Source organism: Podarcis tiliguerta (genome assembly GCF_965153285.1).
Source record: "Podarcis tiliguerta genome assembly, chromosome: Z".
NCBI classification, from domain to species: domain Eukaryota; kingdom Metazoa; phylum Chordata; class Lepidosauria; order Squamata; family Lacertidae; genus Podarcis; species Podarcis tiliguerta.
In genome coordinates, this window is record NC_139553.1 from 32,357,409 (window position 1) to 32,418,356 (window position 60,948).

Below are 60,948 nucleotides of genomic sequence, written 5' to 3' on the forward strand. Positions count from 1 at the left end.
TTGGCAGCTCAAATGAACGTGCCTTTTCCAAGGAAATTCTATTTCCTGTTTGCAAAAGAATGTTTTGTTTGGGGGTGGAAGGGATGATGGGGCTGAGGGAACTGCCCTCTGAAGCAGGTGCTTGGCAGGGGCACAATCTCCACACCTTGCAACTAGGGATGGAGCAGAAGTTTACTTCGGCTTGCACTTAAAGGAGAACCTACCTGACTGCCAAAACAATGCATCCACTTGATAGAAATTTGCCCTTCTCTTGCTTTAGCGGTGCAGTTCTCCTACCAAAGAAGGCATAGAAAAATTCATATATGCAGTGAAAGTGTGCATAAGGATGCATTTGTATCTGAAAGCAGCATACAAGAACGCATCATAATGTGGAAAACTTGTTTGCAAAAATCTTTTCATTGGTCAAAAACCACACACAGAGAGGGGGGAGGGAGGAAAAATGGGGGGGGGGGATAAGGATATGTTTCTGGAAAATATGTCTTGTTATAACTTTGAATAAAAAAAACCAAAAAAAAAAAAAAAAACCACACAGAGAAATGTGTTAATTAGGATAAATTTGTACTAAAATACTGAAAATAGTGTTACAAAACCTGGGTGTCTGCTGAGTGGTGGCAAAAGCCCATGGACTCTTAGGTACATACACTGGGTCTGTGTCCCTTTGAAGAATGGAAGTCATGGCAGAGACTGTCGTGCTTTAGGAAATAGGGCCTAGTCACCTATTTACACCCTCAGTCTGCTTGGAGGGAGTCCAGATCTTACAGCATAGGCATTTCAAGAGGCAGCAAGGCAGGCAGCCTCCAGTCTGCCTCTGCCAAAGATGGATCCCAGACCTTGTCATGTTGATGGCCCTCTATTGTTCTATTGATAGTCATAGCTCAGCCAAGTTGGTTTGCATAAGCCAGCCCAGGAATTCCTCTGCAGCTTGTATTTCTCCCTTCCCACCCCACAATAATCACAATCGTAGAATTTATTGATTTCTAGGGTTTACCCTAAATCTATAACAATACTAACAAGGCTTTTTAAAGATAATGAATTAATTAACTTGCAACTGAATTTAACAACTGAATTTAAAAGAGAACCAAAACACCCTTACTTGCAGCTCATGCTGGCAAAAACCCCTCATCCCCAAAGGGATGGATACCATCACAGCCCCATTAAGGTCTTCAGAAAATGTGCTCAGCACACAAGCTCCTTTATTTCTGTAAAAATCATTATTATCAGACTTGACATGTTGGGTCAGGCAATTGGTACTTCTAGTTCCAGGGTTCAGTTGCCAGCAGCCCCAGGAAAATTCATAAACAGGACAAGACAGCAACATTCACCCACTAATAGTAAGGGAAATCAGCAGAAAGGCTCTCTCAGCACATTTGCTCCAAGTTTCAAGAGGCACTTAAGAAAACGTTGTGGTTCTAGACAGGGGGCTTCCAGAACTCCCGTTCCCACCCAACAGAGGGGCTTTGTATCAGCTCCTCCTTTCAAGAGGTGGGATGGGGGACATCCCCCCTACAGAGTGGGTTGAGGGACATCTTCACCACCACTCCGGTAACAAAGCTGGATGGAAGAAGGCCTCCCTTCTCACTGGCTTAGCATGAGGGGAGGTGTTCCACATAGCTTTGCCCTTAGTCTCCTTGGAGGCCTGGGAGACCAGCGGCAAAGCTAGGCAGTGGAACAGGGGTAATGCCTCTTGGGGGGTGTCCCCTGAGGTGGCTTCCTCACCCCACCTCATGTGTGGGCCGGCTCTGTCTCTAGATACCCAGAGACTTTTGGTGGTATCCACCCACATTTTACTCAGAGTGGACCCTAACTTAGGTTCTACTCTGAATAGACTCAGAGTAGAACCTAAGTTAGGCCTGTTCATTTCAGTGGGTCTACTCTTGAGTAAAGCTTAGCTGAATACTATTGTTATTATCTGTTATTACAACTCCTTCGCCATAAGGTCCAAGGGCAGGCCGCAGCAACATAAAAAATGCAATATTAAAATCAATTAAAACAAATGACTGTGCAGCCAGATGAAATTGGATGGATCCTAAGAATTATATAACTCAGGTGTCAAAGGCCAAGGTAAAGAAGTGTATCTTCAGAACATAGGGAAAGCTACACCACGACAGTGCAAGACACACTTCTGCGGGGATGGAATTCCACAGCTTGGTGTCAAGTATCAATTAAATATCAACATGATGGACAGCGGTAGATGGTGCCCATTGGGACTGGAAGGGCAGAAGGCAGGGAGACCAACAGGAGATGAAGCCAGATCCGATGACAAGCAGAACCCCCACCCAATTTGCTATCAGCAAGAAGCCAGACAAGTGGAGACTGGCTGAGGACAGTCTGAAGTTGGTGGTAACAACAACAACAACAACAACAACAACAACAACAACAACAACAACAACAACAACAACAACATGTTATTTATACTCTGGTAGTGTCCCAGTTCTCTTAATGGAGCAGTATCCACTAATTACACTTTAATTAACTGTTTTCAGAGGGGGGGTCATGTTAGTCTTTTTCAGCAAAAACAACCAAGAGTCTCGTGGCATCTTAAAGATTACGGTAACATGTTCATTATGACATAAGCTTCTGTGGGCTGCAGCCTCTCAGAGGCATGATATTTCACAGACTAAAACCTGGTACATATCTATAACTCAGGGAAGCATTTCATGCATGTGAAGAAGTAGACTAGGTCTCCCACCCCCACCCCCACCCCCACCCCAGCCCCAGAAAAAAGCTTATGCCATTATCATTTTGTTACGTTTTTAAAATGTGGCAAGGCTGTGTTGGTTTTGCATGAATTAACACATTGCATATCGGGTTCTTGAAATCTTGAATGGCCCTGCAAGATCTCACGAAGGCAACCAGAGCCCACGCGAGAGTCTCCCAAAGACTATATGCAGCTTAGAGAACTTTAAAAGTTCTTTCCACACCGGGTTTTCCCACCACAGAAAACATTTCTAGGCCTTCCACTTTGTTTACTGGGCTCTGGGAAGGTTGCATGCAGGCTCTGGGTGCCTTAGTGAGATCACATGATCTGACAAACGGTCCTGTGAGATCTTGTGCTGGCTCCAGAACGGTCCTGTGAGATCTTGTGCTGGCTCCAGAAGGTAAGATGGCACACACAAGGTGATGGTTCCAGGGAATTATTCTGGCTTTAAACGATTTTGCTTTTCCATGCTACTCCTCTGGAATGTAACCCCTATTGAAAACGCAATCCTCCTGTATTATATAAATCTGCCTTATATTGGGTCAACACACTGATCGATGTATCCCACTTTTCTCTGCAGGATCACATGTGGGTATCTTTCCCTGCACTTCTGTTATGAGATAGGGATGGGTGAATCTGTCAGTTCCGGTTTTCTCTCAGTTTCTAATTTTGCCAATCCTAAATTCAGTTCACCACATTTTCGTATCAGTCTGCAGTTACAATTTTTGAAGTCCTTGTGAAAACGTGTCAGCATTTTAGTGCATTTTTTTAAAAAAATGCACATTAAGATGTAAAGGTAAAGGGACCCCTGACCGTTAGGTCCAGTTGCGGATGACTCTGGGTTGTGACGCTCATCTTGCTTTATTGGCCGAGGGAGCCGGCATACAGCTTCCGGGTCATGTGGCCAGCATGACTAGCCGCTTCTGGCGAACCAGAGCCGCGCACAGAAACGCCGTTTACCTTCCCGCCGGAGTGGTACCTATTTATCTACTTGCACTTTGGCGTGCTTTCGAACTGCTAGGTGGGCAGGAGCAGGGACCGAGCAACAGGAGCTCACCACGTCGCGGGGATTCGAACTGCAACCTTCTGATCGGCAAGTCCTAGGCTCTGTGGTTTAACCCACAGCGTCATCCTTATTAATTAATATGCACATTACTTGCACACAATTTTCTCCAACATAATGCATTATTGTGTGTTATTTCCCCCCCAATATAAGGTTTTCATGTTTGCATTCCCCGAATATACGCATTTCTGTACATATTATTTGCTGGGAGAACTACAAGATTTGGATATGGGCACATCTTAAAAGCATGGCTCATATTGTTTCAGGAAGTATGAAGGTTCATAGAAAAATGTAAACCAAATCACATTTCTCTCCCACCCTTAAATTCTGATATCCTTTTAACTGGTGATGGGAAGGACTGAACCTGCGGAATGTGTGCTCTACCACTGAGCAAAAAAGATGGATAATTATTTCGCAGAGGGAGTGTTGGGCACCCATTTGAGAATTACATCTGAAACAGAAACACTCTATTCCAACTTATCAGTAGCAATCCTTATGTTCCACTTGTAATAATGTCCCTAATTGCTGCATAACAGACAGATGTTGGCAAGAGAAGTTTTCCCCCTGGCATGATGATGCAGCAATGGAAAATTTCACCTGCTGGTTTCTGCCTGTTATGCCATGGCACAGGGCCTCAGTCCACAAAAGACAGTGTCTTACTTTGCTTTTAGCATGCCATTCAACAAGTGCCTGGAATGAACATAAATATAGACCAACTAATCCCTGATCTATTATTATTTCACATTGCACTTTTATTCTACCTTTGCTCCACAGAGGTCAGAGCACCACCCATTTAATTTTTATCATCATAACAACAACTGACCCAGAGTTTCAATGCCATCATGACGAAACAGAGATTTGAACCAGGATCTCCCAAACGTAGTCCAACATGCCAGCCATTACACCAAAGGTTGGAAATCAGTGACCTTCCAGGTGTTGGTGGACTACGACTCCCATGATCCCTGCGTATTAGCCATACTAACTAGGGACAATGGGAGTTGTTCACCTGGAGAGCCACATGTTCCCCATCCCAGTGCCACACACTATACTGGATCTGGGCTGATTCACCCATGCATTTTTCATCATGTGATCACTGCAGCTTCCACTGAGGCCGCACATGTGAGTGTGAGTCTTTACAGATCAAATAGCAGAGAAAGTTTCCATGTCATCTTAAGCACACAGTGTATTTCAGCTTGGAGCCAGTTCACACTTTTGGTTACTGGTCAGCATCTGTTTGCTGAGTAACCCAGTAAGGAGAAACCAAGTGATGTAAAGGGATGTATGAACCAGTGCTTTGTGTTCCTGGCTTTATTTTAGTCCTGTGAAAAGGATCAGATCTTTCTGGATCAAGGGGTGGTAGTGGGGGGGAATCCTAGGAGCTTTATGGAAACAGCAGCATTTCTAGGTATCAGCAGGCATATTGGAAAGTCAGAAAAGTTGATGATCTGCCTCTTCAAAGCTTAACCCCTTTCCCCTCCAAGAAACCGATTAGTGGCAATCTCTAGCGCTGGGATATAAGGACATTAACCAGCAGCCTGGGGAAGTTTATAGGAATGCAGGCTCAGAATCACTGACAAAGGGTGAGAGGTGCTGGCCCTGCCCTGTGGCCTAGCAGTCCATGACCTCTGACCTGGCTGTAAATGGTGATACTTTACAGGCTAAGCTGAGCAGCCAAGGAAGCACACACACAACCCTCCTCGGCTGTATTTTTGACCTGGCTGAGCAGCCACAAGTTGTTTGCCGAAATGCCTTCTTCCTATCCTTGCACAGCTGCATCCAAGCCCAAGCGTCATCATGAGGCTGCCCAGGGAAACCCTTTTTGTAATCCTCCCAGGGTTTGAACTAGAAAATCTGGTAACAGTCCCCTGATAGGAACTTAAAGCAAAATGGGCACTTGTGCTGCTAGCTCAGTCAATTTATGTTGGTGTCACCCCTCTCCTGTGGCCATCTGTTTATGCTCAGCTTAAGTAGAACATGTTCACAGCTTACAATCCATGCAGGTAAGGATCAATGAACAGCATTCGCTGCTGACCCCAGAGTCATTTTTGGGAAAGGACATAGATCTCTCCAATGAAGGTATTAGAATGTTGCTTTCCAAATGCTGCCAAGTTACCGTATTCAAATCATGCAAAACTGCACACATACACACAGACATTTTTTATCATTTATAATTTGTACTTGGTTGAATATATTGGAAAGAGATCATTTGTTCATTCATTTCCTCTAGAAAGGAAGTGTTTGGTGCAAGGTATTTAAAGGAGCTTCAATGCTCTGAAATGCTAAGTAAGTCAGGGTTCAAGTTTAGGGTTTCCAACAGGTCAGAACAAAGTAAAAAAAAAAAACACTTAAAAACTGCCCATTTTCCTGAGGTTTGCTATGCAGAAGTCAACAAGTAAAGGCTACTTGCTCGTTGAGCCAGATGGAATTGCTGTTAACAGAACAGCTTCAGTTCAAAGTTGGCAGCCCTATTTTAGTTCCATCTCTTATGTGGTATTACTCTATGGCAGCATTGGGAAAATCAGTCTCCAGCTGTCTCATCACTTTTTAGTTTAGTTTCACCTGGCTTGATACATTGGCATATCTTTGGCTACTACTATTTGTTTATATTATTATATGTATCAGAGCAGACCCTCCAAGTGTCCTTATTTTCCAGGGATATCCCTGATTTAGAGAAGCTGTCCCGGTTTCTGATTTGATCCTGGAATGTCCTGCTTTTACTTAGGATGTCCCTATATTCATTGGAGAAATGTTGGATGGTATGAAATTTTCCGACCCCTGAGCCATCTGAAGGCAATCCTGTATAGGGAAGTATTCTTATTTTTTTATGTTTAATGTTTTATTATGTTTTTATATGTGTTGGAAGCTGCCCAGACTGACTGTGGAAACCCAGTAAGATGTGTGGGGGTATAAATTGTAAAATTATCATTATGGAATGGGACATCCCTATTTTCATTGGAGAAATGTTGGAGGGTATGTGAGAGTTGGGGAGCTTTTTCAGCCTGAGGGCCACATTCCTTTCTGGGAAGCCTTCCAGGGGCCATATCAGTAGTGGGTGGGATCAGAGGAAGAAGCGAGCAGAATGAAGGGAAATTTTGCCTTTTATAGGCTTTCTGTACCGTTTCTCTACCTAGATGGGCAAAATCCAAAAGACATTACCGTATTTTTTGCTCTATAAGACCCACTTTTTCCCTCCTAAAAAGTAAGGGGAAATGTGTGTGCGTCTTATGGCGCGAATGCAGGCTGCGCAGCTATCCCAGAAGCCAGAACAGCAAGAGGGATTGCTGCTTTCACTGCACAGCGATCCCTCTCGCTGTTCTGGCTTCTGAGATTCAGAATATTTTTTTTCTTGTTTTCGTTCTCCGAAAACTAGGTGTGTCTTGTGGTGCGTCTTATAGAGCGAAAAATACGGTATCCTATGAGGTGGTGTGGCTTGGGAAGAATTTTAAGGGCCATAGAGAGAAGTCTAGATGGCCATATTTAGTACCCAGCCCAACGCTTCCCCACTTATTTTTTATATAAATAACTTATAAGGCTTACCACTCTATAAATACTCAGTATCCCTGGGACAAAACGCCAAACACAAATATGGACTTGATATTTTTTGTTTCAGATGGAAGCTCTCTACAGTGGTACCTTGGGTTAAGAACTTAATTCATTCTGGAGGTTCGTACTTAACCTGAAACTGTTCTTAACCTGAAGCACCACTTTAACTAATGGGGCCTCCCGCTGCTGCCGTGCCGCCGGAGCCCGATTTCTGTTCTCATCCTGAAGCAAAGTTCTTAACCTGAGGTACTATTTCTGGGTTAGCGGAGTCTGTAACCTGAAGCGTATGTAACCTGAAGCGTATGTAACCCGAGGTACCACTGTATTCAGAAACCTGTTTGAAAGTCCAAATGGATTAAAGTTATTCAGAAAGCCCGTAGGTATTCAAATTCTAGACAATGTTTTGTGAAGAAATGACAAAAATACTCAAGCTTCCCACCCAAACCTCACTGCAGCTTTGATTACGAAATCTATGGGATGTTGAAAGGAAGTCCTGATATGGATATAAGTGGCGTACGTGCCCCAGAGTGGAAAACCTTGCAGGATTTGCTACTTCTGGTTTTGTTTTAAAAATATGTGGAGTTTAGCCTGAGTTGAAAAAGTAACTCATAAATGACCATGTTGCCAAAGCCTTGGATGACCCTGAAAAATTATGTGTTGTTTTGTGGGATTTTATCTTCTATGGAACAAATACACACACACACAAGAATCCCTCCCCACAGTGTAACGTGAATACAATGTACATTACAGGCCTTTTAGTTTAATATTTGCTACACCAGCTTCATTCAGGTGGAATGTTTCTTCAAAGATCAGCAGGAGCAGCGGCTATGAATAGCGGGTGCAGCACATTAAATATTCATATTGCTTTTTAATTGAATTTAATGCTTCTTTTCTTTCTTATAGTGTATTTTATTACTTTATATTTTGTTTCATAATGCATTCTATGAAATTCAATTTGCAATACAATAAAATACAATATAAGTAATAAAAGAAGCAATAAAAATACAATTAAAGCCATACAGCATCTAGCAGAGCAATTGCTACTACAGGCAGAAAAATCATTTAAGTGGTCTGTCAAGACCCTAAGCAATTTTCAAGTGGTCTGGGGGGTTGGGGAATCTTAGAAGCCACTGCTCTACACTGATTGGCAGCAGTTTCTCCAGGGTTTCGGGCAAGAGTCTACTTCAGTCTTTCTTGGAGATGCAAAACATGAAAAGCAGATGGTTTATCATTGAGCTATGTCCATTCTCCAAGGAATAAACTAAAAAGACAAAGCATCCTAAACATCCAGTCCCCTTCTTCTAATGTTTGGATACCTGTGCAGAATTAAATGTTACCTGGTAATATTATCCCTATCTCTGGCATAAAATGAGTAGCAAAATATGAGACCTTTTCCCCTGCCCAATAATTTTGAACAGTGCTGTGGGGGAAGATGATGCTAGGCTGAGTTATCTAGATTGCCATTAAATGAATTAAGATCCTCAAACGGCAGGCTGGTCGCCATATGAATGGCAGGCTAGAGAAGTGGCCAGTTAGGATGCTATTTTTAATTACTAGCAGCAGTGGAAAGAAAACCCTCGCCTCCTTGTTGCCATGGCAACTTTAGTTCCCATCAACCTGAAACTTGGGTTGCCATAGCGACATGAACTGCCAAGCCACTTTCCATCACCAGGCCCCAATAAGGAATCAAGATGGCTCCTAAAGTAGTTAGTTGGAAGTTTTCCATACCTGAAAATATTGGGTGCTGTTATTTCTCCAGGGTGGTGGTGGAGGGAGAAACCAATCATTGCTTATTTGCCTATGATAATTAATATAAATGTCAAAGCACCCCCTTGATTGAACTGAGATTGATTTTAAACGCATTAAAAACCATTTCCTGAAAAATAACACTGTTATATGACACCCGTTTGATGGCTAACACGCGTTAAACGGGGGCTTCCTCTTTTCAAAGGAAACCCCAGCATTTCAGCATGTCTCCAGCATTAGTTTTGCATCTCTCTGTAACAAAGTCCCCCGAAATCCCTATAAAAGTGGGGCCTTGCTTCTCAGAACCCCATAATGGAGCTATCCTCCACTCAATACAGTCTCCATCAAACGCAGGAAGTGTGGCATGAAAATGTAATAAATAAGCAATACCTCTGTTCCAGGTCAGGAGAAGATAATTACTTCATGTGTCACAGGTTCAAGCCTTGCTAGTAAACTCAGGGGTTCTGGGATGGATCCTTGACTTATATTAGGGCCTTCCTGCTCAGCTGCATGAACACCAATCCTGAGATCTAGGGGCTGCCCCTGGTAATATCATGGGGCTGAGCCCTGGAGACAGAGGTTAATTGGGAGAGGGAAACAGTGGAGGGAAGACACCCCGCCCCACCTAAGAGTAATTTGTAGGCAGGGATAGCCCACCCATGAGGTAAGGTGAGGTGACTGCCTCATGCAGCAGGATCCACAGTGGCAGTAGACCTGGTCTCCAAGGAATGCATTGCCTGCTGCTGCTGTGGTAAAACAACAGCTGTGGGCAATCCCTGGAGGCCGGATCTGTCGCCTCCTTGGCAGCTGTCCCCCGGTGCCACATGTGCAGCAGCCTCTTGGTGACTGGGGGTGCTGCTCTTCTTCTCCCACCCTTGGTCCATTGTAGATCTTTGGTCCCTCTTGGTTCCTGGTGTAGCTCTTCACTCACCCCTTCTTCCCTGGTGGAGGGAGTCAACATTTTATGGTTCACCACAGGAGTCAAAATGTATTGGGTTGGCCCTGTTTGCAGCCAGCTCCTGCTTCCTGCTGGACTGAAGCTTGCAAGCTACAGTCTTCTTCTCCTTCTGCTTCTGCTTCTGCTTCTGCTTCTTCTTCTTCTTCTTCCATTTAAATAAAGGTATTTCCACTCATGCTGGAGGAGACTCTTGAGAGTCCCGTGGACTGCAAGAAGATCAAACCTATCCATTCTTAAGGAAATCAGCTCACTGAGTGCACACTGGAAGGACAGATCCTGAAGCTGAGGCTCCAATACCTTGGCCACCTCATGAGAAGAGAAGACTCCCTGGAAAAGACCCTGATGTTGGGAAAGATGGAGGGCACAAGGAGACGGGGACGACAGAGGACGAGATGGTTGGACAGTGTTCTTGAAGCTACCAGCATGAGTCTGACCAAACTGCGGGAGGCAGTGGAAGACAGGAGTGCCTGGTGTGCTCTGGTCCATGGGGTCATGAAGAGTCGGACACGACTAAACAACAACAACAACAACTATTTTCACTCACCTGCAGATCCAATTCTGTCACCTGGAGGGGACCAGGCAGACCTGGAGGCTTTAGGTCAGAAATGGAGGTCTGGCAACCGTAGTTCCAGGGTTCAGCCCCAGCTATGAAAGCAGAGTCTTGACATCAATTAAACGCAAAGGAACCCTAACATAACAGTATGTTCTACTACACGTGATCTTAGCCAAAAGGCCGAGAAGCGATATAACAGTATGTTCTAGCCCTGCTATTGGAAATACAGTAAGGACCAGGCCTGAGTTTTAAAGAGACCTATCTCAGTTAAATCATCTTTTATCCCCAATATGGGAAAGAGATGTGCGTCTTTGTGTGCTTGTGCAGAACCCCCTGAATTTTGTACAGTGGAAATGTACCCCTGCTGTAGAGTCTCATCCGTTGCCCCACACATTTTGCATTTGACTCTGCCCACCACTGGAATGTGGTCCCCAGAAGCTTACACTTAAGGGAATATGGCCCTTAGGCTGAAAATATTTCCCCATCTGTGAGGTAGGTAGATGAAAACTAGAAGATAGAGAAATAGACAGATATCCCTAGGAATCAGAAGGGGGCCATTTCTCAAGTGTAGAGAGTATATTCCTTGGATGACAGCAGTCCCTGGTTCAGTCCTTGCCATCACCAGACTCACAGGTAACAGGGCTGAAGAGAAAACCCATCTGAAGTTGCTAACCAGACACCACCAGACGCAGTAGGAAGCACCAGGCTAGACGCACCAGAGGTTTAACTCAAAGCAGGACCACTTCATAACCGTTTCTTCCTTGAACAGCCTTCTTCCTTGCAAAAGTACTCATTCAACCAGGGAATGCTAGCACTCTCTGCTGCCTCACAGCAGAACAACATGTTTCACCTCCATCCTGCAAACCTCCCTTTTGCTTTTCACAAAAGGGCCTCAGCACCTTCCTGAGAGCGCCAGCACCTGGCCAATATAGAATGCGACTGGACTGCCACCTAGTGGTTCGTCCAAGATGCTTCCAGGTATTCATTTATTATTATATGGGACATTTTGTTATTTTAAATTATTTGTTCCCTTTATTGCAGGACTCTGTTTTGTCATCGTGCTTTTCTGCACTGATGGATACAACCATATCCTTTGGTCTTTGGATCCTGTGCCACTATTCATAGACAAAATAGGGTCAAGGGAAACTGCCTAGGCAGACCAATAGTCCATCTAGCTCAGTATTGTCCACACTGCCTGAAAGGCCACCTGGTGGGGGGGCGGGTTTTGAACCCAGGACCTTCTGCATGCAAAGCAGATGATCTGTCAGTGAACTATGGCTCCTCCTAGCATCAGTGCAGGAGACTTGCAGGAAACTCTCCATCGAGGTGTTTGGACATTTGCTGAGATATGGAATGAGAAAATTTGACAAATTTTCTCTACCATTAGTGTAAAAAGAATAAGACTCCAAGTTACATAGAATGCTTTGTCAGGCAGCTTCCACACCTAAGTACTTAGCACTTTGAGACTTTGGCCTCCCCATAGCTTTCTTCCCTGTGTTCCATCATAACATTAAGATAGGCATTCTTCCGTCTTGCCCCCACCCCACTCTTGACTAAACCTTACCTTCTTTCCCTGTTCCATCCCTATTCCTATACTATTTTAGGTGGAATTGGTGGGGGCTGGATTTAAGCACCGCCTGACACTGCCCCCCCCTCAGGCCATCACTGCCCCCCCCCCACTTAACCTTACTCCTGGCCCATCTCAAAACAGCAACATAAAAGCACCACCACATTTCAAGCAATCTCTGCAAGTCCATTAAGTTTTGGTCCCCACTCACCTCACAGAGTGTTTGTTGTGGGGGAGGAAGGGAAAGGAGAATGTTAGCCGCTTTGAGACTCCTTAAAGGGAGTGAAAGGCGGGATATCAAATCCAAACTCTTCTTCTTCTTCTTCTGGTCATCAGACTCCTTTTGGTTTCAACAGATTGCTGAACAAATGGCTGGATTTTGAGAATGTACAGATGTTTGGCTAAGGATAAGTCCTTCCCCTCCCACATCTTTTTTTGGATTCTAGGAAAACAAAACAATAAACAGCTTGAGACACAATAGCATTTACAGTCACTAGTTTTCCCTCGCTGGCCATGGGAAGGGCTCGCTTTTTTTTTGCTCAGCAAAGAGCAATTAGGGCTGCATATTTCCAATATGAGGGAAATGATCCAAAGGTCCGGTTTTGCTGCTGCAGCCATGTGCGGGATGCCAATGGCCATTCCTGTAGAAGGACGTCAAGCAGTAGAAACTGCAGCTGGACTTGTCTCTCTCTGTCAAGTCCAGCTCCTCAGCTTTAAAGCAGGTGGCCCAATGTCAGCCCCAAGAAAAGAGCTGGAGTATGCCCTTTGGAGACCTTGAGGAGCAGCTCTGCAGCTCCACATGCCGTCAGCCTTCCTGAACGAGAGAGCCTTGCTATGGACCTCTGTAAAGCAGGCCCCAATGGCAACAAGATTCTGCCAAATCAACAGATGCATCATCTGTCGACACAACTTTTATCAGTATGGGGTAGGGATGGGTGGATCTGCCAATTCCAATTCTCTTGATTTCCTGTTTTTCAAAAGACATTTAGTTTTCCATATTTCTGCAATCTGTGGTTAAAAACACAACAACCTAAAGAAGATTCATCAGCATTTTAGTGCAAATTTCATCTAATAAACCTGTTTTTCTATGCAGTTTGGCCTACTATAGACATATTTGCAAAGCAATTCCCCCTAATATCATGCATTTCTATGTTATTTTCATAAATATACGCAATATTATGCACAAATATGTTCATTTTTGTACACATTACTGGGCAGGAGAAATTGCATTGCAAAATTCAAGCAATGTAAATGTCAAAGGATGGCTGTTCTTTGCTTTGCATATTGTTTCACAAAGTGCAAATTTGGTAATTTTGGAATTAAAAGAGAGCTTAAATGAATGTCTTCCCCATCCCCACTTTCCCCTAGCAAAATTCGCAGATTACGGCTGAATCAGAGCAAACATTAATGAGCTTTTCTCCAGATTGACGTTTGCTACAATTTAGCAGACGTTTTTAGTTTTGGGAGGGAAACTGGTGGGGGCAAAGGCAAAGCCACTGAGACCAGTGTCTAGAAAGCACAGGACAAGCACAAGAGTGGATGGGCCCAGAGCAAGCAAACCAATGTGTACCAGAGGCATTGGATCTTGAAGCAACTAGGGTCCCCAACTTTTCAACAGGCTGCTTCCACCCTGTCCTTAACTGTTGCTTGGTGTGCAGCCATTAGCAGACAGCCATGCTAAGGCTGGGAGCTGCACCTGCTCAGGTGAGCTTCAGTTTCAAGTACAATCCTCCAAATCCAAGTGTGGCAAGGAACTTTCTTCAGAAACAAGGCATTGACTACCCCAAGCCTGTTCTGCTCACTCTCTGCTGTACCTGATTCCCTAAGCACTTTGCATGTTAAGATTTACAAATGCTTTCGGGAGACTGTGACGCACCAGCTGAGCAAGCAATGGGAAGGAGTTAAAAGTGTTGAGCTGGCTGGCTTGTCTGTGTTGGCAGCCAAGGAAGAGGCTTCCTGGGAAAGCTGCAGTGTAAGGGATTGATTTCCCTTGGAATTTGCCTTTGACTGGGTGAACGTTCTTGATGATACAAGAAGGCTCAGTGGTAGGCGGGAGAGAGTCCTAGCCAAGGACAGCAGCAATAGCAACAGTTCATTAGAAACCCCAGCAGAGCCCTCACTATTCCACAAGACGGTTCTAGGTGGTTCCCTAGGACAGGACTTTGTGACAAGGTGGCAGCAGCTGCAGCACATTAGAAGAACGGAGGAAGCAGGTTGCATGCAATATCCTTCTAACCCTGGATTCAGCAAGTATTAAAATACATGCCAGGCAACCTTCCTGTATTGAGGTGATCTCCTGGGTTATGGGCCATTAAGAGAGCAAAGGGAAAATGAAAAGGCAACTCAGAGATACTCCTCCCTCAACTCAGAGATACAGTGGTGCCCCGCAAGACGAATGCCTCGCAAGACGGAAAACCCGCTAGACGAAAGGGTTTTCCGTTTTTCGATGCGCTTCGCAGGACGAATTTCCCTATGGGCTTGCTTCGCAAGACGAAAATGTCTTGCAAGTCTTGAGATTTTTTTTCGCTCCCCACCCCCTTTTTCTAAGCCGCTAAACCGCTAATAGCCTTTTAGCAGCTAATCCGCTAATCCGCTAAGCCTTTAATAGCCTTTAATAGCCTTTAATAGCCGCTAAACCGCTAATAGCACTAATCCGCTAATCCGCTAATAGGGTTGCTTCGCAAGACGAAAAAACCACTAGACGAAGAGACTCGCAGAACGAATTAATTTCGTCTTGCGAGGCACCACTGTAGTTAGAAAGGCAAAGCTGGAGTTTAAAGTAGGCAGTGATGTGATCTAGAAGAAAAGCAGCAAGTTGGAGAGAGAGTCAAATCAGCATTTGAGATCCATGTTTTATTTCTGCTTGTTACTTGGGAGAAACAAGACCCTTTTGGGGTGCTGATGTTCTGCACCCCTCCATCACAGCCGAATAAAGCCTCACATATCATAAAGACACCACAGTTTCCACTGTGCTTCATTCCAAAAAGAATCACAAACCTTGGGTATCCCCAAAATCTCGCACCGCTCAGAGATTGGTGGCGTGCAACAATATTCAGAAGCTGAGGGAAAGCAAGGAAATGTGAATCCAAAATGTCTGTGGTCTGTCATTACATCTCTGGACAAGTGTTTGTGGATAGATTCAGCTGCAGGATTGTCACTTCTGACAGATGCCGCTCACAGTTCACCAGAAAAAAAACAGTGTCTCTTTAGAGTCACTAAGGAGTTGAAACTGAAAGGCATTGAAATACCCTCCTTGCAGTTGGCAGCAGTTGTTGGCATAGGGCTAACAACACCCCTGGAACAGCCTGCAGGTTTTGATTGTGCCCTCCTTTCGCACAGCACTAGCAGTCAAGGGAGAAGCAGACGGAAGATTATCTTAGGCAGCAAAACTCTCGCTGAAATCAGGGAGTGGCTAATGGAAGCTTTTCCAGGAATCTGTGCGTGCATTTCTGCACGTTAGCAAAATCATGAGAGGCTTCCCACAATGATCATAGAGGGAGGGAGGGAGGGAGGGAGGGAGGAGGTGTGATGGTGTGCCTTTTGCCAGCACCTCCGGGTGAGGATTGCCATGCCCAGAAGGAAATAAATGATGCACCAGCTGCCCGCTGAGGGCAAGTGCCTTGGCATAGCCCATGGAAAGGAAAGCAGCTGACTCTCCTGCTTCCTAGAGAGACTCCTGTTCATAGTCATGCCTTGCAGGCACAGCCGTCTCCGCTGTAATTTGAAGAGCATTTATTAGACTTACATAACCCAGGCGGATTGTGGCACTCTCTGCCAGCTGCCTTCTTGAACAGCAGAGTCAGAGCAAGGGCATGGATGGCAAGTGAAATCCTCTACTGTTGAAAGTCAATCTGGAAACGGCTGGGAGGGAAGCAGAGGTGTTTCTCTGGCCCTCTCGGCTACTGTACAAGCAGTGAAAGAGGCGGGCGGCAACGGAGCAAAATGTACCAGTTGTAAGAACCAATGCCAGGCTGTTGATGCTGTTCCCATGGTGACAGCATCCCCGGGGATGCCTGAAAACAGCTCTTCCACTTCTTTACCCAATGTAAGTAGCAACCCTTGCATTATTGCCAGTGCTTGGAGTTAGTTACTTTTTGGGGTTCTTTCCTGAAATGTTTTATTTGGGTGAATTAAGGCCCAGCTCTCTGGACTGCAGAATCGTCTTTAAAACACCCAGCCCTCACAAGTTGGGGAGGTACAGCCCCAAACCCCATCCAAGAGCATAAATGAACTCCCAGGATCACCTTGGTAGTCTATAGCAGGTGTGGAGAACACATTCCCAAAGCAGTTTAACAACTGATCCCTCTTCCCAGCTCTGTGAAGGGAATAGGTGTCTCCTATCAACTCTCAGCACCCTTAGCAAACTACAGTTCCCAGGATGCTTTGGGGGAAGCCACAACTGATAATGTGGTATAACAGTGCTTTAAAAGTCTGGTGTGGATGAGACCATTGTTTGGTTTGCTTTAAATTGATGCTGCTGCTGCTTCTTTTGGATTTTAATATTATGTGCTTCTAACCTATCCTGGGACTTTATAGTTAAGGGCAGGCAAGAAATTTCTGAAATAAATACCTAATAATTAAATTAAATATTTAACAAATCAATGATGATGACAATAATAACCATCACCACCACAGCATGCAACATAACAGGAGTCTGGGGTACACTCAACATTTTTCCTTGAGTAGAAAATCTATTTATTTCACGTGATTCATATACCTCTTACTGTAATAAAGCCTCAAAGTGGTTTACAAATTGTACATTTGGACACAATTTATTCACATCATTGTAAAGGTAAAGGTAAAGGTACCCCTGACTGTTAGGTCCAGTCGTGGATGACTCTGGGATTGCGGTGCTCATCTTGCTCTATAGGCCGAGGGAGCCGGCGTTTGTCTACAGACAGCTTCCAGGTCATGTGGCCAGCATGACTAAGCCGCTTCTGGTGAACCAGAGCAGCACACGGAAACACCATTTACCTTCCCACCTGAGCAGTACCTATTTATCTACTTGCATTTTGACGTGCTTTCGAACTGCTAGATGGGCAGGAGCTCGGACTGAGCAACAGGAGCTCACCCTGTCATCTGGCTGGGTTTCCCCAGCCACTCTGGGCAGCTTCCAAAAGAATATTAAAATACTGTGATACATCAAACATTAAAGGCTTCCCTAAACAGGGACAGCGCCACCTGTGTCCCTTCACATCATTGCACCCTTAGTTAAACAAATGTCTACAAAACTTTCTGCCCTTGAGCTCATGAACAATCTCTTTTGCATTACAGCACTATCTGGAATGACATTTCCTAGTGTTTTATTCAATAATGATTTCGTGCTTAAAACAACAACAACAAAAAACTACCTTGTAATTTATTTCTTCCTTTACCACCAGGTTTCAGGCTGACTGTTTTCAAGAGAAATGCAAAGCCGACCACCATCAACTTCCTCTCTATTAAACGTCAGCAGCATCAAAGGACGATTTCCTCTGTTTATTATCTTCAGCTCCTTTCAAGTTGCTGCACTTTGGTTTTAAGCAATCTGTGTTAGATGAAACCACAGAGCAGTTCAGCTAGAGTACATTGACTCTGATAGGACGAAACCTTCACCAGTCTGCGTACTCTGGTTTGGGGCAGGACTTGCTGTTTGAGATAAACACGGACTTCCCCAATAGCTTAACCCTTCTCCTGCCTTCAGCGGTTAGGCAATTTTAGATTCTGGAGTTATTGGGGTATGGGCGTTTGGAGTGAGAGCGCATTCACTCCACGTGCTTCAGAATAAACAGCTGAGCTGTAATGTGGGGGGGGGGGGGCGGCTTTTGTTCATTCAGCTAAGTGGGACCCTGGACTTTTACCCCAAAGTCCCATTCAGACGGTGCCGTTTCTTGCCTGCAAAGTTCAGTCCTCTCTTCCGATGCTCCTAAGCTCATTCTGTAAATAAAAATTCCTTTGAGGGGGAAAGAACTGCCTTGAGGGAGGGGGTGTTTTTCTTTTTTTCTTTCGCAATAATTTTTTTTGTATTCCAAAAAATAACTGGGTCCAAGTCTAGTAATATAATACAATCTCCACCAAAATCAAAATTAAAGAAATCATTGAGTTTGTAGTGTCATTTCAAGCATATTCTTAAGACGTTAATGGTTAATATAGCCTCTCCACAGCCAAATTTGAGTAGTTGGTGGGAGTGAATTGTTATCTTCTTCCCTTACATATGAAAAGAAAGAAGATCAGGTTTCAACAAAGGTATCTCTCAAAGGTAACAACTTTTGCTACGCTCTTAAGTGACAGCCAGATCCCAAATGTTGTTGAACCATACCTGGAGGTGTAGCTCAGGCTGAAATTTCCAAAACTCTGAGCAGATTTTGCAGTTTCACACATTCCCTACACTAAAAAGGAAAGGAAACCTGAACTAACACAAAGCGATATTTGCTCCTTCTCCATAGAAGTCAGTAGTTCTTATCTACTATAACAGCAGATTCATTTACGACTCTGCCTTTGTTAAGTAGCTTAACAGGGAGAAAAACAAGAGTACTTTAAGAGTACTGTATTTGCAACTAACAAAAGCATTACTTGCCCAAAGATGAAGGTGAAGGAGAAGAGGAGCTTCTGGCCCAAAAGAAGGTGTTTTAATATAGTTTGGGCAGTTTTGCCTAAGTATGGAAACTGAGCACATTGTACTCTTATGTACATGCTGTAAACAGCATTTCTGTAAATGCTATCTCTGACATTGCCTGTCACATAGGTACTTAATAAGCGCAGAACCTGACATGTCTGACCCCTGCTTTTTCAAACTTGACATTATCGTTATCAGCTTTCCAACCAAACAACTTTTTTTTTTACAGCTCCACATTTTGTATCCACCTGCACACTAAAAAAAAAACAACCACCACCACAACCACACACAGGGTAGTGACATCCTGCCAAGTTAAATTATTTTAGCTTATTACATATAACAAGACAAAGGTTTGAGATGTACAGAAAAGAGCAATGATATTATCTGGTCCACAACTTAAGAAAGAAAATGATTATGAGAAGAGAAATGGTTATTGCAGAGATATAAACAATGCCACGAATAATAAGATCATTATTCCACACAGACGGGGTGGGGTGGGCAGGTGTATGTGCTGGGAATAATTTGTGGGAAAGAGAGGTATTTAATCACCCCACCCACCCACCCACCTGCCAATTTCACCTACAATTACCCCTCCCCACCTTGAATCACATTATAACAGCAAAAGACACAAGACTGGGAAAGGACTTTGTGAGGATAATTTGTGGTTTTGCCCTCAGACCTTTGAAGCATTCGGCGAATAATATGACCTAGCTGTCTTGCTTAACTGCAAAAAAAATCCCAAGAAAGTGTTCCAAGAAATAACAGGACTCCTCTGCTGCCTGGAAGTTGGACTTTGCACCCCCATCATGTGCCTCATTATCTGTTTGTTTTATCTGGTGAACACAACCTGATCTCTGGAGCACAGAGACTGATGCAATCTGGAAAGTTATCTGGGCTCTCTTGGGCCACTCTGCCACAAGACGCACACATCTGTATTGGCAGACACAGGTCTTCTAGCGCTGGCCGGTGTTTTAATCTTTCTTCAAAAACCTTACCTTGCTGAAGAGTCTCCAGTCTGAAAAGGACATGGCCTGCTCTACCCGCATCATAGCAGTCTGGATTTTTCTTCTTCATGGTATGTACATTGGTGGAACAGGGACCGTGGAAAAGAAGGAGGGAGGGCTTGTCTGCAGAACCATCCCCAAAGGCCAGGCCAGTCCATATGACCACATGTTCATGGTGAGTATGGCAGAACTGAATGGATCTTCTGGGCTGATTTGGCACACAAGGTTGACAAATTTTTGTTGCTTTTCTCATGAGCATCCAGCTCGCCATGACATTCCACTTCCCTCAGATTGTTTAGGGCCTGCACATTCAACCGCTTCAGCACCTGCTAGCCATGAGGAAAGCCTTGGTTTATTGAGCATTCATCCCGATTTGCTTTCACAAAGCTTTCACAGAGGTTAGATTATAGTATTTATTGAGCATCAGGGATGGGAGGATCTTATAATTTCAGTTCACATTTTGTCATTCTTAAATTTAGCTCAACACATTTCTGCAGAAGTTTGCTACTTAGGGGCAGGGAAAGTACTCATGGAAATTATTCAGCATATCAGTGCAACTTTTCTTCTCATAAGCACATTTTCATATGTAGCTATGACCGATGTACATATTTTTGCAAGCAATTTCTTCTAATGCTATGCATTCTTGTGTGTTATTTTCACTAATGTATTTGTTTTCACACACACTTTCTCCTAATACATTATTTCTTTTGTTAAACACTCTGGTTGGAGAACTACATTGCAAAATTTAGTAAGTGGGAATTTCGAAGGATGTCTGTGTTTCGGTTCTCATATTGTTTCAGAAACTGCAAATTTAGCTTTAAAATGTGAACTGAATATAATTTCTCCCCGATCTGGATCAAGCATTCATTCTGATTTGCTTGTGGGGAGCTTACATATCTTCCCATTTATCATTTGTTCAACCACACTTTTCAATGCATTTCTCTGTCATTTTCCAAACTGCAAAAACAAAACACCAATATGCATTATATTAGGAGAGTGTGCTTTACCCAAATGTATATATTAGGCAAAACTGTGCACACAAACAAATGTATATTAGGACAAATCATTACTAAAATGCTGATGAATTTTCATGAGGGCTTTATTTCCTTTTTTTAAAAAAAGTGCAAACTGGTGTAGAAATATGGAGAACTGAATTTAAGAGTGGGGGGAGGGGAAGAATCTGAGAAAACTGAGAATTCACCCATCCCTACTCTTCACAAAGGGAACCTGTAGAAAGAGCAGAAATGTCCTGCTTCAAGTCCTGGCTAACTCTGATGCCTCGTCAATTCAGACTCTGGTAAACTGCTCAATGGCATTCTCCAGTCAATTTATGGCACTTAAAATGATAAGCCGGAGGGATGCTCAGCAAATCCTACATTGTGCCAAACATAGCCAAGAACCATCCAGTCTATGCTTATCATGTTCCATGATTTGTGTCATTGGGCTTCCACCCTGTTATCAGCTGCTGTTCCCTTTGGGGCAGCGGCAGAGAACAGACACTGAATTGTCATTAATTGCACCTGTCAATGCAAGCACTGGATGCAGGCATCATGCAGGCTAACTCTCCAAACTCACAACAGTACGAATCAAACTACCGTATTTTTCGCTCTTTAAGACGCACCAGACCATAAGACGCACCTAATTTTGGGAGGAGGAAAACAAGGAAAAAAATATTCTGAATCCCAGAAGCCAGAACAGCAAGAGCGATCCCTGCGCAGCAAAAGCAGTGATCCCTCTTGCTGTTCTGGCTTCTAGGATAGCTGCACAGCCTGCATTTGCTCCACAAGACGCACACACATTTCCCCTTACTTTTTAGGAGGGAAAAAGTAAGTCTTATAGAGCAAAAAATACGGTATCTCCCCTACCCCATTCCCAGGCCTTTTCCCCCCTTGCACCTCTTTTTCTAGGGACACACACACACACACACACTGCCCATCCCCATGGCTTTTGCAATTTTAAAAGCAGCAAAAGCTGACAGGAAGATATAGTCAAACTACCATTAGCTGATTCTGCCTGTCATTGGCTCTGCCTCCACTTACTTCTCTCCTGTCTGCCCCCCCAATCCCAATGGGCACCAGCCAACACTGCCCAGGAGCCTAAAAAGACTCCTAGGATCTCAAACCATTTTTCTTTGTTTACTGTACCTACTTATTTATGTGTCCTTTAACAGTGTCTCAGCATGCAGACCATATTAGGGAAAGGGAACTTTTCCTGGCGTGAAGATAAAAGTGACAGACATAGTTCTCCTTGTTTGATTTCTTCCTGTCATCAGGTGACTGTTAATTTGAAAAGAAAACCCAACAGGAGCATAAAAATAAAAGCAGACCCACCCCCCCAAATTTTCCCTGTGCTCCATTAACTCTATCTAAATATGCTTTCAGCCCTGAGCATGGCTAGCTGAATTTCTAAGGCTGCAACACAGAGCCAAAGTACTGTATAGCACCGCATGCTCCTTCGATGATGTAAACCTCTGCCTGCTGCCAGCAGGGAAAACGTGGCACATCTGGTGCCAATTGCTAGAGCTGATTACTCTCTTGCCATCCTTGCTAATGGAACGGACCACACACTCTCACGCCAAGTGTCATCTCTCTCTACTGGAAACCAATGGTAGCATTAATCCAACGGGATCAGCTCTGCACAGCCTCTTCTCAACAGGGGCAGTAAACTTGAAAAAGTTCAGGAAACTTGTACAGTTTGCCTGGGCAACTAGGATCAGTGCAGTACACCTGAAATCAACAAAGAAGCAAAGGCAAATGATCATTGGGACTCCTATAGGGGGAAGAGCCATAGCTCAGTGGCGGTAGAGCATTTGCTTAGCATGCAGAAGCTCCCAGGTTCAGTTCCCAGCTTCTCTGGGTAGGGCTGGGAGTGCTCCCTGCCTGAAACTCTGGAGAGCTGCTGCCAGCTAGTGCAAGAAATACAGAGCTAGATGGACCAATGATCTGACTCCACAGAACAGCAGTTCCCTACATTCCAGATTTAAATATTTATGTATCTTGTTGGTAAATTTTTGCAAAGGTAGGCTCATTCACACTTGCAGGTTGATCACTGCAGGACCAGCTGATGATTTGCATGTGTGAATATGCCACCACTGAGTTAGCCACCAGAAGTCTTGTCTAAAGGTTGCAAAAGGTAAAGGGACCCCTGATCATTAGGTCCAGTCGTGGCTGACTCTGGGGTTGCGGCGCTCATCTCGCTTTACTAGCCGAGGGAGCCGGCGTGCAGCTTCCGGGTCATGTGGCCAGCATGACTAATCCGCTTCTGGTGAACCAGAGCAGTGCACGGAAATGCCGTTTACCTTCCCGCTGGACCGGTACCTATTTATCTCCTTGCACTTTGATGTGCTTTTGAACTGCTAGGTTGGCAGGAGCAGGGACCAAGCAACAGGAGCTCACCCCGTCGTGGGGGTTCGAACCGCCGACCTTCTGATCGTCAAGTCCTAGGCTCTGTGGTTTAACCCACAGCGCCACCCGTTGTAATGTGTCTTAATTTGCAATACAGACCTCTGTTTGAAGGGTTGCCAGAAGATAGCCCTCTCTTTGAAGGGCCGTCAAGTCCAGTTTAAAGATATAGAACCAGGAGCACTGGTTGGTTCTTAAAAGACTAGAGTGGAAAGCTGAAGTGGTGGAGCCTCTGCCTCACAAACAGGAAGATCTCAGGTTCAACCCCCAGCATCTCCAGATAGGGAACATCCCCTGCCTGAAACCCTGGAGAGCTGCTGCCAGTCAGTGTAAACAATATTGAGCTAGATAGGACAATGGTGTGACTCTATATAAGGCAGCTTTCTATGTTCCGAGCAGACTATACATATGTGGAGGGTTCCCCCACCCCAGCATATTTACTTTTAGAGACTTTCCTATTCCCTGAAGCACGATACCTGCAGGAGACTGGCTTCCCTGCTCACCTTCCCCAGATATTTAAGGCTATATTTCCTCTGTGATACAAGAGGAGATGTGAAATAAATATTCCATGCAAGCACTCAGTGAATTATAAATCTAACCCCTGGCTTCCAATGAGGGTCCTACTCAGACTGGACCCAATTGAGATAATAGGCATGACTGCCTTAGGTCCAATAATTTCAATGGGTCTCTGAGTAGGACTTTAGCATTTTAGCAAACAACTGCAACAGGACGGGGGAACGAGCATTTGGCCATACATCCCCTCCCCCGCTCCCCATACACAACCCAGACATTCTTACTCGAATATGAATGGAGTGTTTCATTCTTTTTTAGGCCTCATCACAGGTTACCCCAGGAAAAGAAGTTCTGACTCAGAAGACATCAGAAACTGTACAATCACCCCTCCGGTGAGATCCTTAATATTGCTCAAAATTGAGGAATCTATTATTTGTGTTTGTGTGTGTGTGCATGGGGGGGGGGGAGAGAGAGGGAGAACGCCGTTCCCAAAATGTCTAGCATCTAGGGATGGCAGAGAAACTCTATTCAGTTCGCATTTGAATCAACTTTATCAAATTCACACTTAACTGAAACAATACACCTACCTTAAAATACAGCTGTGCTCTGAAATTAGCGCTTATCTGAATTTTGTGGTGCAGTTCTCCAACCATCTTTTAAAAAATAATAATGTATGTATTAGGTTAAAACATGCATAAAAATAAATATACTCATGAAAATAACATGCAAAAAGGGCATCACAAAAATGTGAATTTTAGTTCAAAACTGAATACAGTGGTACCTCGGGTTAAGAACCTAATTCGTTCTTGAGGTCTGTTCTTAACCTAAAACTGTTCTTAACCTGAGGCTAATGTGGCCTCCTGCTGCCATCGCGCCACCACCACACAATTTCTATTCTCATCCTGAAGCAAAGTTCTTAACCTGAGGTACTATTTCTGGGTTAGCAGAGTCTGTAACCTGAAGCGTCTGCAAACTGAAGCGTCTGTAACCCGAGGTACCACTGTACAAAAGTGTGCATATTGGGTAGAATTGCATACAACGATGTGTATATTCAGAGAAATGTGCACTACAATGCTGACGAATTGTCATGAGGATTTAAAAATAAATAAATTGCAAATTGCTGCAGAAACGTGTAAAAATGAGAAACCGAGAGAACGAAAACTGACAGATCCCTACGAAGGTGTAGTCCAGCCCTATGAAGCACCTAGTCTGGCAGCCTCTGAGGTCCAAGTGTCAGTGCTTTGCTGAGACTGTGAGGCAACATTGAGAAGGGGCCAGTGGAGGAGTGTGAATGGCTGCCCTGACCCCCATTTCTTCTTCTTCTGCCCTTGTACTGATCATCCATTTGTGCTTTCAGCACTTGCCTCCTACAGTCACCAATACGAGTGAGCGCCTGAGCGCCCTGCGGCTGCACATGCAGTCTCACAACGTCTCTGCCTACATCATTCCTGCCACGGATTCACACATGGTAAGGCAAAGGGTGCAGTCGTTCCACCTTTATCAGGGGTGGGAAGGGACTGGGTTCTGTCCAAAAAGAAACACTACATTTCCAGACCTGAAGCTACAAAGATAGGATGGCAAGTGTGTGTCAAGGCCTCGTAAGAGACCTTGCCATGTATATGGCTACAGATTCCCAGGAGTAGCAGAAGCAGGATAGGTTATGCAAAACAATCTATTTCTATATGGTAAAGGTGCAGGTGGCACTGTGGTCTAAATCACTGAGCCTCTTGGGCTTGCTGATCAGAAGGTCAGCGGTTCGGATCCCCACGATGGGATGAGTTCCCATTGCTCTGTCCCAGCTCCAACCTAGCAGTTTGAAAGCACACTAGTACAAGTAGATAAATACCACTGTGGCGGGAAGGGAAAAGGTGTTTCCATGCACTCTGGTTTCCGTCACTGTGTTCTGTTGCACCAGAAGCGGTTTAGTCATGCTGGCCATGTGACCCAGAAAGTTGTCTGAACAAAAGCCATCTCCCTTGCCCTGAAAGTGAGATGAGCGCTGCAACCCCATAATCGCCTTTGACTGGACTTAACCGTCCAGGGGTCCTTTACCATTTACCTTCTAATTTGCATATATCTAGACACTTTGTATAATGTATGCAGATTGCAGAATTCTGTTTTTCTGGACACATAATTTTGATTTCCTATCTGCATAAGTTTTCTGTTTTCTTTTGGGGTTTTTAAGAGGAGATAATAGGGACGTGGGTGGCGCTGTGGGTTAAACCACAGAGCCTAGGACTTGACAATCAGAACGTCGGCGGTTCAAATCCCCGTGACAGGGTGAGCTCCCGTTGCCCGGTCCCTGCTCCTGCCAACCTAGCAGTTCGAAAGCACATCAAAGTGCAAGTAGATAAATAGGTACCACTCTGGCGGGAAGGTAAACGGCATTTCCTTGCGCTGCTCTGGTTCATCAGAAGCGGCTTAGTCATGCTGGCCGCATGACCCAGAAGCTGTACGCCGGCTCCCTCGGCCAATAAAGCGAGATGAGCGCCGCAACCCCAGAGTCGGTCATGACTGGACCTAATGGTCAGGGGTCCCTTTACCTTTAAAAGGAGATAATATACTGGTATGTTATTAGAAAGGGGAACCTTTCTTGCACTTAAGTGCATTGCAGGGGGTTGGACTAGACAGCCCTAGAGGTCCCTTCCAACTCTACAAATCTATGATTCTGTGAAGACAATTCACTGCACTCAGAGGGCTTTTCTGTTTCCCAGAGTGAATACATTGGTGAACGGGACAAGAGGCTATCCTGGATGACAGGCTTCACAGGATCGTCAGGTAAATACTCTTTCAGACTTACCTGGTCTACATTGGCCAGGACCCTAAGATACACAGGTCCTGAACAATAAATGGGGGACGTGTGGCCCTTTGCAAGTTGTTGGCCTTCAGCTCCCATCAGCCCCAGCCAGCACGGTCAGTTATTAGGGGGGATAGGAGCTCTGTAGTTCAGAAATATTTAGGTCCCAGGTTTCCAATCCCCAGCCTAGGCCTAATACAGACTTCTGTTCACTGGGAGTTAGAACCAGCACCTAAATGGAATGCCAGGTTAATGGAATGTGCATAGAAATATCAACAGCACATTATTGTTAGCAAAGTCGCTTCTATAACACAGGAGTCCAGAGTGAAATGAAATCCTGATAACACATTACTCAGAAAAGCTGAACAATACAGTATATAAATTGGGAAGAAAAGAACAAAGAGATTTTGTCTTTATTACTTCACAACATCCACATAACCAAACATACAGAGAAAAGAATTCCCTCAGAACTACACAGCCAATCAGGGCATGTGCTACCTCAGCAAAGATCATTCACCCCTGCCTGGCTGTTTCCCTCTCGGCTAGTTGACTTTAGCATTAACAGAGCTAACCCTTAAGCCATATGTAGGGAATGCCTGATTCTCTGGATGTTGCTGAACTACAATACTTGGCATGATCGCTGTCAATTGACTCATTATGAACATGCAAAGGAAGGAAGGCAGGGAATAAATGAATTTTCTGAATTTTCAAATAAGAAAAGTAGCTGCATTTAATGTTCTAAAGATGTTGGGAGGTGTCATATTCAAGGCACTGTATTTGCTTGTTTAAAATAAAAAAATTAAAGGGGAGGGGGACACAAAGGGCAGAAATTCACCATATCTGATTTCTCACACCTGTAATGTGAGTGTGAAGCTTGCATCGGCAAAGATTCACATGTGGTCTAAACTTGGCGCTCATGTTCTCTGCGTCTTTTCATTGACATCATTTATAAATCATAGAATCATAGCGTTGGAAGAGACCACAAGGGTCATCGAGTCCAACCCCCTGCCAAGCAGTAAGTCCAACCCCCTGCCAAGCAGGAATGATGCACTTCACATGAAAGAGCACTCACAACATCGGTTGTGAAACACATTGCCACATCCATTCTACACCATGCATATAAAGGACATTTAAAGCACATGGCTCTCCCCCTGCAATGAAACCTGGGAACTGCAGTTTATCATCACAGAGCTACAGTTCCCAGCACCCTTAATAAACTACAGTTTCCGGGATTATTTGGGAAAAGACATGTGCTTTAAATGTATGGTTTGGATATGACCTATTTAGGACGTGGGTCTAAACCACTGAGCCTCCTGGACTTGTCGATCAGAAGGCGGGTGGTTCGAATCCCTGTGACAGGGTGAGCTCCCATTGCTGTGTCCCAGCTCCTGCCAACCTGGCAGTTCAAAAGCATGCCAGTGCAAGTAGATAAATATGTACCACTGCAGCAGGAAGGTAAACAGCATTTCCATGTGCTCTGGTTTCCATCATGGTGTTTTCTTGCACCAGAAGCGGTTTAGTCATGCTGGTCACATGACCCAGAAAGCTTGGACAAATGCTGGCTCCCTTGGCCTGAAAGCGAGATGAGCGCTGCAACCCTATAGTCGCCTTTGACTGGACTTAACTGTCCAGGGGTCCTTTACCCTTTACCTTTTATTTAGGCCTTGGTTAGCTCTGGGATACCAAGACATAGTAAAGAAGCTTATAGGCATGTACAGAGTATATTTCCTTCACCAAGTAGTAACCAGTTCCAGCAAGTGCTAGGAAATAGGGCTGAGGAATGTGTTTTCAAGCAAGCTCAGGTCATAGCAACTCTGATTTTAGGAATTTATCATGATACACACACATTAAATTGTTCTGCTTGTTTGTTGTAGGGACTGGTGTGGTCACTTTGCAGAAGGCTGCGCTCTTCACTGATAGTCGCTACTGGATCCAAGCTGAGCGCCAAATGGATTGCAACTGGGAGCTGCAGAAATCAAGTTAGTGCCCACCATAAAAATGTATTGGGGTGCAGTTCCCCCTCTGGCCACCAGGGCTGCATAGAGATAGGAAGAAATTCAATTCAGCTCACAATTAAATGTGAACCTTCTTAATTAGCTTTTCCTGAAACAATATGCAGACTGAAACGCAGCCATCTTTCACAATTGACACTTCTGAATTTTGCAGTGGAGTCCTCCAGCCAAATAATGTGAAGAAAAATGCATCTACTAGGGCAGAGTGTGCATAGAAATGCATATATCAGTGAAAATAACATACAAAAATGCATTGTACTAGGGGAAGTTGCTTTGTGAAAATTTGCATACAAAAATGTGAAAATGAATATATTTGCACTAAAACGCTGGTGAATTTTCATGAATACCATATATATATATATATATATATATATATATATATTGCACCCAGATGTGGAAATGCAGAGAAGTGAACTTAAGACTGGAAAAATGAGAAACTGAAATCGACAGGTTTGTTCATCTCTGGTGCCACACGCCAGCAGACAAGCCCTTCTAGACTAAAGAAGGTGTCCTAGGAGACCTCAGTGTGAAATGGGTGACCAGGTCAGACAGATACTCCAACCACAAGCCCTGGGCTGCTTCCACCGTGTGAATTTCTTGTGAAACAGCTATGCTCTGTTCACCTACTTTTTTTAATGAGGCACCTGCATAGCTAATTAACTAATTTCATTCATTAGTCAGTGCCCATAAAATATCTCAATATGAATTCACAATAAATTCACATCAGGAATAAAAGCAATTAGGCGAATTCATATATGAAAAACAGGCACAGAGACTCAGGAACCGCTGACACGTGACACCTACATCTGCTAGGATTCAGACTCAAGTCTGCTGACCTTTATCAAATCCATCACAGAGCAACTGGTCCAGGGCTGGCATAGTCTCTCATGATTGCTTCATATAGTTATTGAATAACATTGGTGGCAAGATGGTACTATTTGGAAGCCCCCGGCACAGCTGCCAGGGAGCCAGAAGGCAATTACCTGAGACTATTCTCTGAAACCAACCTTGGAGGTGGTATCAGAGCCACTGTAAAACAGCATCTCTTGCACCCATCTTCCCCCCACCCTAGTCTGTGGGGGATACCATGCACAGTGGCAGCAAACGCTTCTGAGAGTGCAAGTAAAAATAACAGCATCACCCTATCTTTCTCCTGATAAAAGTCATCTGTTGGGGCAACAAAGGTCAATCCAGTCCCATAACCAGGACTGAACCCAGATTGAAATGAATCAAAACAATTGGTTCCACCCAAGAGCGCCTGGAGCTGTTACACCACTACCCTCTCAATCCCTAAATCCGAAAAGGGAGTGTTTGTAGCTGGGCAGTAGTCACTGCAAATGAGTCCAGTGTGGGCTTTTTCAGGAGTGATCAAATCACTGCCCCTTTGACAATTGCCAGGACCACTTGCAAAGATGCCTTAATCACATCCTGGACCCACTTGAACCATACCCGCTGCCCTGTCCAGATTCATCCAAATATGCTGCTGTGTGAGAGCCAGTGTGGTGTAGTGGTTAAGAGCGGTGGACTCGTAATCTGGTGAACCGGGTTTGCGTCTCCGCTCCTCCACATGCAGCTGCTGGGTGACCTTGGGCCAGTCACACTTCTTTAAAGTCTCTCAGCCCCACTCATCTCACAGAGTGTCTGTTGTGGGGGAGGAGGGAAAGGAGAATGTTAGCCGCTTTGAGACTCCTTAAAGGGAGTGAAAGGCGGGATATCAAATCCAAACTCCTCCTCCTGTGATGTCAGCATCAGGGAGGCAGTTCCACCCAACGACATTGGGTGCTACTGGCTCTGCCATTGAGCTATGGCATTAGTTGACTCAATGGCCAATGTTACCAATGGAATTGCAGCTAGCTTCTTCTCACCAGTGTTCACTCTCCTTTCTCTTGCAGTATGGATCAACTCTATTGGGCAGTGGATTCTTCAAGAAGTTTCAGCTGGGGAGAGAATTGGATTGGATCCCTTCCTCTTTTCTATTGGTAAGAAGCATTGTTCGTCACATCCACACTATGCATTTAAAGCACATGGAATCCTGGGAACTGTAGCTTACCCCTCACAGAGCTACAATTCCCAGCAGCCTTAACAAACTACAGGTCCAGCTCGCACAGCCCTTATTCCGCCTCTGGTCTGTGTTTCCTTTTGGAAAAACGAGGCACAGCAGAGACTATGGTGTCTTTATGATACATGGTTTATTTACACATATATACAACCTGAAGCCTAGCTAGAGCACCACAAGGTTTCTATTTCCCCCTTGGTTGCAGTCTTGCAGCTCAGCAGCAAATCAGTAATCTCTAACTTTCCCCTGACAGCTTGCATCACTCTGTTCCTCTCAAGCTTTCATTTTCTCGGCCTCAGGAAGAGGCCCCACCCTTTCGTGATGCTAATGGTTCATTATCCTCAGGCCATCACCTCAAAGGGAATTAAGACGACTCCATTACCTTTCAACTCATGCTGATTTCCTAGCATTAAGAAGTGCCTAATACACAACACAGGAAGTCTGCCCGGCATAATATGCTAATTAAATTATTAGGATGCAGGTCAAATACACACATGGATCTATGTTAAACACACATGAGTGCGCCTATTTCCTGATTCTAGCATCCCAACTTAATTAAATTCTAACACTAACCCGATCCAGAATTCAGGTTGTCTTGCACCACAGATTCATAATAATACAATAAATAAAACAAGATTACTTAAACAACATGCAGCATCCAATAGGAAAAATAACAAGAGAGCTTCACAGTTTCAGCTTAGTGCTAAAGACACCCCTCCCATTATGTTGCTCAGTGTCCCTCGCTTGCATTCACTTGCAGGGCTCCCAAGCACAAGGAGTTGGGTAGTTGCTCAGTGGGCGATTTTACCTAAGAGGGACGGAGAGGCCTAAGTCCACCCAGAGTCTAAGAGTAACTGCTCTACTACAGGTGACTTGCTCTTCCCCTCTCCCACAGACCCTGGCCAAGGAAAGCTGCTCTGTACCTGTGGGCAGCTATGGAGTCATTTTCAGTCCCTGGATTGAACTAATTCAGTTTAATTAACTTTTTTAAAAAATCAGAATAACGCATGAAAGCAGTTGCTATAATTTCCAGGTGAACTGAATGTGAATTAATGGCTCGTCCCCACTTCCACCTGTCCAGTGCAAAGAAAGCATGATGGGTCTGAGCAGTTTCACCTTTGCTCCCCACCCCGCCCTGCTTCCCCCAGAAAACATGCTCTTTAGCAATTAATCGGAACAAATGGCAATCTGCAGGAAACCTGATTGCCATTTGCTGCAATGCAACTCTAAACCGTGGGTTTTCCTAGGGGTAAGCAGTGGGGAAAACAGAAGTAAGATAAGCCCTCAGTTCCTTCTGCAGCGGAACTTGGGGAGGTTGTATAAATTCAATTCAATTTTCATTTTCATTCAATAATTTTATACATGGGACACCACTGTGTTTAACTCTGTGTTTGAGTATGGTCACTGCATTTCACATTTTTACCTATCTAAAAAGTACAGTGGTACCTCTACTTACGAATGCAATCCATTTCGGGGTGCCATTCGCACCCCGAAAAGTCCACAAGTAGAGTGCCACTACCGCATGTGCGCGAAGTGCGATAGTCCGCTTCTGCACATGCACGAAGCGCACAGATCGCTTCTGTGCATGCGCATGGGGTGAACCCAGAAGTAAACCCAGAGTTTGCTGCATTCATAACCTGAAAAGTCGCAACGTGAAGCAAACGTAACACGAGGTATGACTGTAATGCTGCTATTTAAGTTCAAATATTGTAATTGTTGGGGGGGGGGGGACAACCACTCACATTACATAGTGTGTTTCAATGTTCTTTTAAGTATATATTCTAATTTAGCAGAACGACTTGTAAGATACTGAAGGCTGGGGGAAAACCACCAAGGATGACATGAATAAACTGAATTTAACTGTGGACTGAACTGGAACGGAATCAATTCCCTTTGGGAACAAAATTAGTTCCTTTTCTGTAATCGTTCTTGGCTGCTGTTCAATGTGAACCGGAACTAATTTCTTCTGGAAATGATATTTACAATCACTGGTGATTTTTCCGCATCTACCTGCTTGACATCCTCTTTCCGCAGAAAACTGGGAGAGCTACAACCAGGCCCTGGAGGGTTCAGATATAATCCTCGTTCCCCTAGAGGACAACCTGGTGGACCAAGCATGGGGAGCACAGAGACCTCCTCCTCCCACCAACACCATCTACCAACTCAATGACAGCTTTGTGGGTATGTTCTTGAGCCATGCTTGGACTGGTGCCAGCCTTCCTGGGGAAGTGCCACACCTCAGTGGCAGAGCTCCTGTCCAGAACAAAGTCCTAGGTTCAATCCCCAGAACCTCCAGGTACATCAGAGAATATCCCCTGGCCCCTGCCTGAAACCCTGGAGAGCTGCTGTTAGCCAGTGTATACAGCACTGAGCTAGTTGGCCAATGCTATGACTATAAGATGGATTCCTGGTATGCCCCACAGAGGACCTTAAGGTCCATGAATAATCATAGTTTAGAGGTCCCAGGCCCTAAGGAAGTCAGACTGTCCTCCATCAGGGCCAGGGCCTTTTCAGTGCTGGGTCCGACCTGGTGGAATGCTCTGTCCCATGAGACTAGGGCCCTTCAGGATTTCACCTCCTTCTGTCGGGCCTGTAAGACAGAGCTATTCTGTCTGGCCTTTAATTTGAATTCAGCCTGATCATTTATTTCCCTTCTCTTCTCTCCCCCTCCCCTTTTATGAAGATCACCTTCTCTGAGACCCCACAGCTAATTCTCCCCTGGCCTCCTCGCTGGCCCACGTATGACCAATTCAGCCAGCCAGCCCTGAGGGTTATCTAATGCTTATTTCCCCTAAATTGATTTTTGAATTTTGAATTTTATTGTTATCCATGCTTTTATACTGTATTTTATGCTGCTTTTATAATTAAGTGTTTTAAATTTGTTGTTAGCTGCCCTGAGCCCGGTTTTTGAACCGGGAAGGGCGGGGTATAAATAAAAATTTATTATTATTATTATTCCTATGTTCATACATTACACTAGAGTTAGAGTTTTCTCTAACATTAATGAAGTTTAGGGGAAGCAAGAAAAGACACTCAAGTTGGCATGCTTCAGTGTTCTTATATTCCCTGGTTTGACTTGGCATCAGACAGATAAGTTCTTCTGTATATATTTCCTATTTTCATCTGTTTGGTTTATCTCTCTTCCCATTGCTTATGTAACTCCGTAATGTGCCCTGTACACTGATAGCCCGATGCTGTCCAGGTTTTTACAGCTGCCTCTAATACCTTCATTTCTGGACCATCGAAACTGGTTCTTAACTGCACATGGTCCTGCATGAGGCCCTCATGGAGGCACAAGGTTAGGGAAGGGACAGGTGGGTGCCAAACAACCTCCCATTGCATCTCACCTCCTCTTCTTTCAGGGAGCAGTTGGCAAGAGAAGATTTCTGTTATCCGGACTCAGATGGAGAATCATGGCAGGAAGCCCACAGCAGTCCTGCTTTCTGGTCTCGAGGAAACCGCCTGTGAGTGCTCCGTTGTAATCAAGTTAATGCACAGCTTGCTTTCTATATTTCCACATTGCCTGTTTCTGCAGCCTCCTCAGCTATGTCAGTACACATTCCCTTTGTTGTCCTCACTTGCTGTTCCTGAGCTACCCCCATCAGGGCTGGCTTCAGAGAGTGGCATTGTTAGGAAAGCTTCTGATGCTTTGGAAGCAGAAGGTCACGTGTTCAGCCCTGTGCTTCTTTAGGTAGGGCTGGGAAGTTCCCTTTGTGAAACCCCAGAGAGTTGCTGTCATTCACTTTATACAACACCGAGCTAGATGGACCAATCACATCCCTGCCGATTATAATTGTACAGTGGATTGGGAGATCTTGCACGTCAAACTCTTTCTCCCCAAAAGATCAGACTTTTTTTAGTAAGGAAAGTGATTGGAGAACGTGTTGATAACATTTCCTTTGGCGCAATGTCATTTAACCTCCCCACAAACAAATCAGAATGAATGCACAATAAATATCCACCAATGGTCTGATCTCCCTGCAAACAATTCAAAATGAACGCTTAATAATAATAATAATAATAATAAAAGATCATCTGAATGTGCCCTTATATAGTTTGCACACCACCCCAATCTGAGCTGTGCAAGATTCCAGGGATTTCAGAACGACGCACATTCACTTCAGGGCCTTCTCCTCTGCTTCCCCCGTGACTCTAACCCTGTCTCCGTTCTCCAAGCCACTCTTCCCATAACCCTGCCCTGCTTCCTTCAACCACTTAAAAGCCTCCCGGGCAAATAGAAGTAGAATGGGGGAAATGGAATTTGTAAGAAACTCCTGCCTTTCCACAGGGCTCTTCAATCTTCGGGGAGATGACATCCCTTACACACCTGTCTTCTACGCTTACACACTTCTCACCAAGACAGATATCAGGTACTTGAGCAACTTACTCACTGTCTCAGACAAGGGTCTGGTTCAAACAAGTGGGATCCAGAATAAAATGGCTGCAGTGTGAGATGCTCTCCTCAGGGTGCATGCCAGCCAGCCATGCCCTCTTCCAGAACACTCCATTTCCTATCCTCCATTTCCTGTTTTACCTCCCCTCCCGCAAAACAGAAATACAGCATTTTGTCCTGACTAAGCATTAGGGATGAGGGAGAAATTCTATGCAGTTTGTATTTACAGGCAACGCTACCAAATTCTCACTTTCAGTCTTCATATTCTTCCAGGAAACACAGCCCTCCTTCAAAATTCTCACCTATCTGAATTCTGTGGTGCAGTTCTCCAGCCAAACAATGTTAACAAAATTCCCATAAGTTCCCTGAGAAGAGGGATGGGCTGTTTTGAAACCACTTTTGAAAACTGGAGCTCTGTGAGAGAAATAGAGGCAGCCTAACAGCTCTCAGAGCCCTTAGCAAACTATCCTTCCCAGGATTCTTTGGGGCAGGGGAGGCCATGACTGTTTAAAGCAGGGGTCAGCAACCTTTTTCAGCCATGGGCCGGTCCACTGTCCCTCAGAACCATGTGGTGGGCCGGACTATATTTTTTTTGGGGGGGGGGATGAACAAATTCCTATGCCCCACAAATAACCCAGAGATGCATTTTAAATAAAAGGACACATTCTACACTTGTAAAAACACCAGAGAGACCCCAGAAATAACCCAGAGATGCATTTTAAATAAAAGGACACAGTCTACTCATGTAAAAACATGCTGATTCCTGGACCATCTGCAGGCCAGATTTAGAAGGCGATTGGGCCGCATCAGGCCCCTGGGCCTTAGGTTGCCTACCCCTGGTTTAAAGCGATTTTTACTGTTTACTAGCACATTAAATGCATAGTGTTAGAGGGGGCCAAAGTGAATCAACAAAGTAACACACAGTTGTTTGTTCTTCCGACCTCACTTGGTTTGTCTCCACACCTCCTTAGTTTGTTTGTGAACCAGAGTCGACTGAGCAAAGAGGCATCCCAGTCGCTGGTCTCTCAGTGCCCAGGGCCCTTGTGTGTGCAGGTGGAGGACTATGATCAAGCAAGCGCAAGTCTGAGAAAGTATGCCCAGCAGGATGGCGTTCGAATATGGATCGGGACTGAATACACCACCCTAGGACTCTATCGAGAAATCCCCCTGGTAAGTAAGAAAGATGGAGCGACTCATGTACAGGGGAACCATTGAATCAGAAAGGAGGCTGCACTGGAAAAATTGGAGGAGAAGCATAGATATCTGCCTTCCATTGAGTCAGACCATTGGTCCATCTAGCTTACTATGGTCTACTACACTGACTGGTCAGGGATGTGGGTGGCACTGTGATCTAAACCACTGAGCCTCTTGGTCTTGCCAATCAGAAGGTTGTCAGTTCAAATCCCCACGACGGGGTGAGCTCCTGTTGTTCTGTCCCAGCTCCTGCCAACCTAGCAGTTCAAAAGCATGCCAGTGCAAGTAGATAAATAGGTACCACTGCAGTGGGAAGGTAAACAGCATTTCCTGTGCGCTCTGGTTTCCATCACGGTGTCCCACTACGCCAGAAGCGGTTTTGTCATGCTGGCCACATGACCTGGAAAGCTGTCTGTGGACAAACGCTGGCTCCCTCAGCCTGAAAGCAAGATGAGCGCCACAACCCCATAATCGCCTTTGACTGGACTTAACTGTCCAGGGGTCCTTTACCTTTTATCTTACCTTACACTGACTGGCAGCTGCTCTCCAAGGTTTCAGATGGGGGGCACTCCCAGTCCCGTGTGGAGATGCCAGGGATTGAACCTGGGACCGTCTCTCTGCAGAGCAGATGCTCTGCCACTCACCTATGGCCCTTCCCAGGTGAAAAGGAAGAACATAGAGAGTGAGCCATCATCACCACTCATGGTTTGGAAACTTAGGATAGGACTCTGCCTTGTACTAAGTCAGACTAGCTTAGTATTGTCAACCCTGGGCCCATCCATACGGGAACCCCTTTTTGTTTGCTAAAAGCAAAAGTTTTGTTATGTTTTCACATGGCATCGAATAGTACATCACCTCCATTCACTGTGCAATTAAAAACATAAGAGCTTGCTGGATCAGGCTAGTCCAGCATTCTGTTCTCAGTGGTCGACCAGATGCCTGCGGGAAACCGGCAAGCAAGACCTGAGCACTCTCATCATGCAGTTTCCAGCAGCTGGTATTCCAAAGCATGCTGTCTCTGAGAGCATAACCAACATAGCTAGTAACTTCCTGCACAGGAAGCTCCCTGCATGGTTTTTGCATGCTGTTTGCTGTCTTAAATCCTGCAAAGTTTCTGCACCACCTGACAATGTTTGCAGTGGGTGGCAGTGCATGACAACTGAGCTGCCGAGCCTTGCTTTTTAGGTCACACAGCTATTATTAGGCACACCTCTCCTTTCACTCTGGTTAGGGCATATGTATTTGCACAGAAAGTTACCTGTGCAGAGGCGTGGTTTTTTTCCTGGGTGGTGTAACTGAAGTCTCTTTTTTTCTGCACTGTATTTCACCACAATGCCTTGTAGAACTAACAGGGGGAAAGTTGTGAAAATGAAATAAAATGCCATGTGAATGCAGCCTGAAATTGGAAGATTTGCTAATCCCCCTAAACCTAGATAGACCTTTCATCTGATCCAGAGGGACTCTTCCTCATGTCTTATGTTTGTTACTTCACAAGTGTTTTTTATGTTGGGCTCTGGGATTGAAACCAGGCTCCAGGACCAGAGCCCTGCCTCAAATGGAGTTCATTGAGGGACACAGCAGACATCAGGAGATGATCGTGCGTGCATGCATGCAGGCACTCTAAGATATGCTGTGAGAACTGCCACACATAGAATGCAGCATAAGCAAAGGGGAACTGCGCAACATGCTCTGCGAGTGATGACAAAGGCCTGCCTCCAGCTGGTCTGTTTCAGGGTAAGCCAACAGATGCATCCCCTCTGAGAATGGCCTGTTGACATGGCTGCCTCCTTCCTGTCTTACAGGAAAAAGTCTTGGTAGAGGAGTACTCTCCTGTCATGATCACCAAAGCAGTCAAGAACGCCAAGGAGCAAGAGATGCTGCGAGCTGCCCATGTATGTAAGCCCACCGCGAGTGCAAAAGCAGTGGAACGTTGTGGTGCAATGATCTTGTGAGTTTAGATTTGGGTGGAAGCTCAAGGGAGTTCTCCTAAAACACAGCAAGTGGACCCTTTACCCATGACTGGTCTGGACAGTGTTGCCTGAAGCCTTTGGGGCTGGCACCCATCAGGACTGGTGCGGGAGAGGGTGGCTCCTCATCTTTGACAGTTTCGGGGGTTCTTCATCAAGTATCAACTTGGGGGAGGACCCACAAGGGGATCTTCAGCATTGAACTCTAGGGACCCTGCCTGCTCACCAAGATTCTCAACCCATGGGGTTTCTGTTTTGTTTTCTGAGGACTCCATGTCCAGTATCTGGTCAGGGCTAGACATGATGCCGGTAGAGATTATATCATGAGGCCATGTTGCAGCCATATAGTCTGGCTCCAGCCAACTATGGTGCCTTCTGCAGATGAAAACTTGATGCAGGGTGTAGACAGTCAAAATGGGACATCTGTGAATGATGTGTGCATTCCGGAACAGACATGATGATAAAATGATATTTGAATATTTATTGCAATCATGTGTTTCATTTGGTTTTGAGAGAGAGAGAGAGAGAGAGAGAGAGAAGGGTGTTTTTGGACATGCTCATAAATTTGCAACGTGGCTATTTATTATTTTGCTGTAAGTTTCTCTGTGTACTTATTATAGAAAGGCAGGATAGAAATACTAAACAACGATTACAATCACAGGTACGAGATGCCATTGCAGTGATTCGGTACTTGGTCTGGCTGGAAAAGAATGTTCCCACCGGTTCTGTGAATGAAATCTCTGGCGCCCGTTATGTAGACCAGTTGCGTAGGTCAGTCTGAGCAATGCTTCATTTAGGCTAGTTTTGCCATGGTCTGATGATTATCACATTGTGAGAACACGGAGGAAGGCCTTTTCACTGGTGGCACCAGTGTTGTGGAATGTCCTCTCTGCTGAAATATGAGAAGCCCCATCTATAGTGGCATTCCCCCGGCTATTGAAGGTACACCTGCTTAGACAAGCATTCATTCCCCTGAACTTGAACTTCATGACCTATCTATTTTAATTGGGGGTTTTAAAAACTGTCTCATTGTTATGCTTCGGGTATAGGGTGGTATAGAAATTAAATAAATAATTAAATAAATAATAAATAATAAAAATAATGGTATTAAATCTGAGTGGTTTTACTATTTTGGTAGAGTTGTTTTATTCTTTTATTTTAATTATGTATGGAATTTATAGTATATTTTATGCTTGTAAATGGCTTAGAAGCTATTGTGGCATGTGAAGAGTATGAAAATCAATCAATGGTGATGACGCTGCGGAGGGTGAAAAGGGTGCCAACCAGAGTTTTCTCTTTCCCTCCACAGAGAAGAGGCCAACTGCAAGGGACCCAGCTTTGAGACAATCTCCGCCACTGGTCTGAATGCAGCTCTGGCCCATTACAGGTAGGGATTGAGGAGAAATTTGTTTTGGTTTGCAAACCTACCGGATTCACATTTACCAAAACAATACAGGAACCGAAACACAGGTAACCTTCGAAATTCACAGTTCCACAACCCAAAACTCGTAGACAGCTCCCTCTCTCAGAACAAAAGTAGTGGAGGACTCTACCATTTGCTTCTCATATCACTCACCATTTCCATCTCCTTAACTAGGGCCTATAATTAGAGATGGATAGGGATGGAGGGCTCTGCCTTTATCAGTTCCCCCCTTTCCTCATTTTTCCACTCTTAAATTCAGTTCTCCACATTTCTGCAGAGATCTGTGATTTGTGAAAATTCATCAGCATTTTAGTGCAAATTTCTCCTAATAAACATGTTGGTTTTGTTTGTATGCAATTTTGACCGATGTACACATTTGGAGGCTCCATCTGCATTATACATTTAAAGCAGTATCACCCCCCACTTAAAACGGTAAGGGCTTCCCTCAAAGAATCATGGGAACTGTAATTTGTTAAGATTGCTGAGAGGTGTTGCCCCTTCCCAGAGCTACAGTACCCAGAGTATTTTAACAATCAATCCCTCTTCCCAGGGAACTCTGGGAATTGTAGCTGTGTGAGGGGATTAGAGGAATCCTAATAACTCTCAGCACCTTTAGCACAGTTCTCATGATTCTTTGGAGGAAGCCATGACTGTTTAAAGGGGGATGATATTACTTTAAATTATAGAGCATCGCAGTAGGCTACATTCCAGCAACACAGAAATCAGGCCGGAAACACACGATCCTATCCACACGATAACATTTAAAGCACATCTATGCCACTTGAGCAGTCACAGCTTGCTCCCTTCGAAACCTTGGGAACTGTAATTTCCCCCAACAGGGCTACAGTTCCCAGCACCCTTAACAAATGGCAGCTCCCAGGATTCTTTGAGGGTGATTGAAATGCGTCAGTGTGGCCTCTTCTCTCCCCATCTTTCAGCCAGACCCAAGCGCCCAAGGAGGAGCACAAAATGGGGGTGGTGAGAAGCGTGGCCAGGGGAGAGGAGGTGTGGCCTAGAGAGGCAGCCAGTCCAAGGGAGAGCCCCAAAGGGCCAAACAGAGAGGTCCAGAGGGGCAGATTTGGCCTCTGGGCCTGATTGTTCCCTACTTCTGCTTTACTGCCTCCTTGCATTCTCCACGAGAACAGTTGAAAAATTGGGTTTGTTAAAACTGGCATCACAGCCTCTGAGAACTTAGGCTTGGCACACATTACCACTTACTTTGGCTCCAGTGCAATCCCACCACTGGTGTTTGAAGCAATGCACACATGATACTGAGCCACGGTCCCTATCCGCACTGTTGTTTCTTGAGATATACCGCTGTTTGATGCAGCTTCTACCGGATTTGAAAACCTAAACCACGTTCACTTCAAAGTTAAGCTGAGGCGGGTACATTCAAAGCAGATGTTGCACATGTACAGATGGCAGATTCACAAAGAGCAATGCTGGGCTGGGGGTGGGGGGAAATCAAACAGTTAATGTGCATCAGCTGAAGACATCAACCCACCCCCTCACTGATTTGAACAGCAACATGCAAGCGCAGTGTTGTTGTTGTTGTGTGCGAGAGAGAGAGAAAGAGAAAGAGAGAGAGAGACTTTGTTGCATTTTAAGCTACTGATGTGCACATAGCCTTGGTCTGCAATGCTCACATAAAGGAGCCAGTCCTAAAAGCCGTGAGCGTGTAGAGGGAAACCACAGAGCTGCCAAGAATCTGCACAAACCGGGGTGGGCAGGATCTAAAAATGGCATGCCCAAATATAGGTTGTGGTTTGTGCACATGGGTTCTTGAGCGTGCATGTCACACCTGCCTCTGCAAAGCATAGGGAGAGAGAGCCCTGCTGGTGAATTCAGCATCCTGTTTTCTCACACTGGCTAGACCCCCCCCCCCCCCGCTTCCAGGAAACTCACAGAAAAGCACAAAGGCAATTATATCCCTCCCACCCACCCACCTGGGAGCCTTGGGACATGGAGGTTGCCACTAGGGAGCTCATTCCCACAAGAGGCAATAATGACCACCAATTTCAATGGCTTTAAAAGGAGATGGTTCGTGGAGGATACAGCTGCCGATAGTTGCTAGCTGCTCTGTTTGTATGCTATGTCCAGATTCAGAAGAAGGCTGCCTCTCTGGGGAGCTATCCTGGGAGAGAGCTGTCGCTCTCTTGCTCTGCCTGTGGGCTTTCCAGAGACACCCAGGTGTAGACACTCAGTGCATTTAAAGTACCGTATTTTTCGCTCTATAAGACGCACCAGACCACTAGATGCACCTAGTTTTTGGAGGAGGAAAACAAGAAAAAAATTATTCTGAACCCCAGAAGCCAGAACAGCAAGAGGGATCACTGCACAGCGAAAGCAGTGATCCCTCTTGTTGTTCTGGCTTCTGGGATAGCTGCGCAGCCTGCATTCGCTCCATAGGACGCACATACATTTCCCCTTACTTTTTAGGAGGGAAAAAGTGAGTCTTACAGAGCAAAAAATACGGTATCTGGGAACTCTAGCTTCTTTATGGTGCTGGGAGTTGTAACTCTGTGAGGGGTAAATTCAGGGGCTGGCCAGGTTAGCCCACAAGGGCACAGGCCTAGGAAGGCACAATAATTGCACCTCTGGCTTGGAGTGGCCAGGAGCCTGCACAGCTCCTCCGCTGTTCGGTCAGGCATACAGGCTCCTCTGGCCATCTCTGCAGAGGAATCCAGTTGCTGGTGTGTCCTGCTATAGCCAGGTGGGCAGGAGCGGGACTGGATCTAAGGGTCAGGGATATCTTTACCTTTACTTCACTGTTGCAGCAGCCCTGTGGAGCCCTCTCCAGTTGGCTGGCAGAGCTTTTAGAAGTGTGAGCAGGGATTCGGAGAGAAGAAAGACAGAGCGAGCAGGGAAGAGTTGTAGGAGGAGGGAAAAGGAAGGAGAGCAGAAGGACGCAGAAGGGAAAGCATGGAGCAGAAGCAGGCAGTAGGCAGACAAGCAGACAGACTGATTGGGGGGATGGGGAACAGAGCAGACCCAACTCTGATGGCCAGGGAGGAAATCGCTGTCAGAGTGCAAAAGGTGAAGAAAAGCAAACTTTAAGTTTCTACTCCATAGTCTCTCCTGACTTTGGAGGCCCCAATACAGTTCCTTGCCAAGGGCACAAGCGCTTAGGCTTGCCTCTGGGTAAACGACGATTCCTAAGATTCTTTGGGGTGGTGCTTGAAATGTATGGTGTGTACATACCGTAGCCCTGGTTGGTCACTGTAGAAAACAGGAAGAGGATTCTGGATTAGTCTGTTCTTTGGTCTGATTCAGCAGGGTTTTTTGGGTTTTTTTACTAGCAGCCCGTGTGGTGAGGTGGTGCAGCCCTCCCAAAACCAGCATCCCTGCCACTTACTGGGTGGGACTTGGGTGACCCATGGTGGAGGCTCGGATGGGATGCACCAGTGAGAGTGGCAGGTTGGCACTCGGTGCAGCCACACAGCCCGGCCTCACCACAACCTCACTCCACACAAGGCACACTCCGATAAGCTGCATCAGCCCTGGTGCTGGAAGGACGGCTTTGCAGCACATTCCCACCCCTTTGGCCACTATTACTTCTTACATTCTTCCTCTGTTTTTCTGATTGTAAATTGTTGTGATCTTTTGTTTCTATATTGTTGTCATCTGCCGTGGGACTTTACGGTGCAGGGCAGGGGAGGAATAAAAACCATCATCTAAACAGAGGCTGTGTACAACTCATGCCTCTAAAGCACATGACATTCCACCAAAGAATTCTGTGAACTGCTTGTTAAGGGTGCTGGGGATTCTAGCTCTGTGAGAGGTAAACTACAGTTCCCATGATCCTTTGGGGAAAACTATGTGCTTCCCTATGATAGTAATATTCCTTTACTCTTATTGGGTGAACACCTTATCCTGTTTTCGAATTTCCCTGCGTCTGCTGGCGACTGAACACTGAGCTTGGAGGCGCAATTGCCTGACCCAACATGCTAATTCTGATGTTCCTCTCTGTGCCTTTCTTTTCCTCTTTCAGCCCATCCAATGCTACTGCCCGAAACCTGACTGTGAATGAAATGTACCTGCTGGACTCAGGGGGCCAATATTTGTGAGTATGGGATGCCCTTTCTCTCTTTGGCCAGACTCAGGGGCCTGTACCTGGCAGCGGGTTTTATGGAGAAGCAGCTCACCTTGTGGGCCAGAGCCTCTGGCAGGTGGGTCACTGTACTGTAGGAGGGAGAGAGGAAAGTGGCAGGAAGATCAGCGGAGTGCAAACACACTGGCAGAGCCAATGTGGCACTCCTGCTGATGTGCTTACACATCACCAGCTTCCCCACTGCCTCACCCCTCCTCCTCCGTCTCCTGGTAAACACCAGTGAGCCATCTGCTGAGAAGGTAGCAAAGAGACTCCTCCCCACCTAGCAAGCTGCTTCTGGATTTATGGAGCTTTCTCCTATCAAGGATAGCACTCTGAGTATGCCCCAGTGACAACTCCTTGTACTCTAGGGTTTGGTTTCATCTATTGATCTCTGAAATACAGCATCCTACCCTACAGACTGTATCAGAGGCAGATTTAGGGGAGTGCAACTGGTTTGGTCGCACTGGCCGTGGAACCTGGGGGTGCCACAACTATTATTTAGAATGCAGTGAAAGAGGTGGGGGCCCCCCAAATTTTGGCATTGCACAGGGCGCCACTAAAATTTGAGAACTCAGCGTCTGCCACTGACCGTATGGAGTGTTAAGAGCAACAGCTGGCAGTGGCGTAGCGTGGGGGGTGCAGGGGGGCCAGCCGCACCGGGCGCAACATCGGGGGGGGGTTGCGCTCGCACTCGCAGCTCTCTGCCCCTACCTGGCTCACTCACTCTCTCTCACTGCAGTGCTGGCTGTGCAAATCTGATCCGAGCCGCCGGGTTGCCGCCCACTGTGGAGGGGAGGGTGCCAGGCGTGCGGTGCGGAGAGAGAGCGAGGGACTATCTGGGGGAGGGACAGTGCAGCGGGGGGTGGGGTGCAAATTACTTGCCTTGCCCCGGGTTAGGGGGCGCAAATTACTTGCCTTGCCCCGGGTGCTGACAACCCACGCTACACCACTGACAGCTGGGACCCTCTTGATTCTGCTGTCCTCTGCTGCCCTCACAGGCTCGGGTTCTGCTGCCCTCACAGGCTTGGGATGGTAGAACCATAGACTTGTAGAGTGGGGAGGGACCCTTTGGTCATCTAGTCCAACCCCCTGCAATGGAGGGATTGTTCCTGTGGTGGCCTCTAAATTGTGGAACTTCCTCCCCACAGAGGTGCATATGGTGCCTACATTATGTAGTTTTTGTCATATGCTGAAGACACACCTCTTTACCTTGGTTTTGACAAGGGGTGTGTGTGTTTTAGGACTCACCTGTGATTTGTTTAAACTGTTTTTAAATTGTTGTAATCCACACTGGGACTGCTGGTGAAGGGCGGGTAATGAATTTGTCATAATACAGTACTTGTTGTTGTTACAAATTATTGGGCGCTTTCTCTATAAAGTCTGTAAAATGTTGTGAACAGGTTACAACATATAAACAGTCAGAATATTTACTACCCATCACATGATACAATTGAAATATCAAACTATGCCTAGGAGGAAGAGCAGAGGTGCTCCCAGATTGTCATTATTTTTGTTGTTAAGATTCATTAGGATCCCTGCTCAAGGAACAGGTCTTGTGGAGGAGATCCAGGGTTGAGGCGCAATAAATGGTATTTAAAAATACAGCTACTCAGATCTAACAGGTAACCAGAAGGAAGAACAAAGGCATTGCTAAAAAACGAAACCCTCACTTCCTAAATCAGGGTTAAGAGTCAGGGTTAAGTGTCTGGGAGCAACAAGTTCCACGTAGCAAAGCGGGAACTGCTGCTCTCAAAGGTTCTCCACATGCTCCCCTGAATATATTTGGCACGACTTTGGGGCTGAGTGTGGGGAGCCCAATCCACCAAAACAACTCCTCACTACCTAAAACTAGGTAGTTTTATCAGTGGCGTAGCGTGGGGGGTGCAGGGGGGGCCGGCCGCACCGGGCGCAACATCTGGGGGTTAGGGGGCGCAAATCCACAGGTTAGGGGGCGCAAATCCACGGGTTAGGGGGCGCAAATTACTTGCCTTGCCCCGGGTGCTGACAACCCACGCTACGCCACTGAGTTTTATACACTCTGGACTCCTTAAGGAGTGGGGGACATGCCTCTTTGCATGGCAACTGTATTACCGACTTTACTTCAAAATGTGGTAAGCCAGCCTTGCTACATTTTGAGAAGCCCTCCAGCTCCTTCTGCCAAGTGAGGCTCTGGACCTCTGTTGCAAAATCCTGACCTGAGGGGCACCGTTGCCTGACAAAGTTCCATTCGCTTTGCTTCTCTCACCCCTGCAGAGATGGAACAACGGACATAACCCGCACCGTCCACTGGGGGGAGCCCACAGATTTTCAGAAGGTACTGTTTCTTCTTCCAACACGTACACCTGGATTGCACACCTGGGACTCGGGGACAAAGTCTTGTTTTCCTTCTGCTGTATTTCAACCCCCACCCCCTTGTCTAAGTTACTTTGCTCGCCTTTTCTCTTGCTACCTTCAGGATGGCTATGGTAAAGCAGGTGGCTCCCAAGTGCGTTGTTGTTGTTGTTGTTGTTGTTGTTGTTGTTGTTGTTTTTCAAAAAAATATATTGATTTTTACAAAATTAAAAGCACGCTAACAAATAAACAAACATAAACCATAGCCTTATTAAAACTAATCTTCTTAACATTGTTAAGTGACTTCCTCGTATCCCCCTAGTTGAATTTCAGTGCTTATCATTTTAACGGTTTTCCAAATCAAAGTTCTTATAATTTTAACTTAATCAGTTAACATCACTCTTTCTTCCCAATTCAGCATTAAACATAATAATTCATCACATTACTTATTTAAGTCCTAAGCCTAACTGGTAATGGCAAGCTTTTTCCAATTAATTTAACTTAACGTATTTAACTAAATAATCGTTAAATTTCATCCATTCTTCCTGGTACTCCTCCTCATTCTGGTCGCGGATTCTTCCAGTCAGGTCAGCTAGTTCCGAAAAGTCCATCATCTTCATCTGCCATTCTTCCACAGTTGGTAGTTCTTGCGTTTTCCATTTCTTAGCTAGTAAAATTCGAGCAGCAGTTGTGGCATACAAAAATAATTTAACATCTTTCTTGGGCAATTCCAAACCTGTTATTCCCAGAAGAAAGGCCTCTGGTTTCTTTATAAATGTATATTTCAACATTTTTTTCAATTCATTATAAATCTTTTCCCAGAAGTCTTTCACGACATGTGATAAAAAGTTCCTTCTTTCTCTTTACATTTCCAGCATAGATCGTCACAGTTATGATAAATCTTTGCTAATTTAACAGGAGTCAAATTCCATCTATACATCATTTTCATTATATTTTCCTTTAACATTGTACATGCAGTGAACTTGACCCCTCTCTTCCACAATCTTTCCCAATCCTCAAACATTATGTTATGTCCTACATCTCTTGCCCAATCTATCTTCTCTGATTTAACTTGTTCATCCTTTGTATGCCACTCCAAAAGTAACTTATACATTTTAGACAGATTTTTAACTTTAGTGTCCACCAACTCCATCTCCAACTTAGATTTTTCAGAAGCAAAACCATTTTTCTGATCTAATTTGTATAATTCATTAATCTGGTGATAATGTAACCAATTTAACTTATCTTTAACTTGATCAAATGGTTTTAACTTATATCCTTCTTTATCCTCCAGTAATAAATCTGAATATGTCAACCATTTGGTATCCATATTTAAATTTTTCTGGGTCTTCACCTCCATTGGTGAGAGCCATCTGGGCTTCTTCCTTTCTAAAAGATCTTTATATTTTATCCAAACATTGTACAACGATTTCCTAATTACATGATTTTTAAATGCATTACGGGCCTTTACCTTATCATACCATAAATATGTGTGCCATCCAAACACATTGTCAAATCCCTCCAGATCTAATACATCAGTATCTTCTAGCTGTATCCACTCTTTAATCCAGCAAAGCGCTGCTGCTTCAAAATAGATTTTCAAATCTGGCAGGGGAAATCCCCTTTTTTCTTTAGAATCCGTAAGTAATTTATATTTAATTCTGGGTTTTTTCCCCTGCCAGATAAATCTAGATAAAGCTTTCTGCCATTCTTTAAAACATTTCACATTATCTATAATTGGGAGGGCTTGAAACAAACAAAGCATCTTAAAAAAGCAGCACATTCATCTTAACCACTGAAATCCGGCCCATTAATGACAATTTTAAATTTGACCATACCTTCAGATCTCTCTTAATTTCATCCCATAATTTCTCATAATTATCTTTGTACAAGTTCAGATTTTTCCCAGACAGGTTCACGCCCAAATATTTAACTTTTTTCACAAAATCAAGGCCCGTCTTTTCTTGTAGTAGTTTTCTTTCATCATTGTCCAGATTGTTCTCTAATACTTTGGTTTTGCTCTTATTTAACCTAAATCCTGCTACTTGTCCGAATTCCTGTATCAGCTCCAGTGCTTTTACTGCACTGGAGTCTGGGTCTTGTAATGTCAATACTAAGTCATCAGCAAAGCCTTTTAATTTATATTGTTTGGATCCTACTGTAATATGTTGTTGTTGTTGTTAATTGAATTAATATACCACCCTATACCCAGAGGTCTCAGAGCGGTTCACAGAAAAGATCACAACATATATAATCAGAATAAAAACAATGACTCAATAACCCCCCCCCCCCCCGAAAAGAGCCACATTTTAAAGTGTATAGGACAGGCATAGGCAACCTAAGGCCCATGGGCTTTAACTGGCCCATGGACTCCCGCCACCCACACGGCTGGCTCCTGTGCACCGGGCTAAACTGATGCAGAGCAGAGCAGGGACCGCCTTCCGCGACGCTGGGCTGCTTCCCGTTGGCTGCACAAAGCTCCTCTAGCCAATGGGAAGCTGCACACGCCTCCTCTGCGCCGGAAGGAGTGCTGGAAATGGCATTTGTGCATGCATGCGTGCACTCATGTGCACACACACACATGCACTCTGTGTGGCATCTGCACCGTGGCGTCTGCAGGATTGCGAACTAGCCCATGCCCCAAAAATGTTGCTGACCCCTGGTATAAGATGTCAAACAGATCAACCATAAAGGTACAGGGACCCCTGACCATTAGGACCAGTCATGACTGGGGTTGCGGCGCTCATCTCTCTTTATTGGCCGAGGGAGCCGGCGTACAGCTTCCGGGTCATGTGGCCAGCATGACTAAGCCACTTCTGGAGAACCAGAGCAGCTCACAGAAACTCCATTTACCTTCCCGCCAGAGTGGTACCTATTTATCTACTTGCACTTTGACGTGCTTTCAAACTGCTAGGTTGGCAGATCAACCATAGGCCTGGTTAAAAAGTAAAGTTTTTGCCTGGCGCCTAAAGGTGTACAATGAAGGCGCCATCACTTTGGGCAGAAATATCTCAACTGGCTTACCTCCTGAAACCTGTCCCCATTCTAGGGAGACCCCAGCAGTAACCAAGCCAAGTGGTATATTGATTCCCTTGTGGAACCGATGTCCCTGGTACCTCTGCCTATATTGGGCACTTGGTAAGAGTTGGTACAGGTCTCCCCCTCCCACCATGCATTTAAAGTGTACCCCTCACAGAGCTGCAGTTCCCAGCACCTCCATAAGAAGGAAGTATCAGCAGGCTTGGGGAACCCTGAGGTTTGCAAAAGTACCAAAAAACAAAAAACACAACCAACAACACTTTTCAGGGGAGGATTCTGGGAAGGGGAGGGGACAAAAACAGCTGAATAAGAAATAAGTATGCTCAATGGAATGGCCACAGAATGTGGAGGGTGGGGCTGGAATGATAAAGGAATGGACTGCAGGGCAGGGCAGTGGCCAGGCAGCAGCACTCAACACTGCAATATTTTGTTGCAGGATTTGCATGTTGGTTTCAGTTCATGACTCTGAATGGAAACTCATCTGCTGTGCTTCGCAAGGGGCTTCCCAAACCAGACAAGGAAACTGGGTGCTTAATAAAACATACTGTTTGATTATCTTTCACAACAGCAAGTTGTTGGCATCCATCTGTCTCAAGAGACAATGGAGTGTGCCTCTGAGGGTGAAGTCAAACTGCTGCATTAGTAGCACCGAAGTGACGTCCCTGGGGCACAAACCTAGGCAGTGTGTATGGAGGTCCTGGGCTGCCCAAACAACAAGACCCACCCCCCTTGGCCTCACTGATGTGGTCCAAAGGAAAGGAAAGCAATACCTTTGGTTGAGGAACAACAAATAAGGGATTATTCTGTAACCCAGAGAATTCTGGGTGAAAGGACCCTGAGTGGGTGGGTGAAAGAGGTCTTGGAAAATATGGTCCCCCCCCCCTTCATCCCTGAGTGCTAGATCAGGGTTGGGTTCCTCACCCCTCCCTGCTGCCCCTAGTACAAAACAGATAAGTGGTTTAACAGTATAGGGCAGGTTTTGTGTGTTCTTATGGCAAATAAATTTTCCATTAATCTGGCTCATCTCCCCCCCCCCCCCCATTTCAGACATGCTTCCTTTCATCTCTTTATTTCTTCTTCTCTTCCACTTCTTAGGAAGCCTATACCCGTGTGTTGATGGGAGTCATTGACCTGTCCAGGCTCGTCTTTCCATCCAGAACTTCAGGTGAGAGGGGGCACCAAATAAAGTCAGCCCAGCTTCTGATATGGAGTGTTTGTCTCCTCCAAATTTAATTTCAACTCTAAGAGGGGCAGCCCAAGGTCACACCCACACCATACACCTAAAGCACATTTAAAGCACGTAAACGTATGGTGTGAATGTGGACCAAGGCATTTTGCTGCCTGAGGCAAATGAAATGATTCCATGGACAGAAGCCGGCTGGACTGCTGGTTGAGTCTTACACAAACACCAGCGGTGTTTTTCCACCATAACTGACAGCAGCAGTCTAGTTTAGTAAGCGTGGTTAAGGCAGACTATGTGCGATACATACAGCTCTGTCTTCCATCAGTTCGCTGCCAATGCCATCAGCACCACTCTTACCTGAGGCAGCTTCCTCACTCCGCCTAAAGATAGAGCTGGCCCTGTGAACATGCTTTGGGCATAGGTGAGAGTTTCTCTGCAAGTTGTTCCGTTCCTGCTCCCACACCGCTTTCCTCCCGTGTCTCAGTTTTACTTAGACCCTGACCCACCAGGCAGTTCTCTAGACCTACAGCCTCAGGGGTCACCTCTCAGGCCATGTCACACAAGATGTAGCGATGGCTGGCAACTTGGGTGGCTGTAAAAAAGAATTAGACAAATTCTTGGAGGATATCAGCGGCCACTAGGCATTCTGGTTATGTTCCACCTCCACTGTCAAAGGAAGTATGCCTTTTATTACCTGTTGCTGAGATTTGCAGGTGTGGGAAAGGGTGTGCGGGAAAACTAAGTGTTCTCTCCTGCCGTTCCTCAACAAAACTTGACTTTTCTGTTTTAGGGAGAATTGTGGAGGCCCTTGCTCGCCGAGCCTTATGGGAAGCTGGGCTCAACTACGGCCATGGCACTGGTCATGGCATTGGCAACTTTTTGTCTGTTCATGAGTGTAAGTCGCACCACGGTCAGGTTGAATTGCGCTTGTATTGCCCTTCAACAGTGACAAACAATGAAACAAACATTTTTAAAATGGCAATCCACCTTCTACGCTACTAGAAGCTGAATTCTGGAAAATCTATATAACAGCCTGCCCTACACATTTGCTTATAGATCGGGTCTGCTGTAGCAAAGGCCAGTAATTTGCACAGGGCACTGAAGCTTTGCCAAGCTTGGGGGTCACTGGAGGTGGGGCCAATTTATTCCAATTTCCTCCCCGTCCTCCTTCCTTGCAGATATACTATGGACCTTTAACTAAGCTCAGTCCTATCAGGATACTTTCAAGCTGATCTCTGTAATATCCAGGACTAGAAACTTGGGGAGTTTTAACACGAAAAAAATGAAAACCAAGATTTCTCATGATATTATGTCTGTTTGCAGGGGTTGTGTAGCTTTGGTGAAATGCCATGGGAGAATTGGTTTTCATTGCGTTAGGAGGGGAAGACTTCATAGTTCAGTGGGGATGGCAAAATCTCTTGGGCTGGTTTTCTGATAGCAATAACTGATCCTCTCGCCTTTAGGGCCTGTGGGCTTTCAGGCCAACAATGTGCCCTTGGGAAAAGGCATGTTCACCTCCATAGGTAAGTGCCACATGATCTTCTCTGGTTCTGATGCCACCAAGCCTTGCTTCCCCCTCCCCATCCTGAATCGCAGGCAGGGATTCTTTTTCTTTCTGGAGTTTGTATTTGGGAACTGCTAGATGTTTTATTCACTACACCATATTCTAGAGGGGTACTTGTGTTAGTCCGTTACAGCGAGCAGAAGTAAGATTTTTTGCAGTTCTTTAAACCACATGAAATCACAATAATGTGCATGTTTACCAAAAGTCTTAGCGTGTCCGTAGTAAAAGCTGGCCACAGTTTCAGTCTAATAAGATTTATTGCAGCATAAGTGTCTGTCGTTCAGAGCCCATTTCGTGAGACTGCCTTCCCTCTGGATTTCCACCCTCCATACCCAGGAATTTGCATTGCTAAAGAGGGTCTCATTTAAATAAACAGCCTGACTGGTTGGGCAATGAAGTAAGAAGATTTGCCAGATTGGTGGGGAGGGGGAGGCACAGAAGCACTCTGAACTCTCTCTCTGCCTCCTCTCTCCTTTGCCCCATTCTCTCCAGAGCCAGGCTATTACCAGGATGGTGAGTTTGGGATCCGCCTGGAGGACATTGCTGTTGTGGTAGAAGCAAAGACCAAGGTGATGCTCCTTCTCTGCCTTTGATAGGTCACTAATGGGTGGGTGCAAGACAACCTGCAGCACATTTTCTGTACAAACCGTGAGCTGTAACCTTAAACAGGTAGAGATTCTGCAACATACATTTGGAATCCTCAAAGTCTCTTTCATTCCCATTTCCCATTCTAAGGAGGACCCTTCTGTATGTTCAAAGGGGGGGGGGAGCATTTATAATTGTCCTTTGTGTAAAATAACTGCAGCCCCTAATCCAGGACCAATTGCATAGAAAGAGGTCAAGGGGAGCCTTTGTGGCTGAAGTGTGGTGCCAAAAATACAACTCCCATCAACCCTGACAATTGATCATGATGGCAGAGTCAGGTGGGAGCTGTAGTCTAGCAACATCTGGACGGCCACAGGTTCTTCATACCTGCTATAACGCAATATCCAGAGCAAGGGTAGGTGGTCATTGTCACCCGTAGGATGGTGGGGGACAACCCCATCATCCCTTGGATTTCCTTGGGGCCAACTCAGTTGTGTATGGACAACATTTGGCTTCTTCACTCTATAATTTGACAACTGGCAATTATATATGTCAACAGACTTCACTAAGGGCCAGACAAGATGTGAATCTAAAGGTGTAATGGCAAATCATGCCCATGGGTTGTTGTTGCTGCTGCTGCTGTTTTTAAAGAAAAGTAAATGCGGTGTGTAATTTTCATTAGGACTGTAGTATGTGAGGAACCCCTGAGTGGTTTTGGCTTGTTCACACGCCTGAGTTGCCCTTTGATTCTACAGAAGAGAGAATGTACATGCAAAACTCAACCTCACAAAATTGATGCAACTGCTGAAAAAAATGTGAGCCACCTCCTTTCTTTGTCTGCTATAGTACCAAATGTCTGAAGAGCCCTACCTGACCTTTGAGGTGGTGTCCCTAGTGCCCTACGACCGGAACCTCATTGATGTGAACCTCCTGTCCTCAGAACAGGTGGGTGCAAGCTAAGGGTGGGCAGATCAGTCTGTTTCTGGCATTGTTCATTCATTCCAGCCCATTTCTACACCCATCTGCAATTTTTAAGAAAACACATGGAAAAATTAACATTATATTTGCATGCACTTTATCCTAAAATATGCATTTTTGCCCTGATAGGGGTACATAAATGATCATAAAACGTGCATTTGGTGTGCATCTAAAACATGCATTTCTGTATGCATTTTGGTATATTGAGCCAAGAACTGCAAAATTTGGAGAAGTGCAAAAGCTAGAAGAGAACTGTGCTCGATCTGTGAACTAGTATTTATTTAATTTAATAGGATTTCCTACCAGCCCTTCAGCATAAGGCAGTGGTGTAGCGTGGGGGGTGCAGGGGGGGCCAGCCGCACCGGGCGCAACATCTGGGGGGGCGCGCTCGCACTCGCAGCTCTCTGCCCCTACCTGGCTCACTCACTCTCTCTCACTGCAGTGCTGGCTGTGCAAATCCGGGTCGCCGCCCACTGTGGAGGGGGGGGGTGCCAGGCATGCGGTGCGGTGCAGAGAGAGAGCGAGGGACTATCTGGGGGAGGGACAGTGCAGCGGGGGGCGCAAATTACTTGCCTTGCCCTGAGTTAGGGGGCGCAAATTACTTGCCTTGCCCCGGGTGCTGACAACCCACGCAACGCCACTGGCATAAGGTCCTGGGGTGGGTTGCAAACCTGCACTCACAGAATACTAAAACTCAATGAAACAATTTGAAACAGACCAAAGAAGGGCCCAGGGTGTATGAATTAGACTTGTTTGATTAAAATTACAGACTGATTAAAATCCTCAAGCATCTCTAGCAAAAGCCTGGTGGGTAAAGAGAGCAGGGTCGTGCAGAGGGGAGGAGCCTGCCACACCAAACACAGTGTTCCATTTCTGTGTCTCTCTGTCTCTCTGTCTCTCCCACTCGGCCTGCCACACACACCCCAGATCAAATACATCAACAGATATTACGAGTCCATCCGTGAGCACATCGGCCGTGAGCTACAGAGACGCAAACTGGATGAGGAATACTTGTGGCTGGAGCAGAACACAGAGCCCCTTTCTCACACCAACCTGCTGACAACATCCCTAAGTACCCTGGCTGTAGGCACCTTGACCTCTACTCTTCTGCCTAGGGTGTAGGGCTGAGTTTGGGGCATTATACCCTTCACATCGCTGCACTTAAGCCTGCCTCTCCTTGCTGTTCCAACTCCAAACGTAGCCTACAGTTAGCAGCCATCTATGGCTGCCGGACACTGTTGCTTCCAAAGCCTTCTGCCCATCAAGTCTCCGACTCCTTACAGGACAAAATATATGCAAACAGTCCTTGATCTACAGAGATCCAGTCTGCTCTGAGAATTTGGAGAATCTGTGCTCAACTTTACCTACAGTATATCCAATAAAGGGCTCTGCCGTTAGGCCTTAAGAAGAAGAACCTGAGATGTCCACGTCTGAAAGTTCATTCGATGCCCTCCTTCATTCTTACTGCATTATGTGTCAGTGTCATTTCCCCCCCAGTCAAGAAAAAAAATACATCTGTATGTAAAAATGGCGCACAGAAAAAGATACATCCCTATTTGACATCAGGATTCAATACAGCAGTGTATCTAGCCCCAAAGAGAAATAAAAGGAGGAAATAATGTACAGTGGTGCCCCGCAAGACGAATGCCTCGCAAGACGGAAAACCCGCTAGATGAAAGGGTTTTCCGTTTTTCGATGTGCTTCGCAGGACTAATTTCCGTATGGGCTTGCTTCGCAAGACGAAAATGTCTTGCGAGTCTTGAGATTTTTTTTCGCTCCCCACCCCCTTTTTCTAAGCCGCTAAACCGCTAATAGCCCTAATCCGCTAATAGGGTTGCTTCGCAAGATGAAAAAACCGCTAGATGAAGAGACTCGCGGAACGAATTAATTTGGTCTTGCAAGGCACCACTGTACTTGATTCCCTTGAGTCAGCACCCCATCTGTGCATGGGATTGTCTTCTTCTCGTTTCACCAACTAACATGGAGCATCTGTGGTTGCCTCAGCCTGGTTCCCTCCAGATTTTGGACCACAGCTCTCACAGTCCCTTGTCCACTGGCCATGCTTGTTGGGACTAATGGGAGTTGCTGTCCAACGACATCTGGAGGGCAGCAGGCTTGGGAAACCTCAGTTTGGATTTTCTGTGGATTGTCATTTGCTCCGATTGAGTTTTTAAGAGTGGGGTTTTTGCAGAGAAAGCTCCTAAGCACAAACAAAAACAGGTGCTTTGACATGGAGCTTTAAAGCACGGACTGTTCCTGGGAAGAGCAGAGGAAAGGTAAATGTGGATAAACCCAACTTCAAGTGCCTATTGTAACTTAAGTTTTTTTGCCATTAAAGTGGGCCTAAGTGTTCCATTGCCTTTGCTCAAGAAATCCACTTAGAAAAAAGAAACTGACTTTTTGCAGTTTGGAAAGCAGTAGAGAAATGCCTTGAAAGTGTGGCTTGAAAGAATGATGTATAAACACCTGCAAGCAAATTAAGATGAATGTGGGACAAACACTCATTGTTGTATAAAACCACCTTGCAAACAGATCAGAAGGTTATATATTTTCTTCCCTCTTACTGCATGAAATATACTCAGAGTCGCAAAGTGATTTCATGCTCTTTATTCAGCTCATAGTGGTGAGGAGGAATGAATGAAAGTCCCCTCACAGTATCTGCCTTATATACATTATTTACACAATGGGCTGCACATGATTGGCTAATTCCGGAATTCTACTGTAAGCCAATCAGGTTGTGGATTCACTTCTATCTGGAGCATGATTGGGTGGTTCCTGCCAACCAATCATGCTGCTGCATTGTTCTAGGACCAATCAGACTGCTGCATTCTGAATCCTATTGTTCTAGGACCAATCAGACTGCTGCCTTTTGGATCCTATTGTTCTAGGACCAATCAGACTGCTGCAGTTTGGATCCTATTCAACTCAGTACATAACACCCCTCCCCTCTAAGTTCCAGTCCTGCCCAGGAGGTCGCATTCATAGTCCCCAAGGTACGCCAGCGGCCTACGTGTGTGTTGTGGTCTGGGGTGTTCCCTGGTCCGGGGTTCAGGTTCTGGCTCGTGTTCCAAGGATGCTGGCTGTGATGGGGCTGCTTGGTCTGGCGCCACCGGCTCGCTCAGTCGTGGTTCTGGTTCTGGTGTCCTTTCGGCCTCACGGGTCCTCTCTGTATTTACTGATTCTGCATCACCTGTTGGCCCCTGCTGCTGTATTGGCCTCACTGCCCCACTGTTCCCTTGGGACTCCTCTGACCTGTCCGCCTCCTCCTGGTTTTCTCCTGGGAATCGTCGCCGTATCTGGTCGCAGTGGCGGCGCCAGCATTGCCCCCCATCTGTTAGCACCTCGTACGACACGGGGCCAGTGACCCTGGTGACTGTGGCGGGTACCCATGCAGGGCCTGCCCCAAAATTCTTTGCGTACATTGGGTCCTGGGCCTTGAAGGTCCGGGGGTTCCGGCCTTCCCCCACCACTACCTCATCCTGAGCTCTATCGGGGTGAAGGCGGTCCAATCTGATTGCAAGGCGCTGACCCATTAGTAGTTCAGCGGGGCTCCAGCCAGTCGTTGAGCTGGGGGTGCTGTGCTGTGCTAGAAGGAATGTGGCAAGGCGGTACTCCCAATCCCCTTGCGTCATGCGGCGAAGGGTGTCCTTGGTGGTCCGCACCATGCGTTCTGCTTGGCCATTGGTGGCAGGGTGGAATGGCGCCGAACGGATGTGGCGGATGGCGTTCTGCGCTGTGAAGGTTTGGAATTCTCCTGACGTAAATGAAGTCCCGTTGTCTGAGACGAGAGTGTCAGGGAGCCCGTGGGTTGCAAACAGCCTGCGTAGTATCCGGATGGCTGCAGACGTAGAAGTGGACGGTACCAGTGCGACTTCTAGCCATTTGGTGTAGGAGTCCACCACTATGAAGAATGTTTTCCCCTGAAAGGGGCCAGCGAAGTCCACATGCAGGCGTGACCAGGGTGCTCGGGCGGACTCCCAGGACTGGACTGGGGCCCTTGGGGGATCTGGGCGGGATTCTTGGCAGGCCTGGCAGTGTTTGACCCAGGCCTCTATCTCTCCGTCGATCCCCGACCACCACACATAACTCCTGGCAAGGGCCTTCATTCTTACTACCCCTGGGTGTGTCTCATGTAGGGCTGTGAGGACCCTTTTGTGGAGGGGCTGGGGAACCACGACCCTTCTTGCCCATAACAGGCACCCCTTGTGGGCTGACAGTTCATGTTTGCGGGTTGTGTAGCCGGCAAATTCTGGCCCGGGGCTGCTGCTGGGCCATCCCCTCCACACCCAGTCCAGGACCCGGGAGATGACCCTATCTTTCTTGGAATGGTGTGCAACTTCTTGTGCCTGAATGGGGCGGTTGGGAAGCAACTCCAGGCTCATAACCTCTTGTGCAGGTGCTGGGTCGGGGCCTGTTTCCGGTAGTGGTAGCCTGCTGAGGGCGTCCGCATGGCCCATCGCCTTCCCAGGGCGGTGAATCAGTGCATACTGGTAGCTGGCAAGGAAAATTGACCACCTGAGGACGCGAGGAGACAGCACTTGGGGGGTCTGCTTTTCGGGGGCAAATAAGCCAAGCAACGGCTTGTGGTCAGTCACCACGGTGAAGGGCCGCCCGTACAAGAAATCATGGAATTTTTTTACTCCCTTCATGATTGCCAGACCCTCCTTGTCGATTTGCGAGTAGTTCCGCTCGGTTGCGTTGAGTGTCTGGGAAAAGTATGCTACCGGTACCTCTCTTCCATCTGGGAGTTGGTGTCCCAGGACAGCGCCAATGCCATAGGGCGAGGCATCGCATGCTAGCACCACCGGCAGCCTCTCGTCGAAGTGTGCCAAGACCAAGTTTGAGACAAGCAAGTCCTTGACTGCCTGGAATGCGGCCTCCTGGCGCTGGCCCCACACCCAAGGGGCCCGCTTGTCCAGGAGTCTGTGTAGGGGCTCTGCTACCGCTGCCTTGTGGGGAAGGAAGGAATGGTAAAAGTTCAATAGTCCCAAGAAGGCCTGAAGTTCAGTCTTGTTCTTGGGTGCTGGGGCATCACAAATGGCCCGTACCTTGTCCCCAGTCGGGTGGACCCCTTCTTCGTCCACCATAAATCCCAGAAAGCCCACCTGAGGCACTCCTAGTAGACATTTTTCCCGCTTCACCTTGAGACCCGCCGTCTGGAAACAGTGCAGAACAGTGCGGAGGCGGTCCTCAAACTCCTCTGGTGTGGGCCCGGCAATCAACACATCATCGAAGAAGGGGGTGGCGCCAGGAATTCCTTTAAGGAGAGAGTCCATTAGGTTCTGGAATATGCCTGGTGCCACACTGACGCCGAATTGCAGCCGCTTTACCCTGAACGCTCCTCTGTGCGTCACAATCGTCTGTGCCTCTGCTGTGGCCTCATCTACTGGTAGCTGTTGATATGCTTGGGCCAAGTCCAGCTTGCCAAAAATTTTCGACCCAGCCAGGGTGGCAAGGACATGGCTGACCACTGGCACTGGGTATGCATGGGCCGTGAGGGCCTTGTTTATGGTACATTTGTAGTCTGCGCAGATGTGGACCGAACCATTAGGCTTGACGGGTGTGACGATTGGGGTTTCCCAGGGGGCATTCGGCACCGGCTCCAGCACTCCTTGCTCCACGAGCCGGTCCAATTCCTCGTCTATACGGGGTTTCAGGGCGAACGGGACCCAGCGGGCCTTGAGCCTGACTGGTCGTACTGCGGGGTCAAGCTGTAGAGCAATGGGAGGGCCCGTATACTGTCCCAATTTCCCATCAAAAACCCCCGGAAATTCCTTGCATATGGCGTCCACGTCCGCGGCTTGGCAGAGAGAGGTCACAAACCCAGTTATGGTTTCCCCAGGGGCTTGCCGCTTTGCGTAGAACCACCACTGAGGCTTTGGCGAAAAGTGCCCCTTCAGCTGTTCCATTATTGTTTTGTATGGAACTGTAGCAACGTCTTCAGGCGCAAGGAGAGCCCGGGCGATTTCAAACGTCTCCTCTCCGCAGACGCGGAAGAATATTGCCCTCTTCTTGGCGTCTTCTTCATCGGTGACCCCTTTGGCTTCTAGGAGGAAGGTGAAACGGGAGGCGTATGCTTCCCAGTCTCCAGATGCTGGGTTGAACGGCGAGAAGCTGCTGTTGGTTGCCATTCTGAGTTCCTTGTGTCCCGGAGCTGAAGCCTGGATACACGGTGCGAGGGAGCGGTGCGGCTGGTGGCAGTGCTGCGGTGCTGTGTGTGGCAGTCAGCTCAGCGGGATCCCATCCTCGTCGCCAGTGAAATATACTCAGAGTCGCAAAGTGATTTCATGATCTTTATTCAGCTCATAGTGGTGAGGAGGAATGAATGAAAGTCCCCTCACAGTATCTGCCTTATATACATTATTTACACAATGGGCTGCACATGATTGGCTAATTCCGGAATTCTACTGTAAGCCAATCAGGTTGTGGATTCACTTCTATCTGGAGCATGATTGGGTGGCTCCTGCCAACCAATCATGCTGCTGCATTGTTCTAGGACCAATCAGACTGCTGCCTTTTGGATCCTATTGTTCTAGGACCAATCAGACTGCTGCAGTTTGGATCCTATTCAACTCAGTACATAACACTGCACTTACGATCATGATCTCTGCCCTGCTGCAATTTGGGGGTGGGGGCAGGGACAGAGAAGAGAGATGGACCATAGAGAAGGAAACTTTTAGAGCAACCCATACAGGGCCATAACCAGACAAATGGCTGTGCAATAGACCATCTACACTTGGGGGAAATGCACAGAAATTCAATTATGCTTTAAAAGTTTGGTTTTCTGAGATGGGAGGAGGGCGAATGGACCAAAACAAGAGAGGAGCATATTTTGATCATGGTATCATGTAGGTGTCCTATAAAAAGCAAATGAACAAAACATAAAGTTCCATAATAAATGTCAAGTGTGGAAAAAGTCAAAATGTCAACGTCACATGTCTTTTCTGGAGGCATGGTACCCTGTTATGAGTTCCATGGACAAGAACCCTTCACTATTTTTAAAATAAAGTACAAATTATTCCAGAATTTGTTGACGTGAGCAGCATGTGTCCTTCATTCTTGACATCGCACGAAGCCGGATTGCAAATGTCACGCAGCTCCATAACATTTTGTATGTTCCGTGTGCCTACCATCTCCTTGGCAGGGCTGGAATGTAATTAATTTCTCCCTCTCTTTTATTTCTTCTCCCCCAGCCCCCTTTTTTAAAAGACATCCCTCTTTTGCTTTCAGCCTGGGACTATTATTCATCCACTTTGTTGGATTCCATTTTTATTGCTTGAGCTTGCTGCTTCAAATCACCAAGGTCATACTCATCTTCTGTGGGAGAGATTCATTGTGAGGGAAAATAAGATGGTCCCAGTAGCAGCTGCGCCACGGAGTGCATAACACAGGCACAAACAAAACACATGCACGAAGCGCGTACGGCCGGGTTGTGTATATTACTGTGCAGATAGGGCATGTCATTTTAGGGAGTTAAACTTACTTTCTGTGAATTTCTTCAGTGAGGAGTTTTAAAACTATGTTTTGGGGTGTGAGGAATTCAGATCTGCTTTTATTTCTGACTGGACGTTTAGCTTGGTAAATCTACATGTGATGAAGAAGCATATCAAGATGCTTTCAGAAAATGAAATAATTTTAATTTTACCTTCTGAAAATGTCAGGTAATGCAAACAAACAAATGCATGTAACTGA

At 46.0% G+C, this 60,948-nt stretch overlaps 1 protein-coding gene and 1 long non-coding RNA gene across 3 annotated transcripts; one reads left to right on the forward strand and one right to left on the reverse strand.

The window, feature by feature from the left end:
• Positions 1 to 19,543: 19,543 nt before the first annotated feature.
• XPNPEP2 (X-prolyl aminopeptidase 2) lies at positions 19,544 to 54,864 on the forward strand. Of its 2 annotated transcripts, XM_083424224.1 has the most exons (21): positions 19,544 to 19,798; positions 23,960 to 24,033; positions 24,999 to 25,109; positions 26,356 to 26,419; positions 28,313 to 28,417; positions 30,343 to 30,429; positions 32,541 to 32,687; positions 33,869 to 33,970; positions 34,795 to 34,876; positions 35,871 to 36,069; positions 37,896 to 37,985; positions 38,722 to 38,831; positions 39,370 to 39,447; positions 43,475 to 43,546; positions 45,830 to 45,890; positions 50,042 to 50,111; positions 50,920 to 51,024; positions 51,593 to 51,652; positions 52,186 to 52,262; positions 53,125 to 53,223; positions 54,184 to 54,864. In XM_083424224.1, the coding sequence occupies exons 1-21, from the start codon at positions 19,750 to 19,752 to the stop codon at positions 54,376 to 54,378; spliced, it is 2,037 nt and encodes a 678-aa protein (XP_083280350.1). In that variant the 5' UTR covers positions 19,544 to 19,749; the 3' UTR covers positions 54,379 to 54,864. The 2 variants fall into 2 exon arrangements, 1 of the variants encoding a protein (XP_083280350.1); XR_014507409.1 differs by lacking the exon at positions 52,186 to 52,262.
• A 579-nt stretch (positions 54,865 to 55,443) lies between these two features.
• LOC310669180 lies at positions 55,444 to 60,189 on the reverse strand. Its single transcript, XR_014507065.1, has 2 exons — positions 59,837 to 60,189; positions 55,444 to 55,813 (listed from the first exon to the last, which is right to left on the reverse strand). It is a non-coding gene; the product is annotated as an uncharacterized lncRNA (long non-coding RNA).
• Between the last annotated feature and the right edge of the window lie 759 nt (positions 60,190 to 60,948).

Bases quoted from the DNA above. Each gene is read 5' to 3' on its own strand.
- XPNPEP2 (XM_083424224.1), top strand. From the start codon at position 19,750: ATGGCCTGCTCTACCCGCATCATAGCAGTCTGGATTTTTCTTCTTCAT. The intron at 34,877-35,870 runs GTACTTGAGCAA...ACACCTCCTTAG, and splicing joins CTCACCAAGACAGATATCAG to TTTGTTTGTGAACCAGAGTC. The intron at 43,547-45,829 runs GTGAGTATGGGA...TCACCCCTGCAG, and splicing joins GACTCAGGGGGCCAATATTT to AGATGGAACAACGGACATAA.